The sequence below is a fragment of the Cololabis saira genome, chromosome 5, assembly GCF_033807715.1.
Source record: "Cololabis saira isolate AMF1-May2022 chromosome 5, fColSai1.1, whole genome shotgun sequence".
Classification (NCBI taxonomy): domain Eukaryota; kingdom Metazoa; phylum Chordata; class Actinopteri; order Beloniformes; family Belonidae; genus Cololabis; species Cololabis saira.
The window spans coordinates 18,768,495-18,829,442 of record NC_084591.1 but is presented as its reverse complement, the minus strand read 5'-3'; the positions used below and the strand labels follow the sequence as shown (position 1 = coordinate 18,829,442).

The 60,948-nt window shown below is 41.1% G+C and overlaps 3 protein-coding genes across 3 annotated transcripts in view; 2 read left to right on the top strand and 1 right to left on the bottom strand.

Moving 5' to 3' along the window:
- Positions 1-447: 447 nt before the first annotated feature.
- acd (ACD shelterin complex subunit and telomerase recruitment factor) lies at positions 448-2,200 on the bottom strand. Its single transcript, XM_061722498.1, has 2 exons — positions 1,563-2,200; positions 448-912 (listed from the first exon to the last, which is right to left on the bottom strand). Exons 1-2 carry the CDS (start codon positions 1,916-1,918, stop codon positions 597-599), a joined length of 672 nt encoding a protein of 223 aa, XP_061578482.1. The 5' UTR covers positions 1,919-2,200; the 3' UTR covers positions 448-596.
- A 1,488-nt stretch (positions 2,201-3,688) lies between these two features.
- On the top strand, positions 3,689-39,011 carry gan (gigaxonin). The gene is made up of 13 exons (XM_061721131.1): positions 3,689-3,797; positions 4,187-4,408; positions 11,642-11,756; positions 12,506-12,856; positions 14,653-14,721; positions 16,665-16,816; positions 20,647-20,768; positions 21,204-21,316; positions 22,676-22,825; positions 26,156-26,292; positions 33,181-33,315; positions 36,329-36,438; positions 36,542-39,011. The coding sequence occupies exons 2-13, from the start codon at positions 4,224-4,226 to the stop codon at positions 36,712-36,714; spliced, it is 1,812 nt and encodes a 603-aa protein (XP_061577115.1). The 5' UTR covers positions 3,689-3,797; positions 4,187-4,223; the 3' UTR covers positions 36,715-39,011.
- An 18,147-nt stretch (positions 39,012-57,158) lies between these two features.
- Positions 57,159-60,948, top strand: part of cmip (c-Maf inducing protein) — a 74,558-nt gene continuing 70,768 nt past the window's right edge. Inside the window, exons 1-2 of the mRNA XM_061721129.1 lie at positions 57,159-57,223; positions 58,789-59,168. Coding sequence (XP_061577113.1) covers positions 58,824-59,168 — 345 coding nt within the window. The 5' untranslated portion in view covers positions 57,159-57,223; positions 58,789-58,823. The remainder of the gene's footprint in view (positions 57,224-58,788; positions 59,169-60,948) is intronic.

Genomic DNA, 60,948 nt, shown 5'->3' with positions numbered 1-60,948 from the left:
CAGGATAGGGATGGGCGGTATGGACTAAAAAATTTATCACGATAACGATAAAAAAAATAGCAATACAAAAACGTCATCAACCGGAATTTATCTTTCTTTCTTTCTTTCTTTCTAGGCTCCTTTCTTTCTTTCTTTCTTTCTTTCTAGGCTCATTTCTTTCTTTCTTTCAGGCTCATATTTCTTTCTTTTTAGGCTCCTTTCTTTCTTTTTAGGCTCATTTCTTTCTTTCTTTCTTTCTTTCTTTCTTTCAGGCTCATATATTCCTTCCTTCCTTCCTTCCTTCCTTCCTTCCTTCCTTCCTTCCTTCCTTCCTTCCTTCCTTCCTTCCTTCCTTCCTTCCTTCCTTCCTTCCTTCCTTCCTTCCTTCCTTCCTTCCTTCCTTCCTTCCTTCCTTCCTTCCTTCCTTCCTTCCTTCCTTCCTTCCTTCCTTCCTTCCTTCCTTCCTTCCTTCACACAAAAACGTCATCAACGGGAATTTATCGTTTTTACCCCGAGATGACAAATTCTTACCGTGGGGAATTGTTTTGACGGTTTATCGTGAACGGTAAAATATCGCCCATTCCTACTTCAGGACACAAAATGTATTTTTTCTCACTTCACCTGTCCACATCGAAGCCTGTAGCAGTGGTCGGAGAGGCGCTGTGGGCCGACGTGGAGGGTCGGGACCCGGCCGGTACCAGCGTCTCCCTCACGTCCTCCAGCACGGCCTGCAGGCAGTCGTCCTGCCACTCTCCCAGCAACTCGGACAGGTCCAGGCCGCACTGGCTCCTCTGGGAGTCGTCCTGGCCCAGCAGGTCCCGCCAGGCGCTGCAGATCTTCCCCCGGACCGAGGCCAGGGAGGTGCAGCAGGGCGTGGTGTCCTTGGCGGGGCCGGCCGCCGTGGTGGCCAGCTCCCCCACGGACAGGAAGAACCTATGGAATCATAATAATGGAATCAATCGAGGGAATCACAGATGCAATAGATTACAAAAAACATGCAATAGGAGTATTCATTGATCTCAAAAAAGCGTTTGATACAATCAACCATAACATACTATTCAATAAACTGGAAAAATATGGGATAAGGGGGCTGGTATTAGACTGGGTAAAAAGTTATTTGAAAGGACGGCAACAGTTTGTAAAGTTGGGTAATCACTGCTCTAGATTTTTGGACATTGTTTGTGGTGTCCCCCAGGGGTCAGTATTGGGCCCCAAATTGTTTATCCTGTATATTAATGACATTTTTAAAGTATCTAGGTGGTTAAAATTGGTCAATTTCGCAGATGACACCAATATTTTTTATTCCGGTGAAAACATTAAACAAGTGGAAACAGTTATAAACAAGGAAATGAAAAAACTAAAAATATGGTTTGACTGGAATAAATTATCATTAAATGTAAGTAAGACCAAGTTTATGTTATTTGGCAAATGCACAGTAAACACAAAGGTGCAAATAGAAATAGATGGGATAATAAGCTATGCTTCTTCTCACTCCTTTTCGAATGTCATTTATTTTCGGTTTTTCTATGCTTTATTATTTTGCTTCCTGGCATATTCGGAATAAACAGTACAAACAAACAAACCTGCAGCGGGTCTGGACCGGGTTCATGTGGAACAGCAGCCGGTGGCGGTGGAGGATGACGGTGGTGTTGAGCAGGCTGCTGAAGCTCTCCCGGTCCTCCTGCTCCTGGAGGAGCTCCCAGGCGGAGGCGGTGAGGACGGCCGGGATCTGCAGCAGCCCGTCGGACAGGAACAGGATCCCCGGGGGCCCCTGGAGCCCCGGGGCCCCCTCGCAGCCCCGCGCCTGGGACAGGGACATCTGCCCCACGCCGATCACGTGGGCCTTCAGCCGCCCCCTTATTCCCCCCCTCTGGTCGCCGTGGCTCAGGACCAGCCTCTCGATCCACGGAGTCACCTGGCTCGGAGCAGCTCGAGGCATGTTTGGAGTTTCTGACGTCCCTCAGTCAAGCACGCTGTTCAGCGTCCAGACTTTGTGGTTCTGCGCATGCGCACAGTCGATTTTCAAAGCAGCAGAAATCGGCAGAACACCGGTGCATCATCTCCCCGCCCGCTAACGGCAGCTTTTATAGATTCCTTCCAGCCGGCAAACCGCTGCTAATGTATACGTTGTTACTTTAAAGAATAATCATAACAAATGGACTAAAAAAAATACCTTCGAGGACCTCTTAAGACGACTGTTTTCTCATTCAAGTGGCGGATATGTCGGCTCCTTCAAATTAAAAGCAGAAATATCCGGTGTAAATTCTTTCATAGGCTCGTATGGCCGAGAATGTAACATGATATTAAAAAAAGGATATTACAAGTTTTGTTATTCATGTTAATGTGTTTATATTTAAAAAAAATGTATCGAGTGTAGTGCGTGGTTGGAGCAGGTCCGGAGCTGGTCCGGAGGCTTTTATTGACACCGGAAGTGCTTTGCAGCAGTGACCTGCATGACGTCAGCGATCCATTTCGTTTATTTTTATTTTTTTTATTTTCTCATTTATTTTACAAAAAAACAAGGCACATTATACATTCCAAAAGAACATTTTCATCAAAGAACACTATGCCATTTCGGACGCACCGTCCGAAATGGGCAAATCCAGTTCGTTTACCCAGAGCCAGAACAGTGGATAAAACAGAGTGGCGGCAACTTCTGTTCTCGCCGCCAGAGCGGTCACGTGGTTCATGTCAGCCCCGAAAGTTCCAAAACAAAGCCGCGCTGTCATGTTCATTCATGTAATATCAGCCATAGAGAACAAGGTAGTGCCGAAAAACAATATATATCCCCCCTCACAAAAACAAGAATGTTATTTGTTGTCTGAAAAATGGTTCAAATGTTATTTTATTGTCTGAAAAATGGTTAAAATATGTTATTTTGTTAATTGAAAATTTTTAAATATGTTTTGTTGATGAGAAAATGTTTCTCTATTTTTCTTATTTTTGTGAGGGGGGATATATATTGTTTTTCGGCACTACCTTGTTCTCTATAGCTGATATAACATGAATTACTCCTATGTGGGATCAATAAAGTTCTTATTTTTGCCATCTGAGAAAATTAAATATATTATATTTGGTGCCTAACTGTTTTTCAAGTATATTAGTGCGTGTGTGAATGAATAACCGTAAAACGTACATTTATTTGTAGAAAGGTGCTTTATGAAAATACGCCAATTTAAGCTGCGTTCCATTTACCTCGTAAATCGGAACTCGGAACTGGGAATAGCGTCACAGCCGAATTATCAGCGTTCCAGTTACAAAGTCGGAAAACAAACGGCAACGTCCACGAAAGCTTTTCTAGCACTTGCTTTGTCCGAATAAAAGCAACATCTGGACAAATATGCGGTCTTACTGCAACTTTCAAACACGGTGGATGAAGAGGAAACAGAAAGAAGCACAGCTCTCTTCTACTAACTGTTTACAGCCGGGGCAAGCCATCTTGGAATGCTAACTCGGAGGTGGTGAAGCTTCTCCCACTTTCCCAGTAGGAAATCCCACTTCGAGCGGCGTTCCAGTTGAAAATTCCGACTGGGAACTGAGAAATTCCGACTTCCGAGGACAAATGTAACGCGGCATTACTAGCCAGTTTACAGCGCAGTTTTGCCACATCCAATATGGCGGCGGCGTTGGCATCGCAGCAGCTCCATGGGGCGGATACGGATACATGTCTGTGATCGCCACTCTGTTTTATCCACTGCTCTGGTTTACACTCTTGAATGCAACACGATACATTCCTTGACGTTCTCGCGTGGAGTCAATCGTGTTGTAAGTGGAGTTTGCACTCTCTTTGCCCAACAAAACCTTTTATAATTCTTAAGGTAAGATCCTTAAAATTACTAAAAAATGAAAGCAATAACACAGCACAATATGTTTTTAAATTGGCAAACAATCAATGCACGAGCTTTAACTATTTGTTTTTTATTTAATAAAATGTTGCCCGCAAATTCCTTTAAAGCTAAATTGCTCAAATGAACGCGGGTCGTTTTGCTGCTTAGCCCAGGTGTACCTGCCAAACCCCCATTTAGATATGTACCAATTTTAGACGTTTCTACTCTACTTGTTATGCACGCAATTGTATACAATATGACGGTTACGTTTTATGAATGTGCAAGTGTTTCAACGTCATTCGGCGCTGTAATGGTCCAGCAGGTGACCAGCACTGATGAGTAAATGGTTGATTAATGAAGCGGTGCTGTTGTGTTGACAGGAGCCAGCACGTTGCCGGGGCTGGTCCAACCCCAGACATGCCCGACTCCGCCACCGGGGAGCCCGGCTCCAGGGTGTCCGACCCGCAGCACTCCCGCAAGCTCCTGCGGGTCCTGCGAGCCTTCTGGCAGGAGCAGAGCTTCCACGACGCCCTGCTGGTGGTGGACGGAGAGCAGCTCCCGGTGCAGAAGAACATCCTGGCCGCTGCCAGCCCCTACATCAGGTCAGCAGCTGGAAACTTTTGACAAAAAAACAGAATCTTCCATTTTTTCTTTTTTTGAAAATGTGATTTGTTATCTGTCTTCAATGTGAACACCTATCAAACCTGTGTGTTTATGTATAAGTTTGTATATTCATCTCATGACCTGCCACTCAGCTTCCAGATTTTTTTTTTAGTTTTCCTCAGACATCCATTCATATCAGACACGACACTCAAAGAACTTTCACCTTCCTTTATGCCGGTGTTGTGCCAAAAAGTGATTGCCTGCCAGAATCTGATTTTTTTTTCTGATTTCTACACAGCAGCCCGTTGAGCGACAGCGCTAAAAAGTCAGATTTTCAGATTATGAAGCTCAAGAATGTGATCAAGTCATATTTAGGCAGGAACAACTTTTCATTAACTGTATTTGGCCTTCAATCAATTTTTGGCATGTGAAAATGGCTATTTTGTGTGGTAATGGTCCTTTAAAAGAGTTAAAAGCAATCCTGTGAGCTCTAGTGTTTGTATTATGAAGCTCAAGAATAAGATCAAATCATATTTAGGCAGAAACAACCTTTCATTAACTGTATTTGGGCTTCAATCAATTTTTGGCAGGTAAAAAGACCCATTTTCAGGGGAGAAATCAGATTCTGGCAGGCAATCACTTTTTGGCACAACACTGGACTTCACACAATCAACGCACTTTAAAATACAGAGGACCGTCGCTATGGAACAATTTACCTACATCACTAAAATCAAATATGTTCACTGGCTTTGTTCAAAAAAACACTTGAAAAATTCATTTTTTGGTTAAGATCAGAAACACATCTGGAGTTTTTAAATTGTACTTTTTTCATGCAATTATACTACATTTCCTTCATTTTTTTTCCATCTTTCAATAATTCAGTAGTTTTTCTTTTTCATGTTAGATTGTCTTTTTCTGTCTTATATTATCTATTTCTATATTGTGCTTTTGCTTTTGCTTTTGCTTTTGTTATTGTTGTTTATGTTTGTTTTATAAAGGGGAGGCATTTTCATAAGCCTTTTTGGCTTCCACCTCTCCTGCACAATGCTTCATTTGACCTTTGTTTTTTACTGTTATGTTTTATGTGCAAATAAACTAAACTAAAAAAAAAGAACAGACCCACCAGTCAGCAGAGGTGGATAATCCAGGTGTAAAAGTAAAAATCCTGTCCAGCAGTTGTTCCAACCGGTCACTAAACCAGCTCCTCTGCAGGTGGATGGTAGGTTGTAGGTGAAAACAACTGGCTGATCCACAGGTATATGTTTTAATAAGCAAATATCAGCTTAAAGGGGACCTATTATGAAAAACACGTTTTCTCTTACTTTAACATATATAAAGTGGTCTCCCCTCTTCCTGCCAACTCAGAGAAGGAGGAAAGCAACCAAATTCTGCAGTGTCTGTACAGCCGTCCGGATCAGCCGTCCATTTCAACTAACTGGATCAGCCGTTCCTCATCATGACTGTTTCCTACAACGCTTTCAACCGGCTTTCAACGCGAGCGACAGGAAGAAAATAAAAGCAGGGCGTCCGACAAATGTTCAGCTCAAAACGGTGCGGCGCGCAGCGCTGCGTCGCTGCCTCGCTGCGTCGCTGCGTCGCTGCGGCCAGTTAGAACAGTCCAATAGAAAATAAAGCAATGGAATTGATGTTGACGCTGAAGCTCGCTCGCTCGCATCGCATGCAGTTAGAACATGGTGTAACTCCGCCGGCCAGAGCTTCTGCGATTTTTTCGTAGCGGTGTATCGCGTCATTCAGGCAGCCAATCAGCACAGCCTCATTATCATAGCCTCCCCGCCCACTCAGAATCCCTGAAGAAGGAGGTAGGAGAATGGGATGATAAAGACATGGTTTAGAGGCTGAATTTCTAATTTATTTAGCAAAAACAAACAAAAACTTATTTTCAAGACATTCAAGGCCTGCGTAAAATAGGAATTAGATGCCATAATAGGTCCCCTTTAAGATTGATTCAAAACTATTTTTGATTTTGTTAAAAAAAAAAACAACATTAAAGCACATTCAAGAGAGGTGTATAATCCAGGTGCCATGAAGTAAAAACACTGCCATGTTTCTGGATCAGCGTGTATATTTAGAACAGGGGTTTTCACTAACCACCTACCATCTACCTGCAGAGGAGCTGGTTTAGTGACTGTTTGGAACAACTGCTGTACTGGATTTTTACTTTATGGCACGTGGATTATACACCTCTGTCAGTCAGGACATGATCACGCCTTTAGCAGCAGGGGTGGGGCTGCCAACTCCCTGAAAAATTTATAACTGACACTTCATCTGCAGCCTTCACCCTTCCTGGCGTGGTGATTTTTTTTTTTTTTTTTTTTTTAGCCCCTTTTTTATGTGAGTGAAACAATTTTTTTAACTATTTAACTCAAACCTGAATTGAATTAGATGCATATTTTTGAATGCCATGAACACATGGAAAACAAATGATTCTCCAGCAATTCACTTTAATACAAAATAACAAAATGAACTGAATCAAATATATATACACTTTATTAAAGGCTCTAGCAAAACATACAACATAAAAAATAAAAAACAAATGCATAAACACATGCAAACATACTCTTATTCATGAGAGTCCAAAAGGCACCCATACCAATGTTTCCATAGACATGATTGATATCTGACCGAACTGCACCTGGGGCTTGTGAGCTTCATTATGATACAGTTTTGTAGCTCATCAAGTCGAGACATAAACTTAAACATCCAGTTCCTCAAGAGAGCCTGTAAAGTGCTTAGCCCTGAGTCACAGAGTTTACTAGCACTGCTACTCCTGGGCGTTTTCAGCAGTATCCTCAGACAGTCATTATAAACAATGCTTGGAAATACTATAATGATGGTTTTGCAGAATTGTTGAGGGTAACAAAATACAGAATACAAAAAAAAACCCAAAGCAGATCATTTCCAAACAGAATTTTAAAACATTAAAGTAATCCTCTTACATAAATTGTTAACTGCTAGAGTTAATAATATTAATAATAATAATAATAATAATAATAATAAACATAAACTTTATTTATATAGCACCTTTCTTAACAAAGTTACAAAGTGCTTCCCAAGAACAATAAAATACATCAAGATAAAAAATACTGTGCATGGTGGATAAGAACATACGACAGCAATAACCAAGTCTAAAATCATTAACAATATTCACACCACAATAAAAGCTTTTCTATAAAGGAATGTTTTGAGTAAAGATTTAAAAGCAGTGGGGGATTTAGCTGAGCTGATCTCAGCAGGTAAAGAGTTCCAGAGCTTGGGCCCTGGGAATGATCAGAAGGCTCTACTGCTGATGTGAGGGAGGCCCTGGCAGGTAGGGGGTTAAATGTTCTTTAAATAACTAGGGCTTGGTTCAGGGGCGGGGCCGGGGGGGGCTGGGCGGGTCGGTATTCTCCTGGCCCGGGGCCCAATGGGGCCCTGCCCTGAGGCAGCAGGCCCCGCCCGTGAGATTTTTGGTTCATATTAGGTATAAAGCATTGTATAATATGTTGTGCTGAGATTTTCACACTCACAGTTAACATTAAAACAAAAATTGCAAGTGAATCTCCAAATATATTTTGGGTAAAATCGTTTGTCATCAACAGCCGTCTATCAACGTCTTCATCCATCACTTGTCAACAGAGCACAATAATCCTACAACATGAGCGGGAGTTAGAGACACAAAAGTCAGCAATAGAATTATAAAATCAATGCGATATTGATCAGGAAGCCAATGAAGGGACGACAGAATTGGAGTGATATGTTCAAATGTTCTTGAGGCAGTGATCAGAGGAGCAGCAGTGTTTTGTACCAACTGAAGGCAGTGGAGTGATGATGGCAAGACAGAATAAAAGCACGGACAACTTTGTGGAGTTTATCAGGAGATAAAAAAAGATTTGATTTTGGAAATCAGCTGGTAAAAACAGGACTGGACAACTTTCTTAATTTGTTCATTAAAACAAATAATAAGGGCACAGAGCTTATACTTTCAATTGTTAAGGCTTCTGAAGCTGTTTTATGACTCATTTTATTGCATCTGATTTATCGTCTGGGTCTGAGTCTCTTATCATGACTCATTAGAAGTCAGTGTTCAGGCAGAGTTACCGCTTTAGTTTAAGCAAAGTCATAACATTGGAGGTGCATAGAGCGTTCAAACTCGGTGGCAACTGAAAAGCAGGTTGTAATAATGTGGAGCCATACTGCCATCGTTTTTAAAGCCAGCAGCTGATTTTACTGCACCACCCCTTGGCACATTTTTTTTATTTTACTGTTGCTCAACATTGAAATTTGATGTATGTAAACACACGGATAAATGTGTTGTTACCTTTCCAGTATGGAAAGAAAAAAATCAACAGTGATCACTGGAATAATTTTAACAACAAAATGATAAGAAATAATAATTGACTGAAAATCAGAAATCCGATCTTTTATGATTATGTTGAACCACAGCCCAAAAGCAATGCCTGATTGTCATAAGTCCAATTTTAGCATATATTTATTTTTTATTAGTGTTGACATTTTCAAATGACTCCACGACCACTGTGGGCCTTTTTGTCTCTAATGAAGGGTACAAACAAATTTGTCCACACGTGTACGTCCTTGATTGTTAAACTTCTTGAATCCTTTGTATGAACAATTGACAGTTTCTATTAACAAATAATATTAGACTACCAACTCCGCCTTAAAATAATAAAGAATTTAAGGCTAGGCAAGTTTATTTGTATAGCGTGTAATTCAAAGTGCTTTACATCAACATTAAAAGCGGCAAGAAACAATTAAACGGTAAATAACAAATAAAATGATAATAAAAGTGGTAATTAAAGTAATAAAAAGCACAAGTTGTTAAAAAGTAAGGCCAGTAGAGTACAGCAAGTTCACATCTCATTCTTACAATGGCAAGAATTACGTTTCTATACGGTCAAAACCTACAAAGACCAGGTCAAATACAGTATTACAAAAGTAATCTGTAACAATTTGTAACGGTGAATTAAACCAATTTGACAATTCTATGCCACAATGCCTGTTTCCAGGTGTTATTTCACTCAACTGACGAGAATTACGTTTCTATACGGTCAAAACATACAAAGACAATACATATACATACATAATACATACATAATACAAATTCTACCCACTCTTTAGTTAGCACCAACACTGTGAAGCCCTTTTTATTGGAACATGCACAACAATTGTAAAGACTTAGCATGTGAAAATCTAGCTACAACAAGCTTTAATTACTGTTCAGCATAATTTGCATGATTTAAAACTTGGTTTGAATCGAATATCCAAATATAAAAGTTGAAAGCTCCTAAATATTCACATAATCCAGGCTGTTTAAGGTTATGAAATGGAGTTTCTTCTCCTTCGCACCTCATATTCCATAATTAGTTTCATGTGTTTTCTTTTTTTCCTTTGTAATCAAATCTTGTCTTTCCTTTGAGGCCAAAAAGACTTGTCGCCTCCACGTTTAAGAGTGCTGAGTTATGGCAACATTACAGACGTGCATCTTTACAAGTCTTCCATAGGAACTAGTTTACATGTGGTCTAAACTGAGATTCATGGAAAGCCTTAACATCTGTACACGCTTTTGTATGTCACATGTGCAGCTTGTATGGGCTGCCTTTAACTTGTACTGGCATATTGCCATATTGTTACTGTCACTGTGTCTGCAGTAGAGATGCACCGATCAATCGGCAACCGATCGGTATCGGCCCGATAATGGCCCTATCGGTTTTAAATAAAATAATAGTTCAAAGCCAATCCGATGACGTTTACAACAACAAACCGCCGCCCTCGCTGCGTTCCCACATCTCAAGGTTTTACAACGTCCGTATAGGACAATAAATTTGCAGTTTGGAAGGTGTGTTGAAAGGAGATACCCCGAGGAGGAATGTTACAAAAGAATTTCAACACAACCAAGCTGAAGACATTTGAAAGTTTTACACACGAAGGAGTATATTGAGTTTCCAAAGTTGGCTGCCCCTAAGGCAGAGAAAGAAAAGGAGCCACGCCGCTATCTCAGCTGAATGTAACAGCGACTTATAAACGACAGCAAGAAAAATAAAAAACTACATCGTAAGGTAATGAATTCATAAGCCTTGATCATCAGCCGCTTTCTGTTGTAGAAGACGTCGGGTTTAAACAGCTTGTTAGCTGCTTGGATCTGCGGTACGCGCTGCCGAGTTATAAATATTTTACAGATGAATGTCCATTGGAGTCATACCAGAATATATACAGTCACATCCAACCCTAACCCTTATTCAGGACGACAGTCGTGTCAGTCGGCTCCACGAGTGACATTTGGAGTTCTAGTGTGAAGAGTTGAGCTTCACTCACATGAGTTTCCTCACACGCGGTTGATGCTGTCGCTAAAGCTTTAGCAAACCTTAATAATTCATAATTAATTTTTATTTTAAGATTTAATTCCTCTTTCCACAGGAAAACTAAGGTTTATAGTTTTTAGTCTACCTTTAGAGAGTGACATATCTACTGTTATCTGCATTGGTGTGCTGCACATGTTGTACATAATTATTACCACAGGTAATACACTTACTCTTTGTAAACTGAGTCTAAATCCTGAGTCTCTAGAGGGTGAAATATTGCACATTGCCTCAGCCTGCAAAAAAACAGACAATTCATGATACCTCTCATTTCCTAATTTTTATACCTAATAATACAATATCAGTGTCATGTACATGAGACAACAATATTGACGATTTTATGGATTTCACACGGTGATCGGCAATATCGGGATCTGTAGATACTGATTTTGGAGATCGTTTATCGGTGATCGTCCCTCAAAATCCTGATCGGTGCATCTCTAGTCTGCAGTGTTCCTTGTAAACAGTAGGGGGAGGTGATTTAATAAAGTTAATTTGGTCTCTGGATTATCTCTGGAATATAATTACACTGTTAAACATGATATATTTAGATATGTTGCTCCCTCTGTTGTAAATCAGCTGCAAAATCATTTTGATCTTGAATAATTTAAGCAGTTATTAAATTGATATGTCTGCAGATATGTCTGCTTGTAAATGTGGTGTTTTTAATATTCCAAGGCTTTATTTTGTTTCAGCCTTTCCATATCTTAAACGGTTGTGCTTTCAACCTTCTGTTGTATAAATTCGATAAAGGAAATTTTAAAACTCCATAGGTTCTATTTAGATAATTCTATGAAAGTTTTATTTATTTATTTCCGTGCCCTGATGTGTTCTGTTGTTCTCAATGTTTCTGTTTAGGACCAAGCTGAACTACAATCCTCCGAAAGAAGATGGGTCTATGTACAGAATTGAGCTGCAGGGGGTCTCTATGGCCATCATGAAACAAATCCTGGACTACATCTTCAGTGGTGAAGTGAGTGTGGACACGTCCCGCTTATAATCTGGGACTAGGCCTGTGTTGAAAAGATTGATTTTCCGATTCTAAATCGATTCTCATATTAATTCCTAAAAATCGATTCATATGTCTGAAGATCGATTTCTTTATTTTATTTTTTTCTTTCTTCTCATCATTACATTAAAACTTTTGGAATTTTTTTGTTTATGCCCAAAAAAGGAATGTTTTGTTGGACACGAGCATAACTAGTGCCATGTTTTTGCCTTTATATATGTTTAAAGGTATGAAAACATTAAAGTTTTCAGTTATAATTGCATGAATTGTCTATATTTATTTGCTTTATATACTGTCTTGGGGTTACATTTGCTATAAACCAAATTCTCATAAATGGGAAAAAATGAAACCGATTTCATACGGCCTCTGTTTGCTGCCCTGGATTTGTTTGGTAATTCTGACCCACAACGATGTTTCTGAAAGCAGTTATATCAGCATTCTGGGAGGTGATTGGTCCTTACAGCATCATTAGCTACTGATACTTGCTGCTGAATCTCAATATAATACCAGTATTAATATGTTGCATAACTACACAGTCATATAATTCATGCAACAGCTAAAAAAACAGTTTTAATAACACTAACCCAAATCGATATCGAAATCGAATCGAATCAAAACGTGATAATCTTAACAATCTTGACATTTGAATCGATCCCCAGCCCTGATCTGGGATGTTTTGAATGTGGTCTCCATTTGTCCTTCTCCATTGTCAGATCACTCTGAGTGAGGAGACCATCCAGGACATGGTGCAGGCGTCGGATCTGCTCCTCATGACGGACCTGAAGTTTCTGTGCTGCCAGTTCTTGGAGAGCTGCATCACAGCGGAGAACTGCATCGGTATCCGCCTCTTCTCCCTGCACTACTGCCTCTACCACGTCCACCACGCCGCCACCGAGTTCCTGCAGACGCACTTCCGGGACGTGGCGCTCACGGAGGAGTTCAGGGAGCTGCCCTCGGACCGGCTCTGCGAGCTGCTGGCCATTGAGAAGCTCAACGTGGGCAACGAGAAGCACGTGCTGGAGGCCGTGGTGCGCTGGTTCGCTCACGACCCCGACGACCGGAGGGTGGGTCACGTTCAGGTCGGAAAAGTGCGGTTCACGTGTTCAACAGCTGAGTGGAAAAGAGGCTTTTAGCTTCAGTACAGTGTCAGTTTTGGAGGGACAACAAAGTTTGTAGCAGAGGTGAATGAGGGAGTTCACTAAAGCAGGAAAGCAGTGGAGGTTGGAAGATGCTGCAGAATTGGATGAACTGGCGTTACATGCAACTTATTTAGATTTGTGACTGTAGTTATTTTGCCGGTGCTGAACAAAAGTCTGTTTTCAACGGAAGAGTATTAGGGCCAGGCAGGAGAAAAATAAAAATAATATTTTAGAGGAGGAAGATTTTTTTTTCATTATGCACTTCGAGAACAAAGTCGAAATGTCGACTTTATTCTTGAAATTATATTTCAACAATAATCTCGACATTCAACTTTTTTCTCGCGGTGCACAATAAAAAAAAATATTCCCCTCTCAAATATTTTTTCTCCTGCACGGCCCTAATACTCTTCCGTAGTTTTATGCCGACATCGTTATTTTGTTTGTTTTAATCAGGATTTCCCTCCCAAAATAAAGTCCATGACACCTTCACAGCATCAAACATCCAATCCAGGGTCAAGTGCTCAGAAAGAGCTCTTTTGACATTTGGAAAAGCACTTTCCTTGATCTCAGTGGAAATCATCATGAGGTCAAAAAGTCTGAGGAGAATTCATTCAAGGCACAGTAGAACAGGAATCTATGATACATTTATATTAAAGGAGCATGAGGCAGGATTTATGAAAAAATTTGTATACGTTTTAAGTTTTAAAAAGAATGAGCCCTCTAGTGTATCTCTCCGTTGCCTTGAACAGGCTGTGTGCTGCAAAATGTGCTGCAATTCCGGGCCGGAATTTCCCGCGCTGGGCTGCGGATGTGACGTCACATGACGCTGCATGCACGTTCTCCCCGTTCTCCCGTGCCGGCTTCGCTGTTGGCTGCAGTACCCCCGACGGCCGTCGTGGTGAAGGGTGGCGCTAGAGAGTCTCATTTCTTAAAAGGAGCCTCATGCTCCTTTTAAGTATCATATTATTTCTGTCTGGCAATCTACAATATATAGGATATTTTACACCATAACAATACTGTGCTCAAGCCTCAGCTGGGCCCGGCTTGGGCATCTGTATCGGATCCTCCTGGACGCCTCCCTAGGGAGGTGTTCCAGGCATGTCCCACCGGGAGGAGACCCCGGGGAAGACCCAGGACACGCTGGAGAGACTATGTCTCTCAGCTGGCCTGGGAACACCTCGGACTCCCCTCGGAAGAGCTGGAGGAAGTGTCTGTTAATAATGATAAATAAATAACTGAAAATTATTTTAAGTAATAATTAAGTATTAAAGCTACACAGTATAAATAAAAAATAGATGAATAAAAAGGAAAAAAATAACCCAAAAAACAAAGAAAAAGTAAACAAATAACTAAAAAGGAAGAAAAAAGAGAGAGAGAGAGAGAGGGGGGGAAGAATGTAAGAAAGGAAAGCCACTTATAAAATTTGTTAGAGCTACCTTTCACTGAATATCTGATGTTTTCCAGCTTCAGAAAAGACATGGTGTCGTTGAGCCACCGATGACTACAGAGCCTGGCTTTTGGACTGGTTGCTGGTCTTTTTTTATTTTTTTTAATTTGTGGTCCAGAGCACACACAGCCAATTTCTTCAAAAAGTTCTGCTCCAATCCAGATGCCTCTGAGCCCGAGGACTAACGTAAAGGCTAACGTGAAGCTGCTTTTAGCACAGAAAGGTCTTATGTTGAGTTAGAGAAAAATGCAGCCTCATCCATGTGTGTTTGCAGGTGCACATGAAGGAGGTGATGTCTGCCGTGTGGGTGCAGGGCTTGGACGTGAGCTACCTGAGAGAGCAGGTAAACTACACTTAAATTGTTAATTATTGTGTTGTGCGCTGCAGAGCCAATGCGCTGCCAGTTCAGCAAATAGGCTAGTGGCCGATGTAGACAGGTTTTCACGCTCTGTTGGTTGAGCATGTTGTGTTCAACTGTCATAATGCATTTGTAATGCAGATACAAAGTAAAATTGACACTGCCTTTAATCTGTCTGTTTGTACAGAAGAGTTTAAGTCAAGTGTCAGTTTTGGAGGGACAACAAAGTTTGTAGCAGAGGTGAATGAGGGAGTTCACTAAAGCAGGACAACAGTGGAGGTTGGAAGATGTTGCAGAATTGGATGAACTGGCGTTACATGCAACTTATTTAGATTTGTGATGTAGTTATTTTGCCACTGCAGAACAAAAGTCTGTTTTCTACGGAAAAGTATTAGGGCCAGGCAGGAGAAAAATAAAAATACTATTTTAGAGAAGGAAGATGTTTTTTTTCATGATTCACAAAAAAGTTGAAATGTCAAGAAAAAAATCGAAATGTTGAGATTAATGTTGAAGTACAATTTAGAGAATAAAGTCAAATTGGCTTTATATTGATTTGAAACACATATGCAGTTGCATAATTTTTCCTTGCCACTGTTTGGCATAAGGTTTTTCTCCCACTAGGGGAGTTTTTACCTGTCATTGTTTATGTAATAATTGCTCGGGGGTTCATGTTCTGGGTCTCTGGAAAGCTCCTAGAGACAACTTCTGTTGTAATAGACGCTATACAAATAAAATTTAATTGAATAACTTCAGAAACGTACCCTTAACATTATACTCCAAGGATGTAAGTTAGTTAGTTACGGCTGCTGCTGCATAGCTGTCAGTCGCTCTCCTAACTGGATTTGATGGACCAGAGGAGACATTTCCACTTTATTTATGAAATTGTATTTCATCTTTATTCTCGAAATTTCAACTTTATTTCCGAAATTTCGACGTTATTCTCGAAATTGTGCTTCAACATTAACGTCGACATTTCAACTTTTTTCTCGACATTTCGACTTTTTTCTCGAAGTGTACCGTACTGTTTATCCTGTTTTCTGCTTTTTCTGGGACAATATGGCCCACCCATTTTTGTCCTGGCCCACCCAAAAAAATATTTCTGCCTACGCCAGTGAGGTAAAGTGACTGGAAAAACACGGAGTGGAGTGGAGTGGAACAACAGCCCCGAGGCCTGCTGCACCTTCCCCCAAATTAAATATGGGAAAAACTGGCTGAGTTTTCTTATCTCCTTCTCTATTTACAGCACTGATGAAATATGAACGTCTTAACTTTCACAGGTCCCTGTGGGAAATGCAGGTGGTGACTCAAGCCTCGTCATCTAAACCTGCATTTGTTTGGATTGGATCTGATGCCAACCGTAGCTCAAACTAAAACCTCTCACAAAATAGCTTTTATTCACCCATTTGAAATGTAGGTCTGTTAATCTGCTGCATAGTTGTGAAAGGAAGAACAGACAGAAGGGACCCACGTTAATGCCTTTTTTTATTTATGTATTTGTTTGTGTGTATGAAAGTGAAAAGGAATGAATGAAAATCTTTTTTTTTTTAATAATATGATTTCTTTCAAATGATAATCAAGTGGAATTATTTACTTATTTTTATGTTTAGCAGACCGTGTTTATTTCAGATTTAGTGGTTTAATTGGTGGATCTTAAAATTCTGTGACATTACAGAGAAAACAAAACAACATATTTTTTTTATTATGCAGAATTATTTATCCCTTCCATCTTATTGGTTAATTTTGGTCTTTTTGAGAACAGCAGTGAAATTCATGCTTTCAAATGTTAGATAGATTGAGACCCAATCATGAGTTAAACTCAGTTACTAGATAAAGACAGGAGTGTTCCCATTTGTTTCGGGTGGCATTTGCTGTTTTTGAGTCTAAATTCTTTGCTACGTCAGCTACTAACCTGCTTGTCGTCCCGTCAGACCATGGGGGAGCCGCTGATGAGGGAGGTGATCAGGGAGTTCTGCCAGAAGGTGCTGTCGGAGGGGCAGCTGCAGGGCGAGGCCATGCTCGACGCCTTCAAGCCCAGAGGCTACTCCGAGTGCATCGTCATCGCAGGAGGAGAAGACCGCAAGTAAGGCGCTGTATGTTTGTCCCACAACCAGGTTTTCATTGTTTTACCACTTATTAGTGGTTGAACCAAACTGTAACCGTGGATTCACACTGAAAGCGCCACGGGCCTCATAGGCGTCCACGGGCCTCATAGGCGTCCACGGGCCTCATAGGCGTCCACGGGCCTCATAGGCGTCCGGCTGCCTTTCATTTTCTATGAAAGCGCACTGTGAGAGGCCACGGAGGCCACGGAGGCGTTGGAGGTGTCGGGAGCGTCAATGAAGTTGAGAGAATCTCAACTTTATGCGAATGAGCAGCGTAGGGCTGGGCGATATGGACCAAAAGTCATATCTCGATATTTTCTAGCTAAATGGCGATACTCGATATATATCTCGATATTTTTTCTGTGCCTTAATTGGGGTTTCCCCCAAAGCATTATAGCATAGCATCTCTGTTAGCTTCATTTTTTTCTGAGGCAAACCCTTAAAAAAACAGTCAGTTTTAATACAAAGCCTCGTGCCAAATGTCACACAGGTACCGTTATTAACAGAGGTCTGCACAATATCAAAATGTATAAAATAAATGAAATAAAAATAAACTGCCTGCATATATAGAATAAAAATGCTTCTTGAATAAAATAAAACAAATATCCCTTTCCTGCATAACAATTAAATTAAAATACACTGCAATTGATACAATGTAGACAGTAACAGGCAGACTTTTCCACTGAGGTTGACAGTTGTGCAAATAACAAAACATTTGTGCAAATCTCAAATAAAACATTCAAGTCAATTTGTCACAAAATAAGCTATATCAAAATCATTAAAAAAAAAAAAAATAAATAAATTTGTATTTTTTTTTAAATCGATGTAAACGATATTGTCTCGTACCATATCGTGTTTGAAAATATATCGATATATATTAAAATCTCGATATATCGCCCAGCCCTAGAGCAGCGGCGACGCCGAGGCAGCGTCCAATCACAGACTGGGATTCCCGAAACAAGAAGCCTCAATGCAGATTGTACTTTCAAGTACACACAAACGTACACTCACTCACATGCACACATGAGCATAGCTGTGCACTAACAAACCCATTTTATCAGGAATTAATATATTTCATCCAGCAAACTGACATTTTGGCTAATTTACCAGAACTGTTCATGTGAAACACGTAACTGATGGTTGAGGAGCTGGATGGTCCCAACGATTTTATTTGCTACATTGATCCAACACAAAATAATTAAAAACTGTGCTTATTAATCACAAAACACAGTTTAAACAATATGACCAAATCCGCTCCGACCCGGTGTGTCAGTGTTCACCGCAGACAGACTGCAGCTTCACCGGGACCAACGGCTCTGATGGTTGCTGTTGATCCGGGACCAAACTTGTTAAGGAGCATCAAACTCACTCTTATCTATGCAGAAATAACGCTGAGATATAAAGAAGGCTTCCCAAAGTGTGATCCATGGTGAAATAGGAAACTGAAGATGTGCACGCTACATATAGATAGGTGTAGACTATATGCACTTTGTTGCCTCCAGTTCTGCAGCGCAGCTTGAAAGCCCTGCCCACTGCACGCGTCGACAGGCATCAACATACTTTGGCAAGCAGCGCGATGCAGGTGTCCTGAGCCTCCACAGGCGATTTTTGACGCTTTCAGTTTGAATCTAGGATTAAATGACACATTTGGATTGATGTCGGAGAGGAAAAGTTTGCACTACCAGTTTTAAGTTATTCCCTTAACTTGCTTTGTCACAAGTGCAGAATAATTCAGCTGCACAGATAATCATCTGTCTCTTTAGGAAAAACGTTCCCTTCTTTTGTATTTCCAAAACAGTTTAACATTCAGTGCAACATACTGTGTGTAAACCGGTGCCTGTGGAGAAGTTTAACAGAAGCTGAGTGAAGCAGCGAGGCCGTGATCCAAACGAGTTAAATCCACCACAGACACGGCTTTGGACATGAAAATCCACCTCCTGGAGTAGATGCTTTTGGAGAAGCTACAGACGGACCCCGGAAGAGCTGATTACAGCAGACATCCTAGAACCGGGCCACAGCAGTTCTGTTATTCTAACAGCGAGCCAGCCTCAAGTATTCACTGAGAAAATTTTAGATTTGAGATAAATGCTGACATTGATGCAAAAGACATTATCAATTAACTTTTTTTTTTTTTGTTTAAAAAAAAAAAAAAAAGACTATTACAGAGGGACAAAAGGGAATTGGAGTGACTCGGGAGACAAACTGACAAGGACAAACTCTAAATGCCCATTTCCTGCCTCCTTCTTTGGTGGTTGTCTGTATGCAGCACACATTGGCTTCAATGTAACTAAAGTCACTTCATACTGAGCAGAGAAGTGACTGAGAGCCATAAATGTGCAGTTGAGCTTGCTTTTGCAGGATAATTTGCAGAGGCGATGATGTAAACTTGACACTCCAATCATTTTTTTTTTACGCTCATGTTTATGGACTTAAAACAATCTTTGACCTGGAAGCTATGACGCTGACTTACACACACACACACACACACACACACACACACACACACACACGATGGATCCATGTTAACTCTTGACTCCTGACAACAAGCAGCGACACTCTGTAAGAATGAACGCTGCTGCTGGAAACTCTGAAGGTTCACTTACTTTTCCCTCCAGCACTGTCGATGTGTAACATGGAGACATGTCTAATGATCATATATTTAACTGTATGTTGTTTGTTTGTCTTTTACAAGCAGTCCCTACTTATAAACCAGTTCTGTTCCTAGAGGCCAAGTCTAAGTCCAGCGTTTGTACTGGACCGTGTGATATGTGTGGTTTCAGTTTTGGAGAAGTCTTGAACATAAAAAAAAAAAAACGTTTTTTGATCGTGTTTTTATCAACATCAGATGAATAATGACAAAAAGCTGTTGATCCTGAAGTCAGCGTGCAGGCCGGTAGTGTTGAGCAGCAGTCTGGATAGCTGCTGCTACCACGCGGTGGACGCGTCAATTACACGTTCCTTCACATGCTCGACAACAACTTTATTTGTATACATGAAAGTTTGCAGCTCAAACCTTCATAAGTATTCGCATTTGTGATTAAAAAATTAAGATTTGATCTAATTTTTTGGCAAATTGATGCAGAAAACTAGCACATTTAAAAGGATCTTGCCCATATTAAATACCAGTTTGTTAAAAGTTGGTAACATGGAGAAACTGCAGATCATATTGCATATGCACATTAATTCAGTCAACCTTTTACCTGGAAGAGAGGTCTCAGAGAACCGGTCTGAGGGAGGGCAGCTCTCTATGTCATCTGTTTGAAGCCAGAGACGCCAGCAAGCACTTCAGGTACCTGCTTTGACAAAATCAGTCAGATTCTTTTGTTTGTTTGTTTTTTTTTAATTCTCTATGAATTAGCACACTTGAACACTTTTCCTCAATGTGGACATTGTTTTACTTTGAGAATACCCAAAGACAGCATGTAAACAAAATATTTGGAACGGAAAAATCTTTATCCAGCATGTAGATGAGCATCACTGTTGAACGTGTCTGATCCTATGCAGCTAACAAAGGCTAAACAGGCCCAAAAAGGAAACTTAAAAAAATCATGCAATCTTGATTATGTTACTGTATGGAGTTCATTGCAACCAAAAATCACCCGGTGTAGGGAAATTGAAGTAGCAACAACACTGCAGATGCACCAGAGCAGCATTCTCATAGCACCCTTTCCCCGTTCCAGAAATTTAACACAGTCATGGGTCTCGGCTAGAAAAAATGATGCTGTTTTAGAAATGTGGTCCTAACCAGAAAGAAAAAGGTTTATAATGGTCCTGACGTCATCAAGATCACTGGTCTCGTTCTGCACAGAACCCGGAAGCCGACCTCCGTGACGCGCTGCATGTGTCCTCTGTACGACGCCAACAGACAGGACTGGATTGAGCTGCAGCCCATGAGCGTCGCCCGCGTCGGCCACGGCGTGATCGCTGCCGGTCAGTGCAACTATCAGACTGCAAAGACAAAAAAAATGCATCCGTTTCCCTACATCTCTGCTGTCTACATCTGTTTATATAGTCATCCCTGTAGTTAGCCATTGTGTCTGTGTCTCTCCTTTCTCTGTTCTTCATTCTCTCTGTCTGTTCTCTCTTTTTCTTGTTTTTTTGCCACTGTTTTTCTCCCATTAGGGGAGTTTTTAACCTGCCATTGTTTATGTAATAATTGCTTGGGGGTCATGTTCTGCTCTCTGGAAAGATCCTAGAGACAACTTCTGTTGTAATAAACGCTATATAAATAACATTGAATTGAATTGAATTAAGCAGAAGTGAAACAGGAATGCAGGAATCCGTGAGACAGAAAATGTCTGGATTACAGAGACGAGGTCAGCAGATTAATGAAGGGTTGATAGAAATGTCACTTGTGTCTTTCAGAGGGTTTCATGTTTGCGATTGGTGGAACAGATGAACACAACACGCTCCTTGACAGCGGAGAGAAATACGACCCCGACTCCAACACCTGGAGCCCCATCCCTGCGCTGCTGCAGGTGCACAGTCCTGTCAATAACAACCATACTGCTGCATAGACCAGATTAGTCTCTTTGACGGTGTCAAACTGCTTTCCTGAGCAGCTCAGTCACTTACTATTGGCACTTTTCCACCAGCACCTACTCAGCCCGACTCGGTTTGGTTCTTTCCCACTAGGGGTCTAACGTGCCGAGTAGATATTTTTTTCTGTATCTACTCTGCTGAAGTTCTAACCGGCTGAGTCGGCTGTATCTGATGTCATCAGACTACAGGCCACCGATTGGTCGGGGGGTTGGAGTCAGACGTCTGAGTCAGGAGGCGGAAATCAGTGAAAGAGCGACTGACGGCGGCTTCTTGTTCATTTTATTCAACAGGCAATGGCAGCGCAAAAGTCTGTTTCATGATCCAACTCTGAGGTGCAGATGTTCATAAACCTGGTGCTGAGGAGAGAATTAAAAAGGGATCTAGACGGGCGATAAGGAATGACAAGATCCACCAGGAGCTCTGTCACTTCATAGCTGCTTGCGGCTCCAAGCTGACTTTTCAGCAGCGCCGAGACAAAGTAAAAAAAAATTGAAAAGTGTCGCCGCTTGAAGCTTCTCTCACTCTCATTTTTAACTTGATATCGAACAGAAGCCACAGACCCAGCAGCACATCTATCATCTCCTCCAGATTTTACATCTTTAGTGTTGTTGTCTTCTTCGTTTAGATCACACAATCAAATACATCTGATCTGGGTATTGAAAAGAAACGAAGTGAAGCGAGTCGGGCTGAGTAGGTAGTAGTGGAAAAGCACCATAACTTCTTGTGTAGTTCCTGTGCTTTTGCATGATCATCTAACTTGTGGCCACTACGTGTCACTGTTGACCTTTTTGGAAGAAAAGACAGAAGGGACACACTTTAATGGCTTTTTTATTTATTTGTTTGTTTGTTTGTATGTAAGTGAAAAGGAATTAATTACTTTTTTTTTTTTTTAAATATGATTTCTTTCAAATGATAATCAAGTGGAATTATTTATTTATTTTTATGTTTAGCAGACCGTGTTTATTTCAGATTTAGTGTTTTTAATTGGTGGATTTTAACATTGTTTGACATTCCAGAGAAGACAAAACATGTTTTTTATTATGCATAATTATTTATCCCTTCCATCTTATTGGTTAATTTTGTTCTTTTTGAAAGCAGCTGCAAAATTCATGCTTTCAAATGTTATAGTTGAGAGTTTTTAACGCTCCTACCCGTTGGAGGCGATACTTGTTTTTGGTGTAAACAGCTCCACATCTGCCTGATGTGGACCTGAATCTCGTCTAAGGTGGCTCTGGGACAGAACGTGCAGTAAAACCTGTATCCTGGCTTAATGGAGGCCTTTCCGATGCTCTCAGGCGCGCCAGAACTTCGGCGTGGTGGAGCTCGACGGCCTGATTTACGTCCTCGGGGGAGAAAATGAGGAGACGGAGTTGATCACTGTGGAAGTGTTTGATCCACACTGCAACACCTGGAAGACACAAACCAGCATGACCATGATCCGCAAGGTAAACACACACACACACACACACACACACACACACACACACACACACACACACACACGGTCAGAGGTTCAAGTAAGTCTTTGTAAGTCTTTATTCTTTATTTCATTCATTAAAAAAAACAAAACAGTTCATCTGTCCCTTTTTCCTAAGAAATCAAAGTTCAATTAAAGGGGACATATTATGGCATTTAATGTATATTTTAAACAGGCCTTGAATGTCTTAAAAACAATCTAAAGCTTGTTTTTTCTACATAAATCATAAATCCAGCCTGTGGGCCCTGTCACTAGTTTTACCGCTTCTAACCTCTTTTTCTGCGCCTCATTTTTAGGGAAGGGGGGGTATGATAATGAGGCTCTGTGCTGATTGGCTCCCTGAATGATGTGTAGCAGGGGAGGAGAATAAACCTCGCTCCGCCAGAGCAGCCCGAGCCTGTAAATTATCACAACACTGAATTTTCACAAATGGAAACTTTATTGTTAAAAAAATAAAATATAACATTTATGCACTATTTCAGCCGGATCTGCCCGGCGGATGCTGAACGCTGCCCCGGAGCCACGCCAGGCGCCCAGCATGGCTCCGGGGCGCATCGCGCATCACCGCGGCTTTAACCGGGAAATCTGACCGGTTCCGACCGGCCGGGACCGCAGGAACCGGCCTGGACTGGTAGCAGGGACTCCCGGGGACCGACCAGCAGAATTTCAGCCGGATCTGCCCGGCGGATGCTGCGCGACGGGCGCCGCAACTCCACGGCGGTTCGCCCGGCGCACAGAGCGGCTCCGGAGCGCATTTGCGGCGCATCGTCGGTTACCGGGGATCAAACCGACAGATTTGGCTGAAAATCTGGGAGGCTGAAGCTGGTCCGACCTGGGACAGACCCCCGAGGACCCAGCTCCCAAACAACCCGGGAACCTGGATGATTTAACCCGGATCCGCTCCGCCGCGGCGCCGCGTCCGACTGGCTGAAGGAAGGACCGCTCCAGCAGCGGAGAGAGCTGGTTGTGGGCGTGGTTTCAGCAGCGGAGGCTGAACCTATGGAAATGAGCGCCTATGGTGACGTCACCATAGGCGCAGATTCAGAATGGCTCAAAAAAACATCACGTGACACTGGGGGACTCTGTCCGGTGGGGGTCAGAGAGCTTGCAGAATTCCATGGTATTTTGTCTCCCCTGTGCTGGCAGGGTGAGGGGAGACCACTTAATATATGTTAAAACAAGAAAAAACATGTTTTTCATAATAGGTCCCCTTTAATGTAATAATAAAAAAAATCAAATTAATCAATAAAAAAAGCAAACACTTTTCAATAAATGTAATTTAAAAAACAAACAAAACCAAGCTACAACAAAGTCATAAAATAACACAAAATAGCTGTCGTCAAACACATATAGTCGTATTCTTTAAAAAAAAAAATTACAATGGTGCTAAAAAGAGAGGGAGAGAAAAAAAAGAAAAACCTACAGTACCTAGTCACCTAACTTAACAATTATCATAATATTTCTTCATCAAACTGGCTTTTATTATTCTTTTAAATGTAATATTTGATTTGCATTCTTTGGCTTCTGTATCCAGATTGTTCCATAAACTGATACCTTTTACAGAAACACAACGTAATCAACGTACGGTAAATAACGTAAGTCCTAATAAACAAATAATAAACGTTCCATTAACTTTGTCCTGTATTTAGTTTTTTTTAAAAGATCTCTGTTCCTTTTAAGTTATACTTATTTTCTCGTTTTTCAAATTTTTTTCTGTATATTGATTGGCAAAGTTTTCTTATGAGGTTTCCACATAATTTGCAGAAGACAAGTAAGAAAAACATGTTTTTATTGAGAAACATTTGAAGAAACGTGCAGAGCTCTTTGGTTGCGGCACAGGACTGTGTCTTGCCCAATGACACTGCGGCATGCGTCAGCACTGATGATCAAACCGCCAGTCATCACATGGTGAAACAACTGATTACTAATCGCACCAACAGCAAAAACAGATTATTTTCTCTTTGTCCTCGTAAAGGTATTACTGTGCTCTGAGTTTGCTCATTAATGGTGAGTGCAGTAGAAGGCATTTTCCAGGTGGCATTACCACCCGTGACCAGCAGGGGCGCTGAAGCACCACGCCATCTGGCCCCGTCACTCTGGAAACGTTAGTTCAGAATGTTAATATTTAATTTGTAAAACTGGGTGTCCTGTTTTACAAATTAAAGTATTCACATGGAAATAAATAAAATGCAGTTTAAAAAGGATTGTAGATAAATGCTGACATTGATGCAAAGGACATTATCAATTCAATTCAATTTTATGTATTTAGCGTGCTGTGTCTATTTCAACAGAAGTTGTCTCTAGGATCTTTCCAGAGACCCAGAACATGACCGCCGAGCAATTATTACATAAAAATAACATAAATAATGGCAGGTAAAAACTCCCCTAGTGGGAGAAAAAACCTTAAACCAAACAGTGGCAAGAAAAACTCCCCTTTATCAGTGATCAATCAATCACTGAATCAATGAATTATCAATGAACTTCTTTTATTTATTAAAAAAAAAATATTATATATATATATATACGGTATATATATATATATATATATATATATATATATATATATATATATATATATATATATATATATATATATATATATATATATCTATATCAGAGGGACAAAAAGGAATTGAGTGACTCGGGAGACAAACTGACGAGGACAAACTCGAAATGTCTCTAAATGTCCATTTCCTGCCTCCTTTGGTTGTTGTCTGTATGCAGCACACATTCGCATCAATGTAACTAAAGTCACTTCATGCTGAGCAGAGAAGTGACTGAGAGCCATAAATGTGCAGTTGAGCTCGCTTTTGCAGGACGATTTGCAGAGGCGATGATGTGAACTTTTTGTTTTTACGCTCACGTTTATGGACAATCTTTGACCTAGAAGCTATGAAGCTGACCTAAACACACACACACACACACACACACACACGATGGATCCATGTTATCTCTTGACTCCTGACATCAAGCAGCGTCACTCGATCTCGGATCCACCACATGAGGCTCTGAGCATCGTACACGGAACCAGAGTCATTCCCTTCATGAAAGAGGGGAAGACTTAAGCTGGCCGGCCTAATTTGAAGTGTCCTGCAGAAGTGAACTTTGACCTGACTGGACCATAATAATTGTAATTCTCTTTTTGGTTCCAGCTCGTTTAGCTTAATCTGGCTCCGCAGGAAAGGAGCCAATCATCTTGCGACTGCACTCCGGTGCAGTTAATCCAAAAGGGCTTTCATTGTGGCATAAAAAGGGTGTAAAATTGATATTTTACCACTGCTGTTCTCGTCTCCTTCAGGTTGGTTGCTACGCCACCATGAATAAGAAGATCTATGCCATCGGTGGGGGCTCCTACGGGAAGCTGTTCGACTCTGTGGAATGCTATGACCCCAAAACCCAGCAGTGGACGGGCCTGTGCCCTCTGAAAGAGAGGAGGTAAACACACCCGGGAGCCTTATGGCGCTTTTCCACTAGAACCTACTCAGCCCGACTCTCCTCCACTCGGTTTGGTTCTTTCCCACTAGGGGTCTAACGTGCCAAGTAGATACTTTTTCTTTAACTACTCTGCTGAAGTTCTAAGGAGCTGAGTCGGCTGCATCTGACGTCATCACACTACAGGCCACCGATTGGTCGGGGGGTTGGAGTCAGACGTCTGAGTCAGGATGTGACATAATTTCAAGAGCGACTCGCGGCATCTTGTTCATTTTTTTTGAAGAACAATGGCAGCACAGAAATCTGATCCGTGGTCAAATTCCGAGGTGGAGACCTTCTTAAACTTGGTGGCTGAGGAAAATATCCAGAGGAAGTTAGATGGGGCCACGAGGAATGAAAAAATATACCAGGAGCTTTCTCAGAAGAGCCAGCCCAAGGCATAAGCGAACTAAGTTGCTGCTTAGGGCCCCGTGACCACTAGGGGGCCCCCAAGAGTTAGAAAAAATATATTTTTTTTATGTGTGAGAGATGAGTCATACATTATTAAAGGTATGTTATTGTACAAAAACACAATAATTAATATTATTACGTAAACAATAGTATGTTAACAGACTGGAGTAGACTATTGCTGGCATATTGACACTTTAAATATTAAGTGTAAATCAAGCCCAGGCCGCTCTTGTAGCTGAATTAGCTCCCATTTCAGATTAAAAACCATAGATGGGTAAAAACATGCCAGGCTGACAATAGGATGATGGAAACAACACTGCTGCAACTGTGCAGCTATTTGACCTTCTATCTATTGCTTCTCTGTGTGGCCAGTAGGGGCAGTTGCTGACTTTGCAAATTATTAATTGAAAGATTTTTCTGCAAGTTTGTTAATCTGTTGTCTGCTTCCATGGTCTTAATCACTGTGGATTACAATCTAACTACAATAAAAAGTTCTTACATCTAGTTTTACAAGTGTATTTGTAATGACAGGGAAGAACATGAAATAAGTTTATATTGGGTGTGTCAATGATCAATAATCAGTATTATTGGCAGTAATAGAGGGCCCCAAAATCACATTTTGCTTAGGGCCCCATGGAGGCTTGGACCGGCCCTGTTTCTCAGTCCATGTCTGCTCAAGGCTACAAACATCACTCCAACCCTCCTACTTGTGATCTGGGTATGGAAAATAAACAAGGGCGAGTGGAGTCGGGCTGAGTAGGTACTAGTGTAAAAGCGCCATTTGTTTCTATCAGCTGTTCTTTCTGCTGCCCGTTCCCATGTGACCTCACGCTGTATGTGAGCTGTGGGCGCCTTGTACTCTACATACGTTGCACAACAGGAAATGGTTTATGGTGGCTGTCGCAACCCCAGATCTGTTACTTTTTCTTTCACTTTGACTTCAGCTGCCAGACGTCACCCTGAAACATCAGGATGTCTGTCAGGAAGCGCCGTTGAGTCAGAGCAGCAGGAAAATCCAACGAGGCATTTCTTTTTTTTTTCCCAGTTTGCATTTCTCTTTTTTGAGAGTCTTTTACTTTTATAGAAACAATTATAATCTGACCCAATTCTAATCGATGAGGCTTGGAGCTATCGGACAGGAACACACACCTTTTCTGGTTGAGGATGATAAATTCTCTGATTGCTTTGGTCAAAGTTTGATCTGGCAGTCGTGAGAAGGAACTCCCGACGAGCTCTACGTCATCCAGTTTCTTCAGACGGTGTCTTCATCCTGTTGTCATTTTGTCCCGTTGCCTTACTGTCTCCAGCTTGGTTGTCACAAGGCCAGAAATTTGGCAGAAATTTCGCAGTTTAAAAAGAAATACAGTAATCCCTGTTTTTTTGCGGGGGTTCCAAAAAGAACCCGTGATAAGTGAAATCCACGAAGTAGCAACCTTTTTTTATTTATTTTTATTTTTTTTTTAAACTAATGTGTAATTATGTTAATTATGTCTTTTTTTCATCTGGACAAAAAGATTCTTATAAACCGACATGCCACCATGGATTATATCTGAGAACTGTAATGAACGATTCATCAAAGGGTCCCGTTCTTGAGCTGCTGCTGAAGCTCATTGGCCGTTCTCAGCATTGTTGCTAAGCGACCAACGTTATTGACAGAGGAAGTGAAGAAGCAGGGAGACTGTTTAGCCAATCAGAATGCAGAACACGATGCCCAATGCAAAACCGTGAAGCAGCGAGACGTGAAAGGTGAACCGCGTTATAGTGAGGGATTACTGTACCGTAAAACGTCAAATAACGGCCGAGTCCCAATTATCTGCCAGGTGTAACAAATATGTTTTATATTAACGCCCTTCCCCAATAAAGGCGGGGTCAAACATTGTTTTTCTAGTGACCGAATAAATATTCTACCATATGCAAATACAGCCTACCTAAACACAAACAAATAACCTTAAACAAATTGAAAGGTTTGTGACTATTAAATTACCGGTAATTTTAGAGGGACCTCACTGATGACTTGTTATGAGGTTGAGCAGCTCGTGCATCCAAGAGTGAGGGGAAAAAACTAAAAGAGGGGAAAAGAGGTGAGCTTGTAGCCTCTAGCTCTCCGCTCACCTATTTTCTCCTCCTTTTTTGCCTCTCTTTTCCCTTTGCTTGGATACTTCACCAGCGTGCCAGACGCCAGCCTGAGTCATGGAAGATTAAACGAGTAATTCTCAACTAACTTTATTTATAAAACAACCACAGCTGAAACAAGGTGCTGTACACAAATAAATAAAACAACACAGGAACATAAGACAATTTACAAGAAATAAATACTAAAAGAATTGTTTATTGTTTTACTAATTAAAAACAAAAAAAAGAGTGATGGGAAAAGAGTATCAGACTGTAGCTGACGAGGAGGAGCCATTGGTGGCTAGCGCTGGCTGGCTAAATCGAAGTTGTACAATAAAATTTGGGTTGAATGGAGACACAACTAATGAACGCAGGTTCCAAATAAACGCCTGTTGATTTGAGCGATTTAAGATAAGATAAGATAAGATAGTCCTTTATTGATCCCCAGAGGGGAAATTCGGGTGTTACAGCAGCTCAGATACATGTTCAGGACAACATGAACTCAGACTAAATAAACAAAAAAGATAAATAATGAGTATGAAAAATAAAAAAATACAGTAAAAAGAAACTGAAACTGAACAAGTGTACTGTAAACTGAATAACTGTACTCTAAACATAGGAAGCAAAGAAACACCCGGGCCTTTATTTGGTGTTTTACGGTATATTAATTTGAACAGACACAACCTCATTAAGCCCAGAAATAAGGCTCCTTTTTGAGGAAAGGTCTGAGGCCCAAACTCCTGAGCAGCGCTCCTGTAAACCTCCACACAGGACTTCATCTTAACTGAATCCTTATAAAGTGGAAGATCTGGAGGCCTGAATCTGTGTGGAGCGTCATGGCTACTAAATACGGGTTGAGGTGAGGAACAAACGGCACCGGAAGACAAAATTCACCCAGCGTTTCATCCAGACCATAACAAACAAGGCTCCAGCCAATCACAGACAGAGTCCGTGCTTGTCCTCCTGCACATGTAGGGGAGAGAAGAATAGCAGTTAGCTCTCCGTGTTGTGCTGATGTTTGTTCTTTTGTTAATGTCATCCAGAAATCCCTTCCCCTCCCTTTAAACATGTTCAAGGCCCCCCCCATCCTCTTTTGGAAAAAGGAAAAACTGAATCCCGAGAGCAACCAGACTAAATATCATAAAATTATTGACATAGGGATGGCCAAGCTGCCGCTTTTTCATCCCTGTGTCAATAACTTTACGATATTTAGTCTGAAGTCTGAGTGCAAGCATGGAAGCAGACCGTCTGCGTGTGTGCAAAAGGATTTGGTCCGTTCACAGTAGACATAAATGTGAAATTGGTAAGGAGTTTTTGCCCCCTTTTATTAATGGCATGAATGTGAGTCGCACCTTGAACGAGGTGAGACTGGTGAGGGAGTGTGAGTGAGGAGTAGGGCTGGGGGTCCATTCAAATGTCAAGAATCGATTCAATTCCAATTAAGATTCAGAATCGATTAGCGGGGTTTGATTCGATCTGATTCGATTCCGATATTGATTTGGGTTAGTGTTATTGAAACTGTTTTTTGAGCTGTTGCATGAATTATATGACTGTGTAGTTATGCAACGTATTAATACTAGTATTATATTGAGATTCAACAGCAAGTATTGGCAGCTAATGATGCTGTAAAGACCAATCACCTCCCAGAATCGGTTTTATTTGTTCCCATTTATGAGAATTTGAATGTAACCCCAAGACAGTATATAAAGCAGAGAAATATAGGCAATTTATGCAATTATAACTGAAATCTTTAATGTTTTCATACCTTTAAACATATTTAAAGGCAAAAACATGGCACTAGTTGTTCTCATGTCCAACAAAACATCCCTTTATTGGGCATAAACAAAAAAATACCAAAAGTCGCAATGAAATGATGGGGGGAAAAAAAAAATTGATCTTTAGAGATATGAATCGATTTTGAGGAATTAATATGAGAATCGATTTAGAATCAGAAAATCAATCTTTTCAACACAGGCCTAGTGAGGAGTTAAGACGAGAAGGCGTGAGAATTGTCTCCGTATTCAGACCAATCCTAGCTCTGCCCCTGGCGCTGGCTGTCCATCATGTCTTTGCTCAGTCTCCTGGGAGTGGAGCTCTCTGAACTCTCCGTGTCAGCGGTGTTTGGGGCTCGCCACGGCCAGGCATTACTTTGTTTCGCCGCTCGGCCCTTGTTAGACATCTCTGCAGCGTTTCTGACCTTCATCTCAAAGTTGGCATCAGAACTTGTCCCTTGTTTCCTCACTTGCCCTACTTTGCTCTACTTTGCTCATCGCATTTGTCCTGCATCTGTCAACACCCACGAAACTGTGATGAAATGATGTTCAAAGCTCCAACTAGAGCGAGCACATGCAGGCTGCTGGCGCTGCACTACCAGCTGTTGTAGATCTAACGCTCTAGATTTTTAAAGTGTAAACCTTGAATATAGGACAGCGTGACCTTTTCCCATTTATGCAACCAGGGACAGTCCGGTATTTAGACTCTTTGCTCCAGCTCTGTACGCCACTCTCGTTTTTCAACCTTGTCCTTAATCCACTATTTCTCCTTTTGAGGCATTGTTTCACTCTCACAGATGTGGAACAATCTAGTTTGACTTTAATCTTTTAAAATAATACCAGTTTTTTTCCTCGTTTTTTCTCAACACCCCTACAAAATGAATAAGTTAATCGGGCCCGGTTCGCCATGGCCAGTCCTGATGAAACCGTATCCCACAGGTGGACCAGACTAGTTTCTGAGGTTGACTGATTTCAAGTGTTTCTTATGCAGCAAATATCAGCAGAGACCAATTCAACATCCTCCCTGAACAGTCCCCACGTGGAACTGCTCAACCAAGGCATGGACGGAGACGCAAACTTCTGTTAATTCTTTTTTTTCTTTTTCTTTTTTTTTAACTTTATTTTTCAATTTTCAGACATAATAGAAAAACAAAAACAGGTATACAACAGTACAAGAAAAATAGGGGAGGAGACACTACTGTCTTACAGTATATAATAATGCCATTTTGTCCATCTTGCTAAGAACATGTGGGTTTTTTTGTCTGCATATATATTAATGGTTAATACCAAGTTGGTAAAAACCTAAGGCATATATGCATTTTAAATATATAATATATATTTTAATAAATCATATGTGTATATATATATATATATATATATATATATATATATATATATATATATATATATATTAGGGCTGGGCGATTTTGGACAAAAATAAAATCCTGATTTCTTTCTCTGAAAACCCGATTTTCGGTTTCGATTTCGATTTTTTTGGTAAAACTACTAAAGACCATGGAATAAATTGTTTCAAATATTTTATCTTTATTTTTAAAGAAAAATAGCAAACACATTTCCCTATTGGGAATGAAGTGCAATTGAAAGATACTGTAAATCCTCCTTGAGTTTAGTAAAGTGACAACATTTACAATTTTCTTGACCAAACAAAGATGACTAGACGAGCTCTGTCTGTAATGCAGCCAGCTGCAAAAAAGGAAAATCGATTTTTCCGATTTTCCTTTTTTTAACATCGTCTTGATTAATAAATCCGATTTAGATTTAAAATCGATTAATCGCACAGCCCTAATATATATATATATATATATATATATATATATATATATATATATATATATATATATATATATATATATATATATATATATATATATATATATATATATATATATATATATTTAAACCCCGTTTACCTTTACTTCAAAATTCACCAAGACATTACAGTTCAACAGCTTTCCTTCCAGTGTACTTTGATAAAACGTTCTAGTTATATCTTGAGATCTGATTCTGTTCATTTCATTTTGAAAATGCTGCAGTTGTTGGAAGACGTCGGCGTGTCCAGCAGCTGCTGCGCTGCAGACCAGAGCACTCGGGGCATCTTTGGTCACGTGTTTTTCCCTGAGTGTACAGAAACTGATACCACCATGTTTGCTTTCATTTTAGCCCAAAAGTTTGTCACAAGTTTACGGGAAAGACGTTGCCGCAATGTTTATACTGTGGTTTCAGTCTCCATCATCGTGGGAATGTTGCAACAGTTGGGTTTTGATATTTCACAGAATCAGTGTTACGTTCATCCTCCCGGTGCTGACCAAGTCATCTGATGCTTGCCACCACAAACTTACTGACGTCTTCCCGTTTCTAGTTCATCATGATAAATCAGAGAAACCACGTGGGCCCACTTTAAGTCGGCCACAGTGGTTGTTTTCTTTTTTCAGTTCTGTATGAAGATGCAAAGGTCCTTTAGTCTTGTTTGAATACTGGCATGGAAAGGGTTTGTCTCCATCTTGCTCATGATCTCTGTCGTAATCTGCTCCCTCAGGTTCGGTTCGGTGGCCTGTGGCGTCGGCCAGGAGCTCTACGTGTTCGGTGGCGTCAGAAGCCAGGAGAACGAAAACCCGGAGGAAAGACACATGATGACCTGCAAGTCTGAGTTCTACCACGATGAGATGAGGAGGTGCCTTTCTCCTTCTTCTTTATTGCATCATCTATGTCCATTGTTGCTCTCTTAAGATGTTGAGTTGAGTTGAGTTTCTGTCAGCCTGTTTCAGATTTAGTTCTAGTCTAGTCTTTGGGTCAAGCTATCATTTTAGTTTTTATTAGTTTTAGTCACTTTCATTCTCCTTTTAGTCGTGTCAGGTTTCAGTCGACTAAAAGTCTGAGCATTTTTTTATTTTATTTTTGTTTGGAATCACATGTCAACAATACATACATCTTTATTGCATAGTTACTTGTTTCAACACAGAGCTCCAATTTGTTTTTTTCCATTCACAAAACATGTTATAACAGACACATGACCATGGGGTGTTTTCTATTATAGTAATACAAGAAAATAGTTACTCAAACAAATCTTGTTTAAAAGAGGTAAAAGAAAATGAAACAAAAGCAGGGCATTTCAGGGAAATATACATTTTCCATTGCTCCCAGATGTCTTTGAATTTAGATTGCCACAGCCTCATTGAGAAAGTAATTCTTTCCATCACAAATATATAATAAATTATATAATACCATTCATCTATAGATGGGATGTCTGGCTTAAGCCATTTCTTTGTTATTGCTTTTCTTGCAGCTAAGCTCAGTATTCCAAATAAGGGTTTAGTTTCAGAACTTACAGTGGTTGAACGTACAAGCCCAGGGAAGAGTTTGTCCCAATTAAATGCAATGTCCTCCCCAAATATAACATAGTTCCTATTATACAATTAAAACAAGGTTATCTTATTATATAATTGTTACCTTATAGACTCAAGAATACATTCATTCCAGATACAGAAGACTCTAATTTGAGTTTACAACATATTTATTTTTCCGCATTTCTCCCCGTCTTTTTCTTTTTCGACGACACATTCGGTTTTCTTTTCCACGTCTATGTAGGAAAGTGTATCCAAAGATGGTTCTTCTTCTTCTTCTCCAACCCCAGAGAAGATCCCTGCGTTTTTCTATGTAACTTTGTTTTTAATGGACGTTAACTAGAGCTCTGCGTTAACGGCATCAGCCTCTAACCTGCAGCTGCATCTTCTGGATCTGATTCCCCGCTGCAGCGACTGGGATTGAGGACGTGACGTCACCAGCAGAACTAAACCAGAGAAAATTACTGAAAACATGGACATTAAGGATCTTTGTTAGAACATTTCGTCTCGTTTTGGTCAACGAAAATGAAGACACATTTTAGCAGAGTTTTTATTTTGTATTCTACATTTTAGTTCCGTTTTTATTCCTCTACAATATTGCATTATATATTTAACTATCGTTATCGTCACATGACCGGCATTTTCGTTAAATCTCGTTTTCCTCAGGTGATAAAGGTTCGTTGACGACGATATTTAGTCATAATTTTTGTTGACGAAACTTTACACAACTTTACCCGGAGGCCACACCGGGGACAGGAATCATCAGGTGGGGCTAGTTACCTCACAGTGGGAGCTGCTTCTCCTCAAAGTCTTTCTCAGAGAGGAAAAGGTGTTCTGGAAATTACATTTTTTTTTGTACTAACTTTTCCCAAATGTGTTGAACAACTGAGATGCACAAATGGAGATTGATTTCCAGATAAAACAAAGCTGATGATGGCAAACATGAAATCCCATCATAGAACCCAGTAGAGTAGACGCTGCTCGTCTTTTTGTTTCAGATGTTGTGTTCCAGAGAAATAAATACGGTGAACTTTTTTTTTTTTTTTTTTTTTTTTTTTAAGATTTTTTTGGGCTTTAGTGGCCCTTTATTGAGATGCAGAGTGGAAAGGGGTAGAGAGAGAGAACGGGGAAGACACGCAGAAAAGGTGCGCAGGCCGGGATTCGAACCTGCGACTGCTGTAGGAGGACTGTAGCCTCAGTATATGAGCCGCCGCTTAACCCACTGCGCCACCGAGCGGCCCAATACAGTGAACTTTTATTGAGTTTGGTTGAACGAGCCTGACCTGGACTGCATGTGCAACGCAGACCAGGTCTGGATCCAAGTTTTCGTGTTCAGAACTAAAATGAGTAAAATAGTTTTTAAAGCCCTCAACGGCCTTTCCCCAGCCTATTTATCTTTGTGTGAGCCTGGCAGGGCGCTGAGATCCTCAAGCCAACTGTTGTTGGAAGTGCCCAGGTCAAAATTCAATCTCTGACATGGGCCTTTTTAAATCAAGGCTTAAAACCTATTTAGAATGGCTTTTAATACCCAGTCGTGTGGTGACACTTTTTACTCTTTTATACTTTTTTTCTTCAATTTTTTTTTTTTCTTCTTTCTTATGTTGTATTTCTGCATGTTTTATTCTGTAAAGCACTTTTGGCACTTTTACACTAGTACCTACTCAGCCTGACTCGACTCACCACACCTCGACTCGACTCACCTTGCCCTTTCTTTTCAATACCCAGATCAGAAGTAGGAGGTTTGAGCTGCTGTGACATATTTGATTGTGTGATTTAAACGGCTTGTGTTCGATATCAAGTTAAAAAATGAGGGTGAAAGAAGCTTTAACGGCAACGCTTTTTTTTTTTTGTTTGTTTGTCTTAGCGTTGCTGAAAAGTCAGATGGTAACCGCAAGCAGCTATGAAGTGACAGAGCTCCTGGTAGATCTTGTCGTTCCTTATCGCCCGTCTAGATCCCTTTTTTTAATTCTCTCTTCAGCCACCAGGTTTATGAACATCTGCACCGCAGTGACTTTTGCCATTGCCTGTTGAATAAAATGAAGAAGCTGATTTCCGCCTCCTGACTCAGACGTCTGACTCCTACCCCCCGACCAATCGGTGGCCTGTAGTGTGATGACGTCAGATACAGCCGACTCAGCCGCTTAGAACCTCGGCAGAGTAGTTACAGAAAAAGTATCTACTCGGTACGTTAGACCCCTGGTGGAAAAGCGCAAAACCGGGGCGAGGCGAGTCGGGCTGAGTAGGTACTAGTGGAAAAGCGCCATTTGGCTCACCTAGACGTGGCTGTAAACGGCTATATAAATAAAGTATGTTTACATTTACACACTGTCTGCTCCGACGCAGGTGGATGCTGCTGGACGACCAGAGCCTCTGCATCCAGACCAGCTCCTCGTTCGTCTACGGCGCCGTGCCCATCGGAGCCAACATCTACGTGGTGGGAGACCTGGACACGGGTGGGTGGAGGAACGGCACGCACGGCTGGGCCCGGGGGGCCCTGGGGTGGGGGGGGGGTTGCTGGAGGCTCGGCGTCTGACCCGGTGTTTGCTCCCTGCCCAGGTACCAGCTTCGACTACATCCGGGTGTTCCGCCGCAGCACGGGGACGTGGCACAGCACCAAGCCCATGCGGACCACCGACCTCTCCAAGACGGCCTGCGCCGCCCTGCGCATCGCCAACTGCCGGCTGTTCCGCCTCCAGCTGAGCCAGGGAATGTTCCGGATCCGAGTGTGACTCTGACGGAGCCGCACACCGGTACCTCCACCTGCTGCAGGGCGAATTAGGGAACACACTAGCACTGCAATATTACTGTCGCTACTCCACACCCCTCTCTGCTGTAGGACTCCATGGCACCAGAATGAGACCAGACAAGTTGTAAACGTGTCGGTTTTTCTCTGAACCAAACTCATACAACTTCCTTTTAAACATGGATTTCTTATTTAAAGGGACATTCCTGCTTTTATTGTGTTTAATGGTTTACTTTAGGCTCGGTGGGAGATTAGACACTGGCTACCACATCGTCGTCCATGAAACGATGACGCACTTAATTCACCAGAGACCATTAGGGGGAGTTTGCTTTTCGGGATTTCTGAAATGTGGCAGAGCGAGAAAAGCCCGTTTGTTGCTGCTTACCTGAGCACGCCACTTCTACATCAGTCATTCAGACCTTTCAGGTTGACTGGAGCATAGATGTTAGCTGACTGAAGTAAACACTAACTAAACCATCTTAATCATGTTCTTCATCTGTACACACTCCAAATGCCGCACTAATCACAACCACGTTAACAACCGTTTAGCTCAAAGCATGAACCTAAAATTACGGAAGAGTATTAGGGCCATGCAGGAGAAAAAATATTTGACAGGGGAAGATTTTTTTTTTATTGTGCACTTCGAGAAAAAAGTAGAAATGTTGAGATTAATTTTGAAATACAATTTCAAGAATAAAGTTGAAATTTCACCTTTTTTCTTAACATTTCAACTTTATTCATGACATTTTTACTTTTTTCTCGAAATTGTATTACAGCATTAATCTCGACATTTCAACTTTTTTCTCGACATTTTTACTTTTTTCTCGAAGTGCATAATGAAAAAAAAAATCTTCCTCCTCTAAAATATTATTTTTATTTTTCTCCTGCCTGGCCCTAATACTCTTCCGTATAAAATAAACATACATGTACAAAATATATCTAAAGGAGGCACCTTTTTCTCTGAAAATTGAATCTGAAATGAATAAACGCGTAAAAGATTTTAGTTTTTAAATCGCCTTGCAGTCGGTTGCAGTAACACTTTTAAAAAATGGGTTTTCTTACGAATGCTTGGCGGTGGAGTAGGGGGCGGAGTCAGCTGCTGGATCGACGCCCAGGCCCGTCACGTGCTGACGTGATGAGTTGGGAGGACTGTGTCAGCAAGGTCATCTACGATCTGGTTCCCCAGCCTGCGTACTCCTGGCCACTGGACTCCCGTCATGTCGTGAATGGGACCAAAATTCACAATTTCATTTCAACTTGAACATTTTCTTTCTTTTTGTTTTATTTTACTTGCCTCCTTTTTTGCTCTGTTGTGCACCAGAGTGCCTTGTACTCAACATTTGTTCAGCTGCTCACGCGCTCCGCTCCGATCTGCGATGGCTCGGGTGATATAGGTAAAAGAGCTCCACCCTCTTATTCAATGGCATTCAAGACAACTAAGTAATAGTATATTTTAAAGGGATTTATGTTTGTCTGATAAATGAGAGAAAAGTGAAGGAGTCCTATATGTTCTTATTACCAAAAAGTACAATTTCCGCCTAAACTAAAAAAGGTATGATTACAGTGCTATAGTTCACGAATAGTTCAATCTGAGGGCCATTATTCCTAGACTATCTCCTCTCGCCATCCCCACACAGCTGCTTTGACAGGCCGTGAGCTGCTGTCACCAGCGACTGCTCGGGGATGTGCTGCTGTTCATGTGTCTCCGGCAGGGTCAGTCAGTCCGCAACTCATTTCAGAAGGCAAGGCAAGTTTATTTATAGAGCACAATTCAACACAAGGTAATTCAAAGTGCTTTACATCAACATTAAAAGCAGCAAGACACAATTAAACAGTAAATAACGAATAAAATGAAATAAAATGATAAGAAAAGAGGTAAAATAATAGAAAGCACAAGTTGTTTAAAGTAAGGGCAGTAGAGTACAGCAGGTACACATTCACTCATTCTTACAATGGCAAGAATTACGTTTCTATACGGTCAAAACGTACAAAGACCGGGTCAAATACAGTATTACAAAAGTAATAAGTGCCGATTTGTGCGGTGAATCAAACCAATTTGACAATTCTACGGAAGCAGACTGGAAGCAGCTACCTGCTCTGCTGGAGATCAGCGGCTGGCCTCTGTTTTCCACAGAAGCCCTCCTGGCCTCCTGATTCAGCATTTCAGCAGAGTTTCTGCTACACACTCCGAGGCCATCCCACATGGGCCCCTCTCTCTCTGAGCGTCTGAGACCTCTGTGGGGTGTCTGGGTTGGCCTGCTCACCTGAGTTACAGCTCCTCCATGACCCCAGCTCAAACCCCCCCCCCCGCCCAGGCCGAGTCTGCAGACTAAAACTCCCTGCCGTCACTCCAGAAAAACATATGTACTGTAAACAGCTAAGACCCCCTCAGCAAAAAATACAGTTGCCGCTCTTGGAAAAGATGTTCACTCAGCTGTTTTTATTTTTGTAAAAAAAAAAAGATATTTAAATAAATACAAAGAATTGTACGGAAGCGTATTGCATTCACTTGAGAAAAAAAAAATCTGCTGTTTTTCTGAATTAACGAGATAAAATTTTAATTAAAAAAAAAAAAATCTGCTCTGTTTTTCTGAATTAACGAGATAATTATCTCAGAATTCCGAGAAAAGTTTTAATGAAAAAAAAAAAAAATCTGCTCTGTTTACAACCTGCGAGAAGCTCTCACAACCACAAAGTCCTGAGGTGCCTGCGCAAAGTCAACAAACTAATAACAATACCATCTATATAACTTAAAGACAAGAGTATCTCCCAATGTTACAAACCAAAAGCAAAATAAAACTGCATTAAACTGGACAGGCGGGACATGTTTGCTTCCATGAAATCGAGTTCTCAAGGGAATGACAGCTTCTTGCATGTTGTGAGGTATCTGGTTAATTCAGAAAAACAGCAGAATTATTTTTTTTCATAAAAACTTTTCTCAGAATTCTGAGATAATTATCTCGTTAATTCAGAAAAACAGACCGTTTTTTTTTTTCAAGTGAATGCAATACGCTTCCGTAGAATTGGGACAAAGATAGCTTTTTTTTCCGTTTTCAAACGGATGTAATCCACTCATAATTTGTAGCTGCACCAGTCCCTGTGCTGCTGTGTGCTTGGCCGGCTGACAGGAATAGGAAAGGGTTACAAAACAATAATAAAAACATGGCAATCAATCAAAAACATAACAAAGTACAATACATAAAACAACAGTAAAGTGCAATAGTGAGGTCATTCCAGTCCCAAGATTATTGTGGTTGGTGGACAGTTAGAGCTGGGTGTCATCCGCATAGCAATGAAAATGAATGTTATATTTACAGGAAATACTGCCAAGCGGGAGGAGGTAGATGATGAAAAGGAGGGGTCCAAGCACTGATCCTTGGGGTACACCGAGGGGGGGGGGCAGTTGTGATGTAAATGTGGCCAGAGAGATATGATTAAAACCAGTCTAGGGGTGTGTGGGATAGTCCAATGGCGGCTAATCTGCTAATCGATGAGGATGGTGTGGGAGGTTGTGTCAAAGCCCGCACTCAGGTCGAGGAGGATGAGGATGGTAATGAGTCCAGTGTCAGCAGCCATGAGGAGGTCATTGATCTCCCATCTCACGTCCATCTCACAGCACTGAAACAGATCTTGACAAGAGCTGTTTCAGTGCTGTGAGATGGACGAAAGCCAGACTGGAATTGTTCATAGAGGTTATTGAGAGAGAGGTGATTTTTTTTTTCTAGGATTTTGGAGAGGAAAGGGAGATTGGAGATGGGACGAAGCCGATACATTTTTCTGTAACCATTCTAGCAAGGTTCTATCAGGGCTGAGCAGGGACTATTTCTGAGGTCACCACCCTCCTCGCCAACGATTGGTCGGGGGGCGGGGCCGTCAAACGTTTGAATCAGGAAGCGGGAGTCAGCGCGAGGCGACTCGCTGCGATTTTATTATACAGCACAAACGTCTGTTTGGTGATCCAACTCTGAGGTGCAGATGTTCATAAACCTGGTGGCTGTCGAGAAAATTAAAAAAGGGATGTAGACGGGCTGTTTTTTTCTCAGCTGCTCCGCGGCTCCAGCTGATTTCTCATCTGCGCCGACACAAACAAAGGTGTTGCGCAATCGAGTACGTCACAGCAGCTTCACCCCAACCCCCCCACTTCTCATCTGGCCGTGCAAAAACACACGGGTGGAGCCGCGTCGAGCCGCGCCGCGCCGCGCCGCGCCGAGGCGAGACTAGTGGAAAAGTGCCACTAGGCACTTCCAGGAGTTCCAGAAACCGCTGCGTCTGCCGCAGATGCTCTCTGGTATTCTCTCGTTACAGCGGGTCACCAAGAGTCACGACTGCATCTGCAGCGCTGCCTGCAGGTCGGACCGTTCTGCCCCAGTCAGCTCCGGTCAGCTCAACCGTAAACCTTTAGCTCAGCACGGGACGATGGCGGGAGGCGGAAATGTTCTCCAAGCATCGTAGGAATTACAATCATCTGAACAAAACAAAATATTTTTACATGATTTGAAATGAATATTGTTACACAACACGTGCAGGCTGAGACACCAGATGAGAATGAAGCCACTTCTGGGTACCGTTTTTGCTGTTTTTTAAAATATATCTCACACATTCCAGCATGTCTCTCAGTAAATGCTGCGGCACTCCCAACGTCTCCTGTTTGTACCAAACACTTGTAAACACCTCTTGACTGTATGTTTTGTGGAACAACGTTTGAAGGCTGCTAAAAAAAAAACTGAACTTCATGAAAAGTCATGCTGCGACGGCCTGAGTGCAGCTCCTGTTTCAGTTTGTACTGTTGAAGTTTTGTAAGACGTCGTCGCTCAGTGTGATTCATTAAAGCTCGGATGTGCTCACATGCGTGTCTCCTCCTGCCTCTCTGTTTCCTGTTAGCGCAGCTTCGGCCAGGTTCATCGCTGAGTCATGCTGGTCCCAAGCTAATGTCATCTGATGTGGACGGAAATGCAAACCGGACTGTTGGAGACTTCCCAGTGTTTGAATCTCACCGCTAATGCTACTACTGCTACTACTGCTACTATTACTACTACTAATACTCAGGGGTGATAGCGCTCCGGCGTCACGCCGGATTTCCGGCATACCGAGGTGTTTGCGAGAAAAAAAAATAAAATCAGGTTTGCAGTTTATTTTTCTTATGATATTAATTTTTCATATACCGTAATACCGGTGAGTATGTACACAACGTTGGGAACGCCGCGCGGCGCGGAGGAACGTAGCGCCGCTGGACACTGTTTGTGAGGGGACTGTTTAGCCAGCGAGCAGTGAGCAGAGCCGGCAGGGAAAAGTCAACAGTGCCGCGTGTCCGCGTGTAACCTAAATCTACCATGGCCTCAGCGTTAGGGTTTGGCCAAGTGAGGCTTTATAAATATATGGGCTTTATACATTTATTAAATATATGAGCGCGGAGTTGGCGAGGAGCCGCGCGCGGCGACGAGTACGAGCCGGGCTCACAGTGAGTCGGGCTGTGAAGCCTGATTTATGGTTCTGCGTTAAATCGACGCAGAGCTTTCGCCGTAGGGTGCGCCGTAGTTCGCGTAACCCACGGCGTATGGCCTGCGTTGGTGTAACGCGGAACCATAAATCAGCCTTAAACCACACCTGCAGCTCATCAGGAGGTTAAAACAGCTGCGCGTTGTTCATTTCTGGTTCGTTTTGTTAACTCTGTGAGCTTTATTGGTTTGTTTGTTAGTTTGCTGGTGTTTTTTTTTTTCTCTCTGGGAGTTATTTATGAAGAAGTTCTGAGTTCCGTGTGAGCAGTATTCGAGTTGAGGGGGGATGAGGGGTGATGTGATGGCACCCCCCCTGAAATTAAAACGGTCCAAATCACCCCCCCTGAAATAAAAACGGTCCAAATCATCCCCCCCTGAAATAAAAACGGTCCAAATCATCCCCCCTGAAATAAAAACGGTCCAAATCATCCCCCCCTGAAATAAAAACGGTCCAAATCATCCCCCCTGAAATAAAAACGGTCCAAATCATCCCCCCTGTAAAACTGCCATTCCCCCTTTCCATCCCTTATGTCATTTCATCAATGAATGTGGTTTTACTGATATTTCAACATTTAGAGTCATCACCAGAAAAAAAAAAAACACCAGATAAATAACTTGTTTGACCATTTTCACCTGTTTCAAGTAAATTTTCACTTGAAATAAGTAGAAAAATCTGCCAGTGGGACAAGATTTATCTTCTTATTACAAGCAAAAAAATCTTGTTCCCCTGGCAGATTTTTCTACTTATTTCAAGTGAAAATTACTTGAAACAGACTGATTTATTGCTTGTGTAGTTGAAAAATACATGAGAACAGGACCTTGAAAAAAAATATATTAAATCGCAATCGTAATATTGAGGAAAAAAATCGCAATTAGATTATTTTCAAAAATCGTTCAGCCCTACATTAGAATCACAAGTGTTGCCACCTCATACCGTAAATTTTTGGTCATACCGCCCAGCACTACGTTCACGTAGATCCGAGAGACGCTTTCACTCAAAACCACACCAGTAGCCATACTTAAGCCAATCGGTAATAGTGTAGGGGGTGGTCTTGGGTTTTGGCCAATCAGATTGATTCTAGCCTCGCGTCACCAGGCTCCAGGCTGTTAACCGAAATCACCAAAATAAATGTGTTCACCTACAGTATGTTGTTCAATTTACTCATTCTGTTTTCTATGGGCTACATGTGGTGAGCTTGAACAACAGGACCATGGGTCAATTTACACCAGACTTACACTTTAAGAGGACAAAAAATGACAATTGTGTTGACCTCCCAGGGAAAAAATGTTCAGGCTCAGGATTTTTTTTTACTATCACCCCTGTAATACTGCTGCTACTACTACTACTTCTACTACTACTACTACTAAATCAAATTAAATCAATCTTTATTTGTTTAGCACTTTTCATACAAATAAAAAATGCAACACAAAGCGCTTTACATAAAACATAAAAGTTTATAATGCCCCCCACTGAGCACTGAGGATCCAGGTGAGGAAACGGTAACAGGGAGCCGTCCACGTCAGGAGGTCTCATAGCCCGCAGCTACAAGGGGGGGGGGGGGCCCACAGAGACCATCCCGGCCCGGACGGATAGAGGAGTCCACACCACAGCGGTGAAGCCGTGGTACAGAGCTCCACAACCATCCAGGCCAGAACCACCCCCAGGACGACACCCCTGGCGGCCAGCATGGAGGCTCCCCATGAGGAAACACTGGAGCTAAAAGCTACAAGAAAGCAGGATAAGATAGGCTATGAAGTTAAAATACACACTAAAAGAGTTTAAAAGTACAACGTAAAATCCTAAAAGTAGGTCTAGAAAGCAAGACATGCTAAAAAATAAGCATAAGAACAACTTAACTATAAAACCTGGGTTAAAACAAGAACAGCTAATTAAAACAAGGGTATACGAGAAAGACTAAAAGGAATCAGCTAAAAAGGTGAGTCTTGAACCTGCTTTTAAAAGCGTCAACAGTCTCTGCGGCCCTGAGGTTCTCCAGCAGGCTGTTCCACAGACGTGGGCCGTCGTAATGAAATGATGCCTCACCGTGGGTTATGGTTCTTACCTTCGGAATGATTAAAAGGCTGGTGCCGGAGGACCTCAGCTACTACTACTACTACTACTACTACTGCTGCTACTACTACTAGTACTAGTACCATCCATCATCAGAACAACTAACTAAGTGCCGCATTTATGAATCCTGCGTTCTTAGTATGATATGGTGCGGAAACATGGACAACATTATGCCTGTCAAGAACAAAGGCTGAACTCCTTCCATATGCGTTGCCTAAGGCACATACAGGGAATTAAGTGGCAGGACAGGGTCACGAACGAAGAAGTTTTGAAACGGGCTGGCAGCAAATCTCTCCTCCAAACTCTGAAGATCAGAAGGCTCCGTTGGCTTGGTCACCTGCACAGAATGCCAGACTACCGGCTGCCCAAGTGCATCCTCTACGGCGAGCTTTGTGAGGGTGTGCGAAGGAGAGGACGTCCACTTCTTTGCTTCAAGGATGTCGCGAAACGCGATATGAAAGCGTTAAATGTCGATACATCTAGCTGGGAAAGGATGGCTGAAAACCGTAGCAGCTGGCGTTGCACACTTTATGCTGGTGGCATTTAACTGGAGCAGCGATGGTTTGAAAAACTAGCCTGCAAACGCACTAACACTGTTTGACTCATTCAGCTATTAACACTATAATCTCACGTTGATAAATTTGCCATTATTATCCAGAGTGACTTACATCTGAGAGAACAACACTAGCAATAAATCCCACATGAGGGTCCAGCTGCATCAGTGCTGGTCAGACTGCTGGGAGTCCAGTTGGACACAGGTGTTGCCATGCAAATGCTAGTTTTTTTTTTTGTTTTTTTTTTCCACTTCTCATTTGATTGTGTCTAGCTTTGGATCGCGGTTCGTCTCCGATCTATACCTCCTCCAGTCCCGGTTCGTGGGGACTGATGATTTATTTACTCCAATGTTCTGAAGATTAAAACCTTACGATTACAAGAGGACCTTCCTTCTTCACATTTAAAGGTATGTTTACTTCTGCACTGAGGGAAACATGTTGACTAGACATTGGATTTCTCTCCACGGTCACGTGTCGGTGATGGGAAGTTGAGCAACGGAGTTTGGTTGGACAGTTACTCAGCAGTGTCGTCGTGGTGACGTGCTCGTCACTGCACTCTTCACATTTCTGAGTGAATAATCAAAACATCTTTCCTCACCTTAAGTTGTTTTCATGCCGTCTCCTTTTTTAGTGCGCACTGAATAAAACCTTGCCACAACACGTTTCATGACTAATAAAAGGTTTAACTCTTGCGTGCTGGTCAGGAGGAGTCTAGACAAGCGATTAGGGGAACAGAAATACAAAGTGTGACATTGTGGGTGGAAGATGATTGATTTACCACTGGCAGCTCTCGTGACCGTTCCCAGAATGCAGCTGACCTGCTGCGCCCCATGACTGGTGTGGGGCGGTGGAGAAGATGCAGCTGAACCACATTCACACTGATGGAAACTGACTTCATTGCATGTGTGCGTAGGGCCTCATCTTCCAATGGGGGCCGCATTTTGCGCAAGGGGACGCATTTGCTCGGCAACGCATATGTGTAATGGAGGCGCATATGCGCTACCGTGAGGAGGAGGGGAGAAAAGAGATCTGAATGGTCTGAGTAATCTGGCCGTGCAATGATTGGCAGCAGAGATTTCAACTTTTCCTCCAAAAGACATCACAAATCAGGAGCAAAAGAGGAAAAAAGGCAAAACACGAGAAAACTTGTGCTTCACTTGAAGGTGGGTATGTTGTTGAAATAAAACTCACACAAACACCTGAGCTGCCACTCGGATAGGAATCTGTCTCCATCTCTGTCTGGACTGGAGATATTTGTTTTTCCAATTTTTTTTAAATTTCATTTGACTCATACAGTTAAACTACTTTATCTACCGTACATTTGTTATTATTGACGGGTTGTCACGTTAAATAGCATGTTGTTATAAGGTCATTCTGTACCAATGATACATTTGGGATGGGAAGAGGGTTGAGGGCGGGGGCCTCCAAATAACATTTCGCTTAGAGCACCGATTTGGTTAGGGGCAGCCTTGCATCATCTGCACCGGTTTGTTCCCATTCAGGCTCTAAGGCCGTACAAGCCGGACAACCTGGTCGGGTCTCCTGTCCATCAAAGGGACACAACTAGATGCAATTAAGCCAAAGTGTATGTTTTTGGACTGTGGCAGTACTTGGGTAAGTAAAAAAAATAAATAAATAAAAATTCTGCAAGGACAGCACGACTGGTTCAACAAATCTTGAACTTTGTTGGTCAGTTCCTGTGGACACAAGACAAGAAGGCAAGGCAAGTTTATTTATATAGCACAATTCAACACAAGGTAATTCAAAGTGCTTTACATCAACATTAAAAGCAGCAAGACACAAACAGTAAATAACAAATAAAATAATAAGAAAAGAGGTGAAATAATAAAAAGCACAAGTTGTTAAAAAGTAAGGGCAGTAGAGTCCCTCAGGTACACATCTCGTTCTTACAATGGCAAGAATTACGTTTCTATACGGTCAAAACGTACAAAGGCCGGGTCAAATACAGTATTACAAAAGTAATCTGTGCCGATTCGTGCGGTGAATCAGACCAATTTGACAATTCTACGCCACAATGCACAAAGAAGCTGAACTACGGTTGCGGGCGGAGGTCTGCTGCCCGACACAGACCCGACACACCAGCACCAACATCGATTCAGCCCCAAGAACTGGTGTCGGAGGTTAACATCACTGCTTTATGTGACTCTTCAGCTCTGACTGTTTCAGCTCCTGCACAAACCGGAGGGTCGCCTGCAACATAACCACAAAACATCCCACGCTCATTTACACACACCACACTATCACACACACCCATGGATTATCAATATCACACACAACATCCAACATCTTCCGTTTTTGTCTTTCTGTACTTCACTGTCTCCGGTCCTCATAAAGTTTGTCCGATTGGACTGTCCAGAGGGCTGATGGGGCACTTTCACATATGCACAAGAAAACTTGTTGCATTTGCATTTGGAAATTGCATTTATATATAAAAAAAGGGGTTCTTCCAGCAGCCTCAGCACCGACATCCATATACAGTATGTGCTGGACAGTCATCTACACAGTCAAAAGAGAAAATCCCCCTGGTCTCTCGGGTGGCAGGGTTGCGCCCTCCCTCCTCCACTATAGTTACAGTTCAAGTAGAGCATTGTTTTCACTTCACACTCCACAGTTTTGGGGGACAGATAATTGCAGTAGCCTAGCTTTGATTCAGTCTCAGGGACCTGAAATGGTTGCTGCTTGTGTCTCTGCCTGTTCTTATGTCTGTTTGTTTGTTTTTTCTCTTACAGATTTCAAAGGTGGCAGAGAACCATCAAACAGATTATTTATTTCGGCAGGTTTATTGAAAATAGTGGATATAGTTGAACTTCAAACTTTAAAAATAATGTTTAAAGCAAAAAAAAGATCATTACCAGAACAGTTACAAAATTTGTTCAGATTGGAGGATGAGGATAACAGACTTAAATTTTATTTCAAACATACTTTTGCAAGGCTAAACATAAAACAAATGTGTATTTCTGTTACAGGTGTAAAATTATGGCATAGACAAAGCAAGGAACTGAAAAGTTGCACAAGTTTGTGTCAGCTTAAGAAAATGTTTAAAAAAGAAAAGATAAGTGCCTACAAAAAAGAAGAAGGAGAAAGAGAAAAAAATAGAAGAGTGGTATTTTTGTTTGTTTTCTTGTTTATATATGTATAGATAGATTGGTGTTCAGCAAGTCAATGTAATCGTATTAACAGAGAGGGGCAGGTATTATAAGTTTTCTTCTTCCTGCTCCTTTTCTTTCATGGTGATAATGTGTACTTCGACATTGTTAAGAAGATATACCATGAATGGAATAAATAAAATGAAATGAAATGAAAAAAAAAAAAAAAGGCTTGTGTGCCCGTTGTGCATTTCCCTGTGTTTTTCTTGTTTCAGACTCGGTTGTGCATGAGCATGGTTGCTGCTTGAACATACATCACACAACCCACCCGCATGACATTGTGTTTACTCAAAGCATGTTCAAAGTTCTCACATGCTGGAACTTCTGGATGATGCATAACAACCTCCTTCTGATTGTTTGGCACCGGTAAGCGTCATTCATACATCGCATACATGCATCCACATATATCTGCTACTCTTCCGTGCCCGATCACACCTCATCAACCCTTTTCTAACCGGAATATTAGCAATAACCCGGTTTTGCACGGCCATGTAAAGAGCAATAACCCCTTTGAATAACCGGAATTTGCTCATATTCCGGTTTTAAAAAGCCAGAAAATTACCCCTGGGTTACTCCTTTTCTAACCCGGATATTTGGTCATGTAAACGCCTAACGGGATATCCCCATCAAAAGGAACAGGAATTCGTTTTCTGCGCATGTTCTTTTCGCAAGGAATCTTGCTCTTTTGAGTCCAGGAAGTACTTATAAACACGGAGAAACGCAAGACCAGGAGGAGACTAATCACTTCATAAATCCAATGAAAGATATGAACATTTTGGCATTTGTAGACGGTAGAAAGTACCGGTATAGCGAGATTTACAAAAAGGTGAGCGAAAAGTTGCGCGAAGCAGGATTTGTACTTACGCCAGACCAGATCAAGCACTGCTGGAAGACGCTGAGAAAGGCGACTTCTACTGGGCTGTTCATTATCTACCATGCTACTGTTATTGTTGTTGTTTTGGATTTGGATACAGGAAGAAGAAGCGGAAATGATGGGAATTGCGTCATGATGTTCTCTGGTTTGATGGAGATATCCCAAATGATTACAATTACCATGTATACAGGGATAACCCTGGTTGCTCACGCATGTAAACAGAATATTCCGAATGTTTCAGTAACCAGAATATTAGCAATAACCCGAATTTTGACTGCATGTAAACGTCGTCATTGACTGCTGACGCAGTGAGCAGATGACCCAGCAGGCTGTAACAGGCCTATCAAACATTACAAGTCGGATAGCTGGAGGTGATGCGGCAGAAGGGACTCTCCTCGTCTACAAGTGATTGCAGAATGAGAGAAGAAGAAAAAGCCCCTCTGCGGAAGCAGAGAGCTCATCCCGGAGAGGAGAGCTGTCCCAGTGGGACCTGCCAGAGGTGACGGAGCTGGCTGTTGTCAGGAGTCGGGAGTCACGACATGGGATGCTGCGAAGCCCCCGTTTCCTGTCGGAGATGCGGCGGCCTCACCGCTGCGGCTCTGCTCCGACACTCAGGCGCGTTTCGACAGCTTCGCTCCCTCGGGCCGCTTCCTCCAACGGCTCCAAAACAGTGTCGTCATGCAGAAGTTTTCCACATGCAATGGACAGAATATCATCCCTCGCAGAGGTTTGAAAATACAATCCATCATCGAGCTGACGTGCACTCTTCGCTTTTTATGACATCCTGTTACACACATGCACAACTGACTCAGGTTTTCCTAATATTGGAATTGGCCAAACTTGATTGCATCGTAGTCATGTGTTATCCCAGCACTTTTCTCATGGACTTCAGGTGTACTTTTGCTTCCTAGAGCTTCTAAAAGCTTAATGGGAGGCAGAGCATCCAGTAACCGTCCCAGTTTAGCTTTGGGAAGCGTCGGTCTATGCTCTGGATTAAATGAGCATTTTCTAGATACAATTGTGCTGTCTTGAACCATGTTGAAGTTTTTTTTGTTTATTCAAAAAGAAATCCTGTACAGCATTGCTCACAGTAGTACGGAAGAGTATTAGGGCCATGCAGGAGAAAAAATATTTGAGAGGGGAAGATTTTTTTTATTGTGCACTTCGAGAAAAAAGTCGAAATGTCGAGATTAATGTTGAAATACAATTTTGAGAAAAGAGTCAAAATGTCGAGATTAATGTTGAAATACAATTTTGAGAAAAGAGTCAAAATGTCGAGATTAATGTTGAAATACAATTTCAAGAATAAAGTCGAAATTTTGTGAATAAAGTCGAAATTTCACCTTTTTTCTCAACATTTTAACTTTATTCACGAAATTTCAACTTTTTTCTCGACATTTCGACTTTTTCTCGAAGTCCATAATGAAAAAAAAAATCTTCCTCCTCTAAAATATAATTTTTTATTTTTCTCCTGCCTGGCCCTAATACTCTTCCATACAGTAGAGTACAATACAAATATCTTTTTTCTTTTTTATAACCCAAACAAAATAACATATATATATATATATAGTAAAGTATAGTATATATATATGAAGTAAAATAAAATTAAAGCTGCAAGCAGCGATGAACGGGCTCTCGCGCGTGCAATTTTCACCAATAAAGGTCAAGGACTCAAAACCAAGTCCGATTACACCACCCACAACTCTCTATGTCAAACCATACAAAAGTTAATTCATTCAAAGTCTATCTACTATATTTACTTTTCTAAATTTTGTACTTTTAGGAGTAGTTTTGAATTGCTATACTTTTTACTTTTACTTGAGTAGATTTGTGAAGAAGAAACTGTAATCTTACTCCGCTACATTAGGCTACGTTGAGCTCGTTACTTTTCTTTTATCCCTTTTATCCGCGTACGCGTCAATCTCATGACATCACTGGGTGATTCTTTGGGAAAATATTTGTTTTTGCATGTTTTGTCACATATACACAGACTCAAACAAACACACACACACACACACACACACACACACACACACACACACACACACACACACACACACACACACACACACACACACACACACACACAGAGTTTATATGAGTTCATGGGCTTGTTCTAGTTCTGCCTGCGGAGCCTGGTTAAAAAAGAAAAGTACAAAGGCTTGAAATTTTGTGCTACTTGTGCTTAATTTATTATTATTTTTTATTCTGTTGTTATTTTATTTATTTTATTATTTACACCCCACACACACACACACACACACACACACACACACACACACACACACACACACACACACACACACACACACACACACACACACACACACACACACACACACACACACACACACACACACACACACACTCACAGCTTTCAACCATGTTGAAGTTTTAAAATGTTCTCTATGAAGCGGCTGGAGATGAGAAGAAAACGTTTGTGATGCAGTATTCCTCGATTACTCTCTAAATCTGCATAAAGAAACAAGAAACAGTTTGAACTTTGCTCTGTAAGTGAACATCCGCTCACGTACTCCTCGAGCCCCTGATCCTCTAACCTCGTGTCTACTTACTTTATTTACAGTATACTGTTATGTCATCATCACAGTGCCAGTGTGTATTCATTACATACACACGTATATTTATGGTCGAGGTGTTTACCAGAAGGACTTGCTCTGGCATTAATGATGGGTGGAAACACGTCTGAGGGATTGTTTATTCCAACTTGTCTGTAACCTGCTGGGGGTTTTGAGTTGATGCAAACATGATTCATGGCATCTCTGAGGAGCTGCAAGTGAACCGGAAAATGAGACTGCAGGGTATACTGTAGTTGTGTTCAACATCTACCTGGCTGAAACATCCATGACTAACACGGCCAAGGTCTTCCCAGGTGTGTCTCGGCCTCTGCAACTCAATCTACAGAGCAGGTTAGAGTTCGTCCCCAGAGTTTTACTACAGCATAGATGATAGGAAGATTTGATAAAAGGAAAGGTGTGTGCAAAAGAAGCTAATGCATAACAGGCAAAAAAGAATCAGATGAAAAAATACATACGTGTAAAACTTCTCCAGAACATGCAAAAAGACCACTGAGACACAAAACAACAGTACAGAGAGCACTAAATGACAACATTATGAAAAAAAGAGTCCAAATATGTTTTGAAAAAATTCAAAGGAGCAGGAAAAAGAGCAAAATGCTGAGGACAAAGATACACAAAACTCCAACAACGAAAAAAAAAAAAGCAAAATGCCAAGTGAACTCCAAGACAGGAGACAGAAAAGGGGCTGTAAAAAGACAGAAAAAAGACTCCCCACTCAAAGGAGCTGCAGAAGTTTAGAGAAAACAAAAATAAACATGCTAAACTTACCACGAAGAAAAACGCCGCTGCTCCTCTGATCACTGCCTCAAGAACATTTGAACATATCACTCCAATTCTGTCGTCCCTTCACTGGCTTCCTGTTCAATATCGCATTGATTTTAACATTCTATTGATGACTTTTAAGGCCCTAAATAACCAAGCCCCTAGTTATTTTAAAGAACATTTAACCCCCTACCTGCCAGGGCCTCCCTCAGATCAGCAGTAGAGCCTTCTGATCATTCAGGGCCCAAACTCTGGAACTCTTTACCTGCTGAGATCAGGTCAGCTAAAACCCCCACTGCTTTTAAATCTTTACTAAAAACATTCCTTTTTAGAAAAGCTTTTATTGTGGTGTGAATATTGTTATTAATTTTAGACTTGGTTATTGCTTTCTTATGTTCTTATCTGTCACGTCTGGTGTATGGTGTGGACCCAAACGCAGGAGGGCAAGAGTTGCAAAAAACAAGGATTTATTCCAACAAAGGCAAAAACAAAGCGCTTCTTGGCAGGATCAAAAGAAACTAAACAGGGATCAAAAAACTTGAACAGGAAAACCGTGGCAGGAAACATGGAGGGGCAAAACAGTACGGACCGACAGGGAACAAGGGAATGACAAGACCAGATGTACTCAGGGGATAACGAGACACGACGAGACACAGGTGCAGACAATCAGGGCAGATGGGACACAGGCGGGGTAAAACAGAAACTGAAAGGCTGGGGGGAATGTCAAACCCTGACACTTATCCACTATGCACTGTATTTTTATGCTATATAAATAAAGTGTATTATTATTATTATTATTATTATTATTATTATTATTATTATTATTATATTATAATTACAAGTTAAAGCAGGTTATTTCTCTTCAAGCAGGAATACAACCTCAGAGCTCGTGCCTGCACGCACCAAACGGATGGAAAAGTAACCGGCCGCTCACTTCACTTAGCAACACTTCATTCTGTCATCTGCAGGTTGGTAGCCCGCTGCCCACAGTCCCACTGGGAGGGGTGTATAAGTGGGTCAGGTTGGTGGAACCCGCACTGCAGACGGGGAAGCTGAAGAATCACCGGCCAGCTGACGTATTCAACTCAGAGCTGATGGTGTAAGAATCCCTGTCCCGTATAGGCTGGAGAAAAGCCCCGGATACACCTTCACGCCGTTCCTGTGTGTTTTCAGAAACCCCTGCTACTAACTGTAATTGTATTTATTTATTTATTTGACAGGGACAATGCAGTCAAACATAGATACAAGCTTGCAGCTGATGTGATGCATGTAAAGTTTATAGCTAGTGCTAATTCTCAACTCCAGTCCCCAGTTGGGCTCTTCCACAACATTGCAGTACAATATAAAATTCATACACGTAAATTAAAAAGACCATACAACTCAATAATACAATAATGCAATATTGCATTTACATGATATAAAACCTTCCCTCACTCACTCTCCCACACAAATATACACACTATTTACAGATGAGTACAGTTTAGATTTTTCTTTCACCAGGTTTTAGTTTTGGTGATGAATATGTTAAACTCTGATGGATTTAATTTCTGATGGCAGTGATTAGCCTGTGGCCTGTAAAGGCGATGTTCCACAGGTAAGTGGAGATGCTGAGGTTTTTCTCTATCGTGCACTTGTGCATTCATGGCCTATAAGACCTTTGGACCTTTGACGGGGAAAATAAAAATAAAATAATATCAATTCCTTTTTTTTTTTAGGTTTAAATACGGAAGAGTATTTTCTCAACATTTTGATTTTTTTCTCGAAGTTGTACTTCAACATTATTCTCGATATTCCGACTTTTTTCCCGACCTTTCAACTTTTTCCTCGACATTTTGACTTTTTTCTCGAAATTGTACTACAACATTATTCTCAACATTTCGACTTTTTTCTTCCTCCTCTAAAATATTATTTTTATTTTTCTCCTGCCTGGTCCTAATACTCTTCCGTACAATACAGTGAAATCTGGACTTATGACAGTTTTTTTTTTTAAAGGATTTTTCCTCTGTACACCACAAGAAAGGATTTGAAATAAAACAATCCAGACATTTTGGGTATTACTGCTCACATAAGCAAAGGATCTCCATTTTCAATAGCTCCAACATATTTGGACAAAGTCTGCATATTGGCAATAAAACCACTATTTCAATACTTGAGAATCATTTCTAGTTAGATTCTGCATTTCCTCCCTGGAGATGCGTTGCCAGGTCTTCACTGCAGGCTCCTTCAGTTGCTGTTTATCTCTTAGCTTCTCTGCCTCCTGTTTAGTCTTTGATGACTGAAAAGCTGCTCTGTAAGGCTGAGGTCAGACGACTGACTCAGACATCAAGGAATATTCAGGTTCTTTGCCTTCTAAAAGGAGCAGAGCAGAGAGTGTAGTCCTATACGCCTCATATTAGATCTCACTGCATATTAGCAGTCAATTCATCTATATTTACCAGCCTGTTCCATCCATACATACCCATACCATAACACTGCCTCCTCCATGTGTGACACATGATACGCTGCTCCTTTCCTCCCCCAGATGTTTCCCTTCCCATCATTCTGATACAAGATCATCTAAGTCTCATTTATCCTCACAATATGATTTCAGAGCATTTTTTTTAGAGGTTATCCCAAACATTCTTTTCTGGCTTTAGTGATGCACCTTCATGAAGGTGATGCACTTATAGGTCATTATTCACTTCTATTGATGTTGTGATGGTTTTCGTTTTTCTTTAAATTTTTCTAATCATTTACTTTATTTGGCTTCCATGGCCCTCTAGACCTTTTTATGTTGTTGAGCTCACCTCTGCATCTGTTCATTTGGCAGTATTGGGGCCAATTAGCTTCCTTTCATTCCATTGTCCTAATACTTTTAACCCATTTTGAATTTAAAATAAACCTTCTAGAAATGGATGTAATTCCTAAATGGTAAATGCAATATTCTTGTGGCAATGATCATGAAAATGGTTGTTTTTCCAAAATATGGGCCTACTCCCTTTATTATGTGAAGATTAAAGGGGCTGTCGTGCTCCTGTATTTGGTTGGCTTTGCTAATAAATAATTCATATGATTAAAAATGAATGATGAATGAATGCAAACGGTCCATAAACATATGGTACTCAATACTACTAATACTAATACTAATAAAAATACTAATACTACTACTAACAATAATACTAATACTACTGATAATAATAATAATAATCATAATAATAATAATACTAATAATACTGATAATAATACTAATGATACTACTACTACCACTACTACTACTACTGATAATAATAATAACAATAATAATAATAATAATAATAATAATAATAATAATAATAATAATAATAATAATAATAATAATCATGATAATAATAATAATAATAATAATAATAATAATAATAAAACTGATTATACTGATAATAATAATACTAATGGTACTACTACTACCACCACTACTACTACTACTACTACTACTACTACTACTACTACTACTACTGATAATAATAATAATAATAATAATAATAATAATAATAATAATAATAATATTAATAATGATAATAATGATCATACTACTACTACTACTACTACTGATAATAATAATAACAATAATAATAATAATCATGATAATAATACCAATAATGCTAATATTAATAATAATAACAACAACCATAATAATAATAATAATAATAATAATAATAATAATCATGATAATAAGAATAATAATAATAAAACTGATTATACTGATAATAATAATACTAATGATACTACTACTACCACCACTACTACTAATACTACTACTACTACTACTACTACTGATAATAATAATAATAATAATAATAATAATAATAATAATAATAATAATAATAATAATAATAATAATAATAATAATAATAATAATAATAATGATAATACTACTACTACTACTACTGATAATAATAATAACAATAATAATCATGATAATAATACCAATAATGCTAATATTAATAATAATAACAACAACCATAATAATAATAATAATAATGACGATAATAATAATAATAATAATAATGATGATGATGATGATGATGATAATAATGATGATAATAATAATAATAATGATGATGATGATGATGATGATGATGATAATAATGATAATAATAATAATAATAATAATAATAATAATAATAATAATAATAATAATAATAATAATAATAATAATAATAATAATAATAATAATAATAATAATAATATTAATGCCGTTCTGCAGATGTGTACTAGTCAGATTATTATTGCGATGGGAAACGTCACACCGCTTCCCTGGAAAATGATGCGTCCCAGTGACCGAGGGCGGATTCCTGCATTTTTGTGTCCCCAGCACTGAGGGAGGAGGAGCAGGAGGACGGGCCGGGGCAGCAGCGTGGATCAGCGTGGATCAGCGTGCAGCAGCGTGCATCGTGCGCCCTCGGCGGACACTCCACCACAAAGACACCCTTGCTCATCCGCTCGCCTCCCCATTGACGTCAGTCCGGTGTCACATGAACGAGCCGCGGCCAATCGGCGCTGCCGCTGCCGGAGACGACTGGTGGCTTCGGTCTATTATACCGAGACAAGGGAAGAGAGAGCGAGTTAACAAGGAAACAGTTACCACTGAGCCCGTAATGGCCCCTGTAAAAGCCCCGAAAGGAGCGTAAACCCGCCGCCCGGTTGGCCCCCCCTGGACCCCCCGCCCGAGCCGCCCGTGGATTTTACTGCGTCTGGGATCATAATGGACCAGGATCAGGCCGTGGCCTCGCCGCGCTGAGACCGCTGCTGCTGCTGCTGGGAGGGGGAGAGAGAGACCCGCACCGGGGACACGATTCCTGGGGAAAATGGTGGATTATTATTCTCCTTCACGGCGAGTCATAGCAACGACCCCCCCACGCCTGGGCTGATCCGCGGAGCGTCTGGCCGCGTCTGGAGCCGCAGAGACGGAGAGACGGAGGTCGAGCTGTAGCTGCAGAGGAAGGAAGGAAGGGAGAAGGTAAGTGGGTGCAGGTTATAGTGGGGGCTGCAGCCCTGGAAACGCCTGGGATCTCAATGTTGGGTCTTCAAGGCCCCAAAAGTGCTTGCATTTTAGTTTAAGTGCTTGAAATTATAACTCTCAGGGTTCCTTGAAATCCTTGAAAGTGCTTGAATTTCAATGTTGTGTCTTCAAGGTCTGGAAAGTGCTTGAATTTTAGTTTAAGTGCTTGAAATTATAACTCTGTGTCTTTCACAAAATTGGGATCAGAGTTTATTACAAGGAGAAATGAAATCCAGGGTTCCTACGGGGGCTTGAAATCCTTGAAAGTGCTTGAATTTTAGTTTAAGTGCTTGAAAGTGCTTGAAATTATAATTCTCTGGGTTCCTACAGGGGCTTGAAATCCTTGAAAGTGCTTGAAATTATAACTCAGGGTTCCTACGGGGGCTTGAAATCCTTGAAACTGCTTGAATTTTAGTTTAGGTGCTTGAAATTATAACTCTGTGTCTTTCACAAAATTGGGATCAGAGTTTATAGTTTAGTTATTACAAGGAGAAATAAAATCCAGGGTTCCTACGGGTGCTTGAAATCCTTGAAAGTGCTTGAATTTCAATGTTGTGTCTTCAAGGCCTGGAAAGTGCTTGAATTTTAGTTTAAGTGCTTGAAATTATAACTGTGTCTTTCACAAAAATTGGGATCAGAGTTTATAGTTTAGTTATTACAAGGAGAAATAAAATCCAGGGTTCCTACAGGGGCTTGAAATCCTTGAAAGTGCTTGAAATTATAACTCAGGGTTCCTACAGGGGCTTGAAATCCTTGAAAGTGCTTGAAATTATAACTCAGGGTTCCTACGGGGGCTTGAAATCCTTGAAAGTGCTTGAATTTCAATGTTGTGTCTTCAAACCCTAAAAAGTGCTTGAATTTTAGTTTAAGTGCTTGAAATTATAACTCTTTCACAAAATTTGGATCAGACTGTATAGTTTAGTTATTACAAGGAGAAATAAAATCAGTAAGAGGAAACATAACTACATGTTTACAGCACGATACAATGTGCATCATTGTGATAAAAAGCGGGAAAAAATAAGTATATATATATTCCTGTAGATATTTTACCCCAGCGATAAGGTGCTTGAAGATTTTGAAAATGACCCTTGAAAGTTCTTGAAAAGTGCTTGAATTTGTCCTTGAAAAAGGTGTAGGAACCCTGGATTTTATTTCTCCTTGTAATAACTAAACTATACACTCTGTCTTTTTTGAAAGACAGAGTTATAATTTCAAGCACCTTCAAGCACTTAAACTAAAATTCAAGCACTTTTCAGGCCTTGAAAACACAACATTGAAATACAAGCACTTTCAAAGATTTCAAGCACCCGTAGGAACCCTGATAATCAGTAGGATGAAACATAACTAAATGTTTACAGCATGATACAATGTACATAATTGTGATAAAAAGCGGAAAAAATAATTTTGAGTGTATATATATTCCTGTAGATATTTTACCCCAGCGATAAGGTGCTTGAAGATTCTGAAAATGACCCTTGAAAGTGTTTGAAAAGTGCTTGAATTTGTCCTTGAAAAATGTGTAGGAACCCTGGATCACTGTTTGGATTATTACCGAGACATGGACTTCAGCGGCGGTGGAGGAGGCGGCGGGGGGGGCGAGCTGCACAACAACAACCAGTTCTACCCGTGCGAGGAGAGCAAGCCCCTGCTGGGGGAGATGTCTGAGGTGGGGGGCCGGCCGGCGGCCCCCGCGGGGGGGCCGTGCAGCAGGCGCGCCCTGCCGCTGCTGCACCCCTGCGGCGGCAGCGGCATGCGCTACAAGCTGCTGCACGAGGGCGACATCCAGGTGTGCGTCCTCAAGCACCCGCGCACCTTCCTCAGCAAGCTGCTCACCGCCAAGTTCCTGCGCCGCTGGGAGCCGCACCACCTCGCGCTCACGGACGGCAGCCTGACCTCGGCCACGGTGAGTGTGTGTGTGTGTGTGTGTGTGTTACTATATAAAAAAAAAAGGCCGACTTTCACATTCCACAGACGGCTTTACTGTTTGTCTTTTCTTGTCTGGGCGCGCTGCTGTGATTACGCACAAGTCTATTGACGCACTTAACAAGAAAGAGAGCAGAGTGCTGCTGCTGCTTTGACTCCCTGTCCTTGATCTGGCAGTGAGCCCCCCCCCCCCCCCCCCCCCCTTATGATCCAGGTCCTGGTCCAGGTTTCTTTCCTCGTAAAGAAGGAGTTTTCCTTAAGCTTAAAGTTTTTCTCCCACTAGGGGAGTTTTTACCTGCCATTGTTTATGTAATAATTGCTCGGGGGTTCATGTTCTGGGGCCATGTTTACACACAGCCGAATATTTATAAAAACGGATATTTCCCCCTCTATTTTTTGAAAAATACCATCATTTACACGAACCCGCATAAATACGCTGTTAAGGTGCTATGAGCAGCCAAACCTACAGGGGGCAGTGTAACGAGAAACATAAAGTCATGCCAGCCAATCGGAATCCTGGAAAAAAACATCAACAAATGACACGAGTAACTTCCAGTTACTTCCAAGATGAACGAGAGTCTTTCGTTTGGAGTGACAGAGAAGTAGAGTTACTTTTAAGTGTGACCTTAGAATATAAAACAGGTAAAATACAAGAAAATATTGACGGTGGCCAAACAAATTGTAAACACAGGTCGCACACATGACGCTGGTGACGTTTCTGTCGCATAATGTGACGTTCTGAAGCCTAAATGTCCATTTCCCTCTGTTTACAAGCAAACGTGAAGATGGAGTTTTTGCAAATCTCCACCTTGGCCGGAGTTTGCAGAAATGATCGTTTTTGGTGACTTTGGAGCTTCGTTTTCGTGTAAACGAACGGCCAAAACACATGAAAACACCACAGTTTTTGCTACGTGTAAACGGGCCTGGGTCTCTGGAAATATCCTAGAGACAACTTCTGTTGTAATAGACGGTATATTAATAAAATTGAATTGAATTCTTTGAAAATTCTAGATAAAAAGTCCAACACGTACCACCATCGTGGAATCTTGAAGAAATATGAACTTTTGAGCTGGGACAATATAATTAAATACAAATAAAAACATGAACAGGTTAACCAGAGCAGGATCTAGAGGTGACTGTATTGTCCCATTCAGAAAAAGTGCTTTTGTGGAGTCAGCGTTTTCATACCGAGCATCTCATACATGGAACACAGGACCAAATGTCATACGAGACACAGCCACCCTCACCTCCTTCATTAAACACTTAAGAAGTTTAGTTTAGTTTATTTTGTTTTGGTCATTTACATTTTAAGATGTTTGCATATACACACTGTATATGTATACACACAGGTATAAATATATATATTATATATATGTACACATTTCTTTTTTGACCAAAAAGGTATAGGCTGAAGCCTCATGGCTTATTTTGCTTATCCTTTTAAACAAAAGGCAGACTTCGGAAACAAAAAGATACTAATAAGAAGAAAACGAAACGAACGAACAAAACAAAGAAAATGAACAAAGAAGAGAAGAAAATAAATGTGGTCACTCACGATTGAGGACAGCTGCAGGAGGAAAGTTGCATAATTTAGACAGTTTAATATGAAGATAATTTATATTAGTGTTCTATATTTATTTATTATTTTAGATTTATAATATTTTTTTTAATTTGTAAATGTTAAGAACATGGCTTCTAGAGAATCAAGTCTGCACTCATATTACATCTTAGTGTATTGTATGTTTTATCTTATATCTTAG

What these genes read in the sequence shown, in the direction of transcription:
- acd (XM_061722498.1), bottom strand. Translation starts at nt 1,918, where the DNA reads ATGCCTCGAGCTGCTCCGAGCCAGGTGACTCCGTGGATCGAGAGGCTG. An exon ending in CCGGTCCAGACCCGCTGCAG is followed by an intron (nt 913 to 1,562) that starts GTTTGTTTGTTT and finishes ATGATTCCATAG; the next exon opens with GTTCTTCCTGTCCGTGGGGG.
- gan (XM_061721131.1), top strand. Translation starts at nt 4,224, where the DNA reads ATGCCCGACTCCGCCACCGGGGAGCCCGGCTCCAGGGTGTCCGACCCG. An exon ending in ACGACCCCGACGACCGGAGG is followed by an intron (nt 12,857 to 14,652) that starts GTGGGTCACGTT and finishes GTGTGTTTGCAG; the next exon opens with GTGCACATGAAGGAGGTGAT. An exon ending in CCATCCCTGCGCTGCTGCAG is followed by an intron (nt 21,317 to 22,675) that starts GTGCACAGTCCT and finishes CGATGCTCTCAG; the next exon opens with GCGCGCCAGAACTTCGGCGT.